Source organism: Taurulus bubalis (genome assembly GCF_910589615.1).
Source record: "Taurulus bubalis genome assembly, chromosome: 5".
NCBI lineage: Eukaryota > Metazoa > Chordata > Actinopteri > Perciformes > Cottidae > Taurulus > Taurulus bubalis.
In genome coordinates, this window is record NC_136593.1 from 11,642,379 (window position 1) to 11,714,467 (window position 72,089).

A 72,089-nucleotide genomic window follows, 5' to 3' on the forward strand; every position below is an offset into this window, starting at 1 on the left:
TTTCCTTCCTTTCCTGTGGAGGTGAGTGTATTTTTTGCCCCCTTTTCCTTGTCTTATCCCTGTAACTCTAAATGAGGTGCCCTGGGTGCTCTTGGTGTAGCCAGACTCATGCGCCAGGGTCTCACTCAGTAAAAGCTCAAGCAAACAGAGGATCAGGCAAAGGTGGGGCGCTGCAGCTGCAGCCCGGGTGTGGCCCTGCCGGGCGGGGCCGCGCTGCGCGTTAGGAGCGGTAGTCCTTTTTACTGTACGGCTTGTTCCCCAGGATGCTGTCCACCTCGTGTGTGATGGACGTTGACAACTTTGGAAGAACCTGCGACAGGAGAGAGAGGGATAGAAATGGTGAATATGTTCGCCTCACTTATGTGTGCCGTCGGTGGTTTTGGTCACAGAGAAAAATCATCAGAAATTGTCTGCAGTTGCATATCACAGCTTCTAGAGAGAGCTAATGGGTGATTTTAGTTTTTTTTTTTTTTTTAAACCAACTTAGGCCATCCTGTCTGCTACTTCCAGCTCATTACTTTAAATAAAATGTCACATTATACAGTGACGGACACTTTACTGATGTAAAAGTAGCAAGTTAAATATATTACTAGCAAAATGTACTGGAATTATCGCAGTAAAAGTACTCATTACACAGTAGAATGCTCCCCGTCAGTGTAACATTATTATTTTTACTGTTATTTCCATGAGAGAATTTTTTTAAAATATACAAATAGTTCAACTACTCCCATGTAGAAAATATTAAATAATTCATTCTCTTTCCACAGTGTAGCAATAAATAAATGGGAAAAAATAATTTTGTATGGAATTTCCTTTTAAAAAGGTGAAGGACTGTGTGACCCAGTACATTTTGAGTAAAAGGAAAACTGCTGAGCCCTCAAGAAATGTGAGCATAGCATTTCAAAACCGAAATACCAAATGTGTTCAGGCAGAGGAGCCATATGGTGTGTGTGCACACATCTAGTACACACACACACACACGGGAGGATACACAAAGCATCAGAAAAGAAAAGCGTATGCTCTTTACTGCAGGCTAGACATAATGTGAGGAAAGGATGTAAACCCCCACCGGTCTGAAAACCCCATTAAAAAACTGCATCTTATCAGCAGAGGGAGAAATGTCCGTAAACTCGCCTCCAATCCCTCTGGCAAGCGATACTCCGCTGACCTTATTAACTTGGTACAGTAAAGCACCCAAGCGTGCAGCAGCAAACTGCCCAAGAGGCCGAGCTGTACCCACGAGAGGAAGCTGCTGTTAGACTTTGTAAGGCACGAAGATGGACCTTATGAAACGGGTCAGGGCACATCTTCACAAATTGAGCAACCGATTAGCTGTGCGTGAAAACAAACGCACTCGTTCTGCGGCCTCACCTGTATCGCTCCTATGTTCTCCATCAGCTGGTCGGTGTTGGACGCCCCTAAGAGGACCGAGCTCACGCCCTCGTTCCGTAGGCACCACGCTGCAGGAGACCAGTAAACAGCATGACACCCCAACCACGACGATGTGCGTGCACACACACACACACTCTCTCACTCACACACACAATACTTCCCAAACACACGCCAGTTACTGCAACATTTCCACAAATGAAATTATAAACATATAATACTAATACAAAGTGGTGAAAGAAGAAGTACACAGACTATTTAAATATCACAATATAAAATAACTCCACTATGAGCAAAACTCCTGGACTTATAAGTCACATTTAGAATGCAGATGTATTATCAGCAAAATACATTATTTTATTGTTATGGACTTCAGGATAAACGTGTAGGCAGCAGCATTCTAATGATAGAAAACCTTTTGACTGCATCATATGTCAGCTCCGATACGGAGTACTGATCAGTAAATCTGTTTACGTCTAAGTGGAAAGATTTTTATGTCTCTAACTTGGACTTTCTGTGGAACTTAAAAACTGAGTCAGCACCTGCCAGGACTGAATGTGACTGATAGCAGCAACACAGGATTTTAAAATGACAAAGAAATCAGTAATGCTGTGGCTGAATAATGATCCGTTTAATGAGGTCATCATCTGTCACATCAGTGCATCCATATGTGAAATACATGTTGTGGAGCGGAAACTACATCATTTCCCTCTGAAATGTAGTGGAGTAGCAGTACAAATTAGGTTCAAATGGAAATACAAAAGTAAAAGTATCTCAAAATTGCCCCTTAAATGTACCTACATTCAAATACTGTTGTTTTGTGATCTCTATGAGAAATCTGACACAAAAAACTCCTCTCTGTTTGGTGTGCTATTATAATAGGGAGCGGTTATGCAATACAACTGCATGCTTGTGGAAAATAAGCTTGTAAGCAGATTACTGCATAAAGGGATGGAGAATTTAGCTGTAAAAATAGTGGGATTATTAATTTTACACAAATCTTCTACCAACATGAGAATACGGCTGAAGGTCTTCCGATGGATCGACACAGGTGCAGAGCTTCCATCAGGCCATCGGGATACCGACAACATCCATTAATTCTATCGTCACAACCTCCACCTGGATTTACCACCTGCCGCAGCAGCTCCAGGCCTCAGTGTCAAGCCACAGGCAGGAAGGAGTCCATCATTGTTATATACTTTTTATTCAATACTAGAGTGCCACAGTGATGTAGAGGACTACATGATGGACATAAATCTCCTCTGCTGCCTTCAGGAGCGCTAGAAGGATTTATGGTAATTGGGGGAGATTAGTGTGACCCCTACTGGGCCGTGAAACCTAATCTATGACGCTGCACGACTGCGAGGCGTGAACGATCTGTCGTGATCTGCGCTGCTGTAGGAGAGCAGCCCCAGATTTACTCACCTGCGTCGCTAACGTCCGACACTTTAACAGCCCTGGTAGGAGCGTACGTCTTTAGGGTTTGCACATTCTCACTTTCCTCAATTGATGAATCTGCTGGATTCATGTCTGGGATGCTATTTTAATGCTGACACTGGAAACTGTTTAATACGTGTTTACACCACAGGCTTGCATATGCAAAGCTATACTGTAAACATGTATGCATTCCTTATGTTAATATTGACATTACTGTGCCAGATCCTTGTTTAGATAGTAAATACTGTATATTTTCTGTTTAGTCACTGTATATACTTCTATTTCACTGTAATTATGTCTAGCCTGCATTTTTATTATTATTACATTTTCTTAAATTGATTGATATTCTGCTCTGCTATTTTATTGTATATATATTGAGTATTTTTTATATTTAATATTTGTATGTCTCCCTGGGGATGAAGTGTATATACATAAACATATACATGTCTTTTATCTATCAATATTAATGCCCATTGGTCCCTGAGAGACAAGGAAAGAGGTTATAGAGGAATCTAAGTCCTTTGAATATACACTACATACTTTTTATTTCCTCACTATTGTCTTGTTACTTACTCTCTTTCTCCTTAATCCATTTTAAAACTACAGCACCAACACATACGTGACAACACAACAATTCAACAGTCAAACCCGACAGCTGTCAGAGCGATGTTGACCTCGGCCCGTCTGAGGCAGAGGGACGGACAGACAGACAGAAAGAGAGAGAGCGGCAGAGTGTATCTGCGTACCGATGGCGAGTTGGGGCAGAGTGCAGCCCAGCCGCTCCGCGATTGCCTGCAGCTCTTTCAACTTCGCCTGCTGACGCCGGCCCTCCTCACTTAAGATCTTGTCCTTCAACCACTGGTAACCCTGTCGAAAACACAGCACGCCTGCTCAAAAACACAGCCCTGCTCACACACACACACTGCTGTGTCACCAGGGCCCGTTTTTAAACACGTGGCTGCCTCCTGCTGTCTACACCTCAGCCAGGGAAACATGCCAGAGCTACACTTACAGAAATACAGCACTTTTTGTTCAATATTATGAAAACAAAGTTAAAAACATTAGAAGACAAATCTCCGTTTATACGGATTACGACTATCATTTACTTTAAGTATATCTGTTTATGCTCAGAGTAAAAACAGTAATGTTTACAAAGTATAGAGTATGTTATAGTGCTATTAGTAACAAATAAGAAACCCAGAAAAATCATCAAAGAGACAAAAGACCACAAACATCCAGACAACACTGAACCAAACAGGAAGCAGCACATTCCACACAAGTCACCAAAAGTACTGCACAACACCAAAATGGAGAACTACTTCTGACACACAATCCACAGACACACAACATGCCACTCTACTACTTGCATTAAGTCAGGCGTTAGCTGTGTGTATTGCAGAGATGAAGACCTATTTGACCCAAAAACCTTTTTTTAAATTTTTTATTCTGGATGACAAAGTCTTGTTTTGTTTCAATAAGTTTATCCGTCAGATAAAATATTCCACTGGGTTTGTCAGTGCTCACTGAATCAAGTCATTCAAACTGTTTCTCCTCTTCAATAATATTCAGTTTAGTTCCATTATGCCAAGCGGAAATAAAAGTCTGAGCAAAATAACAAAATGTTGCCTAAAATAACATTCTGAATTATTTAGTTGAAGTCTAAGTGTTGGTATCCATAACGTCAAATTAAATTAAAAAAAGAGTTAAAGAAGTCAGGTCACATGCTGTGCTGCTCTTGCTGTGTGTGTATGTTTGTATCGTGTGTGCTCATGTGTGTGCACTAAATTGCGTCACGCTGACACCAGCTGGCAAACGGTGTGGAACAACAAAGCTTGGAAAGAGGTGCACAGTGCATGGCGTCACCACGGCACGAAAACACACAGATATACGGGGTGTGCACAGAGTTACAGAACCTGAAAGACATAATACACACAATGAACAAACAAACAAACAAACCAGCAACCAGTAGGGAGACAGAGTGGGGACACCAGCACAGATGATCAGATAAAGAAGGTTTGACTACCTTCAGGGAGGCCCGAGAATAGGGAGGCACCCTGCCGTCGTATTTCCCTGAGATGATCCCACAGGCCAGTGGCGACCACGTCATGGCCCCCACACCTGACGGCAAAAGATGTGATCATCATGACACAATCACTGACTCATAAAGTCGGAGCCCTTATTTTGTCTTTTGAAAAATAAAACACTAGGTTCTTGCTGTACAAGTTGAAATCTTGGCTCTCTAAAATACTTTAATATTCATTTAAATAAAACATACGTGTTACAGTCACCTGACAGCTGCAGCCTGTAGAGGTTGAGTAGACCTCAACTAAAGCCACTAATCCATGACTGCTCACCTATTTTATGGAAGAGCTCCGGTAGCTGCACCTCCACCTTCTCTCGCTGGAACATGTGGTACTCGGCCTGCTCGCAGATGGGAGGAATCTGGTTGAACTGTCGCGCCACAGAGTACGCTTCCTAAAGGAAATGGAAGAAACAAAAACCAGGCTCATATACACTAGTATGGCATAACAGTAATTGAAAGATCACAGTATATAGTATGTCATACTATAGTATTCCTTCCTAAAATAATGGCCCAAGTCATTTTTTCAGGTTTTTCAAAAAACACAAAAAACTTGACCAAATGCAGTGGCGGGCCGTCAGGGCCTGCTAAGCCTTCTCTGCTGGCCTAAACAGAATCACAAAGTTTACATTTTAAATGTTTGATTTAATTTTTTTAATAATTAAAAGTTATAGCTATTTTAAAATATAATTGTTTTTCACAAATACACTACATGCATTATAATTATTTTTCTCTATTAGCTTATTTTCTCATTGCACAGCTCCTATGTTCCTATGTTCCTCTGTTGCTCATGCCATCAACATCTCTGACACAAATAACTGTTTATTAACCCCCAGCTGGTAGCACTAAAAGAAAGGTGTGCCAGTTTCTTTTGTTTAAAAGGAAAAAAGGCATTTGTTACTGATAAACTTCTGTAGCCATTTTACTTTTTACAGGCTGGGGGCTGGCTGGGGGCGGCGCCACGATCAGCTGTCAGCAGGCGTAGGTCAAAATCCATGGCCCGCTACTGACCAAATGTAATAGGGGTGCACAAGCTGCCTCTAGACACTGCACAACAGGCATACTGTAATACCGGTCAAATTATGTTATGATTACTAATATTATGTTCGAGTGCTTAAAATGAGTAAAAAAAATGAGTAGCTTAAATGCCAGCTTCAAAATGCATTCTTGAAAAGCTTGTAAAATTGCCTAAGTCCCATTGTCTTTTGACTTAGGCAAAATAAAATGTCCTAAGTCATTTTATGACAAAAATGATATTCTTGCCTAAATCATCTCCTCATGATACGGTCCACCTCTGGTAAAATCACCTACATCTTCAGTTGAACAGATCATGCGATTCTACCCCTAAGGGCCTATGTTAAGAGTGTGACTTAGGCCACTATTTTAGGAAGGTGACAATATGTAATTAAAAAATACAATAAAAAGTAATAGTTTAATATGCCAGAAACATCTCATAAATAGGGAAATATAATCATAAAAATCTCATACTATACAAGTACTGCGTATAGAGTATAAGGAACTAAATGAAGATCAGGAATAGGAACATGTAGCATACAGCAAGGTCAGGAATAAATACACATCTTTGTGATGTGAGGAAAAAACTCCTTGGTCTATGTAGAAATTCATATTTGCTCTGATTATTTTGGCGTGTTGTCTTCACGCTGAGTCTCACCATTATCTCCATCGGGCTCCAGCGGGATGTTCCCCAGTACATGGCCATGCCTTGGTTTATCACATAGGTCATTGCTCGAACCGTTTCTGCAAGTACAAACAAACAAACATGCTAATGACACACAGTTGTGTTTACAGAGTTTTGTTTTTTCTCTGCTGTCTATTTTCTATAAAGCATCAGAGTCTTCTATATGCGCATCTGAGCTGTTCTGTATTATTATAAGAGACGTATTTATATAATTTACAATCCAAATGGGCTCGGTGATTCAGGAGACAAGTGGGAAAGCTAATTTTATTAATCAGAATGTGGAGTGATTCATACTGAGGGGGACATCTATGCATGACAGGGCACACTTGAATGAGATTGATGTAAAAATCCAGCAAGATTTTTTGTGATCTGCAAAATGCTACAGGCGAAGATAAGAGCCCAGTGAAATAAATAAGAGATGACAGGCATATTCGCACCAGTTAGTCGACAGAGAGTCTTCACACGCTGGACTAGAGTGTGTGTATTTTAAAAGGAGAGAGGGTTAAAAACATGTTTTATTCTATAAAATATAAAGCCATTGGATAGGAGTTTAATTTTTTTGGACATATCTGACCCTGTGTGACAGCGAATGAAAACCTATATTACCTAACTTTAATTTCCGTATATTTTCTTTGGTCAAAGTGGCAATGTATCAAGGACATGTTTGATAACGATCGGGGGTGTCCCAGACAAGATCAGGATCACCAGAGTGCAATAAAACAGGCGCGCGTCAACCCTCAATCATCCTCCATCCCTCCGTCTATTCACCTTGGTGGTGTGTCGCTTCTGAAAAGTCTCTCTAACAACCAAATCAGCCTTTCCTATCATCTAGTGGGCGCTTGGCTTAAGAGGGTTTCTCTGTAAAACTGACAGAACATCAGGTCACCACTTCTTCATTCTGCATACTGCCCTTCAGCTAGAGCCAGAATAAAACACACCAGATGGTACAACTACTGTTTTGAAGACATACACTCAAGAGCCGTCCACGTGAATTGCGTGCGATCTTTAAAGGGCAGAAGAGCAAACAAATTGCCTCGACGTTTACATCAAACAACACCAGCTACTTCGGACTAACAAGACACTGAAGCATTGTGAAAGAGCCAAGGCAGTGAAGCATCAAGCGGAAGGCAGGAAGATGACCTCTGACCGAACTCCGTAACCCGAAGGGGAACTTCGACACTGGAGCAGATGCATACTGTGTGACCAGCTGAGCCCGCACACAGTTAGCGCTCTGCCATTTAAAGGTCTCCAGCATCAGTATATATCCTCATCCCGAATGTGGAGGTGGAAGCATCAGTACAACATGCAGCATGTAAAAATAGATATTTCAGTTACGAGAGGTTTGTATATCCGAGTCTTGGCATTGCAGTAGTCATAGAGACAGAAAAGAGGCGATTTATTGAATATGAAATAAGACAAAACATAAGGAAAACATGGTTAAGTGTGTGAGAGGGACATACATAGGGATGATTCAAAACTGATGAAGTAGCGACAATAGTAGAATTACCTTCCATAGGTGTATTAGGGTCCGGTCTGTTCGCAAACACCACATCCACGTAGTCTAACTGCAGTCTTTCTAGAGAAGCTTTTAACCCTGGAAATAAGCATCACAGTTAGTACAGTAATAGTGAATCTCTGTTGTGCTACATGATTTTGCTTCTTTATAAAACTATCTAAACACAGCTGAAAAAACAAAAGGAGAGGATTCTCAAACTGTTTATTATACCCAAACGTTTTGCAACCCCAAGAGTGTGTCAATTATGTTTTTTAAAAGCCTTTTTCCTAAAGCCAAAGCATCTAATTAGGAAGCATTTTGTTACTGCATGTTCAGCATTTAATCCAATAACCTGCGGCGCTGCTACTTACCTTCTATAATGTGTTTTCGGGATAAACCTCTTTCAGTCTCCGCTCTAAAAAAAGAAAGAAAAAAAAGACTTTACTTTATAAACAGAATAATGACTACGATATAAATAATAAATCTGACAAATATTTTATTGAAAGTACAGTTCGGATGACACATGATCCCATGACCAGAAGACTCAAACATAAAAGATATACACGGGGGGGTCGTTTCTCATTCGAGTCAGAAAAGCAGCCAGATGAAACTTACTTTCCACCCCAGAAGATCTTTGTTGTTATCACCAGAGTTGAACGTCTGGAAATAGAAAATGAAAACACATCTGTTACAACATCTGTGAAACACTGAGAATCATAGCAAAAAAACTGAATAGGAGCTGGCGAGATCTAAAGTCTACACAAACCATATATTATACGTTTTAACTGCGAGGATGAAATGCCTCGACACCCGCTTTGGGCAATCATGCATTTCCACATTATTCTTTCAGTGTCGAGCGCAACCACATCCCACAATATGTAATATGTCCGACCGGCGCCAGTGTGTTTGTAGGCGTAAAACCTGACAGTGCTATACAAATGTCCAGGGCTGACAAAGTAGAGGATAAGGACAAGAAGTTCATCCATTATTTTGCATCTTTGAGGAGGGACACAGGAGTGTGGGCACGGCTGCCCACATTAATCTTTCATCTTCCTACCTTACTGTTCCAGTTCACAACACACAGCCTCCCAATATGTGCAAGGAAGGATATGATACGAGATTAGGGTTGCTGGCTGGGGCGGAAATAAAAAATAAAAAACCACAAAAATGAATTCAAGTGTGCCTCATACCTCCATCCTTTCTTCTTTATGATGTTTCCGAGCACCACCTCTGCCCTGTGAAGCAGACGGAGACGAGATTAAATACAGATAGTTTTGATAAGAGCATTTACGCCCGACTGTCTGAGGAATGATTTTAAATTAAAGAAAGCGGTCCAACTCTTCACACATACTATATATAATGCATAAAGGTTTTAGGACTGTTTAGGACTGGTGTGTGTGTGTGTGCATTAGCTGCCAGGTCACGGCCAGCAGAGCGTTGGACCAGCTGTGCTGTGCAGCCATCACTATGTCACTCATTAGCAGCCACATGGGTGCTAATGAGTGACATTATGATCAACAAGGGGCTCATTAGGGCTGAGCAGAGACCCGTCAGTAGGATCTCTCTGCAGTCCTCTTACTCTGTGTCTCATTAATTGTCACAGTTTTCACATGAAATGTATTTGGTGCTCCTTAAGAGATAAAACAATGCAACTACCGACATTTCTTTTAGATTAATTTTGGGTGCACTGATGAATAAAGCCAGCTGCTTTAATTGAAGCGGTTTTAAAATAATTTATGTTTTATTGTGTCAGAAGTGTTGTTGGAAACTACAGAGACCATAATTGATCTCACCTATGACAGAGCATTAGTGTTAGAGTGTCTGTGTCGAGGGGCGAGACAGTCTGACTTGTGGTTATGGTAATCAGAATTCTTTCATTTAATTTAAGCAACGCTGCAAAACATTTTCTAGTTTCAGCTTTTAAGGTGTAAGGATTTCTCGGCTCTTCTTTGTTCTTTCAAGAAAATCAGCTGGAGAATAATTAAATGAAAATTAAATGAATTGCCAGTTGCAGCCCTCGCCTGGCTAGCAGGACGGTTCCCCTGGAGGGAGATACGCAGAGAGCGAGCTGATGATTTCTGTTTATTTTAGGGCGGACTGACACACAAGTGTTTGAAATTATATTAAACTGATCATTTGGATGCTTTCAAATTTCCTGAAATTCTACAATGGATGTTACTTTCTTGAACAGGGCACTGATACTCCCCTCCTGATGCTGCTGTTGACTGCAGTTTACAGTGTTTCCCACTGATTATTATTATCTGTCCCTTTCTGCTCTTTTTGATTATAAATGCACTGTATTATTACTGAGTAACAAACTGACACTCATTTTGCGAAAAGTAATATTTACTTAATTAATGAGTGGGAAATCTAAAAAAACATTTAATGATTAAACATTTCACACCCTCATCTCCCTTCAGATTTCACCAATCTCTCTTCTCCCTGACAGGACGAGTTATTGAAGATGAACTACATTTCTTTCATATGGATTCTACACATTTTTCTGGAAATGGAGTTGCATTTATATGTTGTCTTTCTACTCCTCTAACCACTTAGAGCGCTTTACACAACATCTGTACATTCCTACACACTTTCATAGACTGATGGCAGGTGCTGACACGCAAGGTGCTGACACGTAAGGTGCTGACATGCAAGGTGCTGACATGTCCATCAGGATCAAAGCATTCACACACAGTACATCGTGCCCAAGGAGAGGCGCACACGCACACGCACTGTGTGTGTGTGCGCGTGTGTCAACACTATGCAGATAGAGATTAATGGATGCTTGTAAAGGGTAAGTAAGGATGTAATTAAAATGCTAAATTACATGAAAACTACCATAGGACATTGTGATATTGATAAGGGTCAAGCTTTAATATTAAACCCTGCAGGGTTTTTATTGTGTCTCTTGTTTATCACGTATTAATAATTACCAGTACGATCAGCTGATCCAAAAAGCAGCACAAGTACTGCTACTACTAGCCAACGGCAGGACCCACACTTTTGGAATAACGAGCACTCAAGCACTTTCCTGAGAGCAATAATGTCTGTCTTTGCGTGCGCAATAGTGTGTGTACACACACACAGTGGACTGTGTGTTGCTCTTCTGATATGCGAGTAATCTGGGAGCTCAAACATAAAATACAGCGGGCCTTGAGCAGGTTGACTTTCTTCATCTAGTCATTAATTAGGTCTTTGGTCCAGCGCCAAGTTGATGTGATGACTTATGACAGAAACCAACAACATAATGTTGCATTATTCATACATTTAGTATATTTTATTAATTTCAGATTGATCTGTAATTGTGCTTCCAATTTGTCACTGTTTTCAGACAATATCATGCAATTACTCTGCATCTAGAGCAAAATGCATAAGCCTGAAAGAATTGACTTGCATACTTTTTTTTATGCCGTATGTATTTGCTGATAACAGCCGTTCCGCGGGACACACAGAGCATGTTTATTTCTGCAATTACGCATTTTTATTTATGTTCCTGAGAAACAGTAGCCTGCATATTGCAAAGGATACGCTGGTTAAGAATCACAGTTAATATCTAAATAGCTGTATGTGCTGAATGTTCGTTTGTTTGATGTTGGTTTCTGTTTTGTCGGGCTAAGCCGGGAACAAGCATGCCAAAAACAAACAGCAAACTGCCATGTGTTGTGCATTAGCAGAACCAGGAGTGTGAGCACAGCTTACAAACCTCATTTATCTGTCCACGCTCGCAACACAGAGTCAACATTACAGCAGCCGACTGGACAGCCACCAGCACCAGTTTATGCACTGTACGTCTGACTGATGAAGGCGTCGCAGTAAGCCAGAACTTCACATGAAAGCTTTTTCCATTCTGATGAGCAAAGTGTGTGATTTGTTCTACTCTCGCGTATGTGTGTAATATAAGCTCCTCTTCGCTGCTCTGCAGTGGAAGTTATCAGGATTAACACCTGTGCAGCACATCCTGAGCCGTGTGACATGCCGTCACAAACATTTGCACGTGTCGCAACAGATTTGTCCTTTCTCGCAAACTGTGGTCTGTTTTATGGAAGCGCGATGATCAAAGTCATTGTTGGTAAAACTCCTGTGTCAAAGATCCACTTTTTCTGGCCCTTCGTCCTAAAACAACAAGGCATACCGGTTGTTGAAAGCACCCCCTGAATAATGAAGCATAGTGATGATGTTTAGCAGACAACAGCTGCTGAGGAAAACCACTGAGACCTGCTGAGTGTTTCGAGTATTTTTGTTTTGTTTGGATTTTCTTTTCTGAGACACTCTGACGCATCTCCCTAAACATAATGGCAAAAACTAGGCTATTCTTGAGAGGATTAAAACAAAAGGCTTGGTGCTGTTAATCAGAGATACTGTTTGCAAAGGATAATCCCCTAGATTATTTCAAAGCACCCAAGTTACTACAAAACCAGATTAATCCATGCTGGAATTTGAAGCATCACTACAAACAGCAATAAGGCAACACTCGGCTGCTTTCTGAAGTTAAAAATATCAACACTGGCTGTAAATTTAGACCATGACTATGAATATGGGAACCCTCATGAATGCAACATGGTGGTGATGAAAAGGACAAATTTAAGTTCAAATCGAAGATCAAAGGTGGAGACATAAATCTGTTGTGTCCACAAATTAGTCTCCATGAAAACTGTTGATCGTATGGATTGTGCAGGACTTCCTGGAAAGACACAATAATAATCTACTTGGTGCTTTTATGGTTTTGGTCATATTTGGAGTTACAGCTCACTGCTATGTGACCTGTGGCACAGGATATACTCACTTCCCAGCAGCGTAGACTTCCGCTGTGTCAAACAGATTGATGCCATTTTCATAGGCCAGAGTCATCAGCTGCTCGGCCATCTGTTGAGAGATCAGGGGAGAAGTGTCAAGACTTCAATTATCAAACTTCTTCCACAAGACTAAAGGCCTCCATGGCTTTGCCTTCCCATAACATGTGTTTATTCTCTGACTGTTGACTCCCTCTGGCAATGTGGTTTCCCTATAAGTAAAAATAGGCTTCTAGAGCAACCCAGGATGTGACAGATCATGTGGAGGGTTTCCATTCCCCAGCTTTGACTAATGGAGGATGACAAAATCCATCTGCTCTCACCTCATCCGTTATCTGTCCACCGAACGTCACCCATGTTCCTACAGAGGTCGACAGGGAATGGGGTCAGAGTGCAAGTATAAAAACATACATGTGCACACAGATGAGCAAGTGAACAGAGATAATATAGGTTCCGCACAAGTGATACTGCACATAGTGTACAAGAAAAGATCTAGCTAATAAAAAGAAGAGACAGTTTGGATCATATATTTGAGTCATTTTACTGGAACTTCCCACTGAACTACGCTTTGTGTAAACTATGGGGTTACGAATTCCCCTCACAAATCTGCTAGACAAAGTCTTTGGTTGTGCAGTTAAACTTCTCAGTGTGTCTCATGATGGAAACGTTTCTTACCTAATCCGAGGCAGGACACCCGCAGACCTGACTTCCCAAGGTTTCTGTCAAAACAGAGAGAATTACATTAACATTAATGCAGCACTCCGGTGGCAGTGATTTGTGTTATTTTGCACTCCAGCAGTGGCTACGAACATTAGAGTAGGACTTTAAGCCTCATTTGTAAATTGATTGAGCGATTGATAAATACATAAACAACCCTATCACTCCTTTGTAATGTGAGGAAAGCATGTTACTGTAAGGGGAGCTTAACAATATGGAAGCTAAGAAGAACAGGGGTTTTGTATGGATGTCCGTGCCGACACATGTATGTTGGGTACGTTAGGGAGGACAGTAACATGTGTGCTGACAATGAGCGTGTGTGTTTGTCTGTGCAGTGAAATGTCAGAGAGGAAGTGGGTCTTAAGCAGGCCCACCATGACATCCACTGAAATTTGTCACAGCACACCAGGATCCCTCAGCCGCCATCTGACTAAAATCCCCCACAGCAATACGGACGCTTGACTACTGACAACAACTTGCTCCTAAAGCTGGCGTCTCGGAGCCCATCACAGTGCAGACGGACCTCCCTGCTGATAATCACAGCATTAGTTGTGCAAACCTTTAACATTTTTGAAGACATCCATGGCTCTTAGTTAAAAGACATCTGGTTGAATGTGTTGTTATATTTTTTTTTTAGGAGGAAATTTTAGTTTATCTTCAGACTATAATAGTATATATATCACTGATCTTAGAAATGATTAAACATACAGATGAAGTGTGCTACCGCTGGTCAACCCATTTCAAGAAATAAGCTGGCAGTGTAAAAAGATAAAAGAAATGTGGCATCGGAGATGATGTAACATGTGCAGGAGTCAAAGTGAGCATGTGGGAGGATATCTAATATATTTTCACAAGACTGCCTATATAGAAATACAGTTCAAATGAAAAGGAGTCGAGGGGGAGACAGAGGATAGGTGTGTTCTGTGTGTGCAGATGTGTGTGTTATATGACTGCATGTTTGAGTGGGACTGTGTGTGTGTGTGGGTGGGTGTTTTGTGAAGCCATGATAAGATTGCTGAATCGCTGCGTTGACGAACAAAACACTCCAATGTGGTCTGAACACAGAGTCCCCAAAATCGTTTAAAATAAATATGGAAATCTCAACATTTGTTGGCTACATTTGTGTTGAATTGAAACAACAAAAAAGGCTCTTAAAATGCTTTAAGTTTCTTTCTGATGCAACTCCATGCATGTTCCATTTTGTTCGAGTTAATCCAGTTAAATGTTCACTTTATCATTCAACCTTATTAGTTCCACTCTTTCTTCACTAAACCACCATGGATGCTGGCAGTCTCCATCTTCATTTGTACTCTTTGTTCTTTGACTCAAGATATATCAAATCACAACAAAAGCCATCTGAGGTTTCAGTGAGATCGAGCGATATTGAAGAAATAATGAAATCACATCCAGTTTGTGTATTTGCAAGTAAAGTATTGGGGTCAAACATATTTACAACAAAAAGCCTCATTAAAAAGATATGGTTTGGTCAGTGACGTCTGTAATCGTGTTATAGTTTGAATCCGAGAGCACGAGGATGTCACATATAGGAGCCTGCTGATGTATAAGCAAACCCTGTCAGTCATGAGGGAGACGAGGGAAAGATAAGGGAATCCAGTGGGAGCATATGCCCTCACGGTGCACCGGTGTGACAAGGTTAACACACAAGTCCCCTCTGGCAAACCACTAGAGCTGATCTACAATTAACTGCCTCTTAATTGCACGAGTAAAATAACCCCTTGAGGGGCGGCTGCTCAATGTCGCAATCGGAGATAACCAAAACCAAAAGCAGCTTACTGACCAAAATTGTTAATGGAATATATTTGCAAGTGTTTTTAATGACGGTGGTGCAAAATAGCCTTTCCACTCAAAATTCATCTCGACTGAACCCTTTTGCAGAATTTGTCCCTGAACACTGTAGAATGGAACTGTACATTCAGCACGGAGTACATTTGAAGCCTTGCACTTTTGCAGATTTTAACACCTAATGTGATTAAATTAATTAGTGTTGCTTAATGTGTTGTACATGGTGCACAAGCATGTTCATAGAAAGAGATGCATAGTAAACCTGTCTAATGAGATACTTTAAACTAGAAGCAACTGGATACACATGCATCATGAGTTACACCATTTTCATCAGCATGTTAGGGCTTATCTAAGTGAAGCTTACTGTGCAAGTGTTGCATAAGGACGCTTTAAACATTAATACTGCACATACACTACCAGTGCATTGAAGCAAAAGAAAAGTAACCAGGATATCGGAATCCACATCACTGCCCTTGCAATTGTTCTTATTGTAAGGATCTCCCTTTGTCAGCAAATTGTTGTGTTCAATATTTTACTAGACTGGCCTTGAAAATACTGCATTGTGCATTGCTGTAGTGACCCTCTGCCAGGTCCTGTAAGCAGCCAGGTGTCAGGTTGCTGCTGAGCCTCAGCAGATATGAACCACAACAGTAAAGTCATCTCTCACACCCTCCTCAATAATGAAGGAGACACAGCACAGAACCGGACCGCCGCAGCGCCGCAGGGACAAAGCCTGATGAGACACATAGTGACTGTAGCACATGTCCAGTCCGGTTGTTTGCTTTGAAATACTAGGAAACCTTTCTAACATTAGCCTTCTGATACCAATAGCCCGAAGCTCAAGTGGACAAAGCAATGTTTTAATTTTGGTATGTTGGTTTATTTGATTAAGGGTGGCTTGGAGATCTATTTGGGGCTTGTTTACACACGGGTTCCATTTCACTTCAGCTTGACACAATGAATCCCGCTTGTCTATGTCAATCTTTCAGCTCTGCTGACGACTTTGGCTGCCATTGATGGAAGCTGACTTGTGGAAAAAAAATAATGGAGGTTATTTTCCTTTAAGGTCGACAGGGACAGTCATGTTAGAGGTCATCTGACCTTTCAGTCATGTATTACTGATTGATTGTTTATTATTGAGTTGTCGTCTTTGGAAGAAAAATATTAAATACAAAAAAGAAAGATATATTCTATTTATTCTTGCCAAAAGTTAGTAATATTCAAGCACCGTTAACGGCATGATTCATGAGTCAATATGGAATAAAAATAATATCCTGGATAGTGCACATTTTACTAACATTCGAGGACAGATAAATAAACACTATTAGAGGTTTGTTATTGATACAAGGCACATGCACAGCACGCATGAAAAAACAAATACGAAAAACAAACTGTATGTTGTGTTACTTTAAACACTCCGACAAGACACATTTGCTGCTCCAGCAAAAACAACTAATTCTCAGGGTGCGAGTCGGTGACGAGTTCAGTCTACTGTTGCGCCCTTTAAATCATAACTCATACATAGCATCGTAGGAGCAGATATACATTACTTCTTTGCCAATTAAAAGCTTTATACCAAAACAATCCCGTTAAGAGTTTGTTCTGGGCGTGTGGAGGTGCAAAACGGTGGTACAACCAAGTCTTGGTACAGTGTGAGAGTAGAGCATCAGGAAGGACCGGAGGCAGACTGAGTGAGTGGGAGAGAGGACTTAAAGTCAATGTCAGCGGACAGGACAGGGTGATGAATGAGGAAACAAGGTCACAGAGCTGTAAAAAGGAACGTGTTGAGAGATATGTTCACCAAGCAGAACTATTAATACTACCTTCATCGTGGCTTCAACTTCAGAAAAACACACAGACCGAATGCCACTAGCTCGTGTTGGCTAGAGGTGGTTTCCTCCTCCATTCGTGTTTATGTAACATCCATTCCACTTTCAGGAAAGAGCGACGGTTGAGAATATTAGATTAGAAATGTCCCGACTAGGCAATAAGATAGAGGAAAAGTGGGAGCCGCTTTGCTCTGGAAAAAAAGCTGCGTGTACACATTAACTCAGATTAAAAGGAACGTGTCCCCCAAAAATTACAATTTTACCATTATCTGCTTCTCTGCATCAGCTGAACCGTAACAAGTATGTAATCTTCCACTCACCTTACTGGCATGAAGCATGAATGGATGTGCACTTCATTCTGCCACGAGGCTCTATTCACTTGCTGCCAGCTGAATGACCTTTTTTTAAAACTCAAAACACAAAAACTAAAGTCTCGTTTCAGATCAAGTCCAAGATAGATTTGCGGGGGTGCAAGTTGTGACTGGAGGTGAATGGATGAAGATTTTCCTGAGTTAAACTGTTTTGTGAAAACGCCTATCTGTTTTCACATTTTTTCTTAAGACTAAGGAAGGAAACAATTAGTTTAGCTCAGCATAAAGACTGGAAGCATGAGGAAATGGCTATTCTAGCTCTCAACTCGGGGCTACCGGACAGATCTTCTAAATCTTAATTGTCCAAGGCCCACCAATCTTGTGTCCTTCAGTCCTTGAAGCTCGCACATTACACGTTCTCTATAGGCAACATACAATACATGGCAGGTCTGTTGCTCAGTCTTGGGATCGGGGCGTGACAAATCAGTGTGTTCTTACAGACAAAAGGCAGGTCTTTGGCCAAATACAAGGACCACATTGAGCTGAGAGCATTTCAATGACTTCAGGTTGGTTAGTACAATTGTTTTTACAACATTGCAATCTTAATGTACTTGTCAGGGACAACAGTTAAATGTGATTACTTGCAGAGTATATATCATCAACTTCCAGGCTATATATCATCAATTTCAGTTCACTGCTCAACTATTCTGTTGAGCTGGAGAATACTCAGAATAGAAGCTGCGGACGCACCAATTTCCATTTCACTGGGTCTTTAAAGATAGTCGTCAATGGCATTTTATTTATGTTTTACTTGGGCATAGACAGATTGTCGGCTCAGAGGGTTTTCCTGAGGCTGAATTTGTTTTTCTTCTTACTCTGGTCTTTTCAAAGGCTCTAGTTAGGGGATAAATCTGGCAGTGCCCACAGGGCTGGGAAATCTTCTGCTTTACACTTGAGAGGAATGAGGGAGAAACTTACTAGAACCTGGGGGTTCCTAGTCTTAGCAATGTTTCTAATACAGTATTTGTGATGTCATACTGCATCTTGACATGCTTTTAAATTGACCATCGTAGCCAAATGATGTATATTCACTTGAATATACTCACTCTACTCAAATATTGGATAAAAAAATCCAATATTTGATGGAAAGAAGAAAAAATATATATAAAAAGGTAACAAACTAAATGAACTTAATGCATCGAAAGAAAGCAGCAAACACAATCACAGAAAGCTGCAACAATTAGTCAATGAATTGATATTTGTACTATCAGCATTTATTCAATCAATTCAATGTTAAAATGCTTGCTGGTGAAAATGAGCTTGCGTTGGCCACTGTATTGATTTAGAGCAAACTGCCTTGTGCTGCTTAAAAAATAAATGTTGAGGTTAAATACTCAGAACACACACGACTAAGCATGATGCTGCAGGGTGAATGGTATTGTCCCCTGCTGGCCTGCTCTCTTACTTTCTGAAGTAAGTTAAAACTTTGGCCTCCTGGTACAACACAGCCTCACGTCAACTTGTGCTACATTACTTCCTCAATCACACATTACATAACATGCAGTTCAAGCGCTTCTCATGCAGAAATAAATGCTAAACAAAAATGTTGCTGTCAAAACCAGTCTGTTGATTTGGTGCTCATTTGTAAATATGAACCCATCCCCTTAATTTAGGCAGAATAAAGGCCTAGAGTGGCAGCTTTATGAATAAAATAATCTGACACACAGCTTTTTAAACATATAACTGTGGATGTGTACGGAACTTTGGAGTAAATCATTAAGTTAAATATAATTCCTGCCCACATATATTATGAAACAGTATAAACTGACTGACAACAATTCAGATAGTGAGTGAATAAATGACTCGCGTCTTCTTGGCAATCCACAAAAGAAATAATAAATCTAGGCTATTTCTAGAGCATTTAAGAAAATACCACACACACACACACACACACACACACACACACACACACACACACACACACACACACACACACACACACACACACACACACACACACACAGAGAAGCAAAGAAGTCTGTCTTCATTTTCTCCTTCAACATAACGCAAGCGTGTCTGTCACATGCAGACACACTTATAGGCACATAAGCAAAATATTCCACAACAATCCCTCCCATCTGACTCGCTTCATCATACACCAACACAGACAGAGCATGCAGAGAAACGCAATCCTACATCAAGAAATGAACCATCCCACCGTTTGGCACCGCTCCCCTCCAAACGCCCAGAGCAAACAGATGGTGTATATTCTGTGCACATTTAAGATGCTACCTAAGTGGCTACCGTGGGCCTGAAATCTGTGCTGTGGATGAGTCTTAGTATTAACATCAGAGTGGCTCCTGTATGTGTGTATTTATGATTCATATTTCAAGGGGGAGTGTGCAGGCTGTAGAAAGGCTGGTTCCCTGATGAAGAGCCCTCTGAATGCAGGAAAACGTCCCAGCATGCACCCACTCTCATGACGCCCAAAATCTCACACCCACAGCTTTTGTCACGCAAAGCCTGAGTGATGCATTCTTTTGCATTTGAGTAACAAAATACAAGAAAAAAAAGAAATAAATGAGGCTCAGTTTCATCTTTAAAAAATTTGATAATTTAGTGTCACCAATTTGATTTCCTTTCTGCAATTGCAGCTAATAGTATATACTATATATATATACACACATACATATATATACATATACACACCATATACACATACATATATATATACATATATATATACATATATATATATATATACATATATATATATATATACATATATATATATATATATATACATATATATACATATATATATATATATACATATATATACATATATATATATATATATATATATATATATATATATATATATATATATATATATATATATATATATATATACATATATATATGTATATTTATATATATATATATGTATATATATATATATATATATATATACACATGTATATATATATATACATATATATATATATATACATGTATATATATATATATATATATATATATATATATATATATATATATATATATATATATATATATATATATATATATATATATATATATATATATAAATAAATAAATCATTAATAAGCAGACGTTTCATTTGTAAATCTTTGACAGTCTGCTCCCTTTTCTGACTATAAATTCTGCCATCTGTTACATGAAGAATACTTCAAGGTGCACTAGATGAAAACAGAACTGGTAAGGTCTTATCTCTGTGATTTATAATGATACATCACAGCTTCACACAACACAGTGGTGGGATTTAAATGCCATCCGCTTACACAACACTGACAGTAACTATTTACTGTTGCTGTGATTCACTGTCAACTTTACAACAGAAAGTGGACCTCAAGAGATGTGAGGAATCCCACTGACAGTCTGGGCTCAGGCGAGTTACTTGTAGATTTATACCAGGAGAGGAGGCGAGTCAGCTTTGATCTACAGTACATGGCCACAGCAGGAAACGATACGAAGCGCAATACAGCAGAACTGTGGAGCTGATACAAAAATGTGACAAAGAACAACACCACGCGTTGACAAAAAAATAATCCTCCTAAAGCACAAATCATATCCAGAGAAATTTAAAATGAAGGAAAAAAAAAAAAAAACACACAAAAATGGCATTCCATCTAAAAAGTGGTAAGTCTTCAAACGTATTGACCTCAGCATTACTCTTCAGCACTTTATTTGCAGCACCTAGGCAAATAAAAGTGTCCCTTTATAGGTTTACTCATTCCCTCAAGACCCTTCCTGAGTATGGGTGCTTGAGAGAAGAGCAGATAACCGGACTGTGAAAAGAAGGGGCTTTATGGGATTGACTCCCTACCTGCACTGCCTTCCCAATCTCACAGATATCCTACCATTCCTTGAGCAAGACTACTTTACATAATCATAAGCCATTTTGTGTGCATCATTAATTCAGTCCTGACTGAAGCCATTTAATCATTCCTTCCTTGGAGGAGGTGCAGGCACTTACAGTTGAGCTTGATGATTTTAACCTGTCATATCATCGGTGTCACGTTGCCAAATTGCTCAGTCTGTGATGAGGCAGCCGACGACAGCAACCGCAATCACTCCGTATACCTTGACAAGATCTTCACTTTGATGGTTTCCTCAACCTTGTGGGGGAGGTCACTTCCTACCTAACCTGCATCCTTGCCCATGGATGAAGACTGACAGACTTGATTTGAGATTTCAAGGACTGTATGCAAATGAGGCCGATCTGAATTTCCCACCGCTATTCTGCAGTGTGGATAATCGTGGAAAGTTTTGCTTGGTGGATAAGCCTCAACTGTATTATTCTGGGGAACAGTTATAAAACCACTAACCTCCTTAACTGGCAAAATGGCAAAATGAAAAACTCAAAACTAAATTCAACGGAGAAAAAAAATCCTTGTGCTCTAAGGATGAAAAGATAAATGTTAGCCTTGTTAGAGGGCTTGCAAGCTTGAACTCCGAGAGGCATGTTTGAGAGATACACAGTGACATGAGCACAGATCACTCCAGCCTACTGTACTTCCTCTTGGGCACAGTGCCTACACCAGCATGAACCTTAGCACTCTCCCTTTCTTTCTTTCACTCTCTGCTTCCTTCTCTTTCAGTCGCATCTTTTCAAAACCACAAAACACAATGTCGTAGCCTCGGTGCATGCATCTCTGAGCCGCATGCTGCATTTAGGCCTGCATTACCTTCAGTTTACATCAGATGCGTGTCTGGTTCACAAACACAGAGCCCGTTATGTACTTTGGACTTCACTGGGGAAGCGAAGAACACAAACAGCCGCTGGCCCCGCAAGCTGAAAAATGATTTAACTCATTCAATATCATTAGCCTCAATAATGACAGCGAGCAAACATGGCGAGGCTGCCGCGAGCACATCAGATGCAAAGGATTGTTATGTCACATCTGACAACAATACTGAGGATGGGTAATGCGTTTCCTCAAATCAACGCCCAATCTTAATTCTGCAGTCAACGTAGCACTAATCTTTCACCACCCTTAAAGATGATTCTGCTTAAAAAGGCACATCATCACCTTTCAGTTTGTTTGTTTTGGGGAGTTTTGGGACTTGAACAATACTATTTGAAAAGATATCAGTTAATCTCAATAATAATAATAGTAGTATCAGAAATCAAGTCATCTACCACTTGAATGACAATCCTATAAAGAGCAGAGTACAAATATACAACATAAATGCTCCTGTAGAATATTTATGGAATAAAATGGTTAAAAACAAGAAAACAGCTCACAGGCTTCTGATGGAGGCTCTTCATGAGCCTCTATATATTCTGAGCTTTCTGCTGCGGTTTTGATACAAACAGAAACACATCATATATAATATCACTCTCCAGTCAAGTGTGTTCAGTGATATCAATTTTCCATCATCAGAACTAGCAAAACCTTTTAGCAAAAAAGACTGTACGCCTCTGTAACATCACGACTCAAACAAAGGCTAGCAACATGGAATTTACAATATTATCAAGAGTTTATATATGATTGAGTTGCTTGAATAGAATGAATAGAGTATGAATGGAAACTGGCTAAATTGGGATTTGTTATGTGTTGTCCATTGTTTTTGATAAACAAGCTCTATATACTGATGCGTTTATGCACTCTGGCTCCTTATTTACATTCAAAGTACATGTCTTTGTCCTAAATTGCTCTCTCCCCCTCCCCCTCTCCCTGGTGATTTTAGTAAGTGTGTTCACGCAGAGTTTTCACCGCTTTTACCCAACATAAAGGTAAGCCTAATGTTATGCAAAGTGGGTTTTTAAAAATTACTTATCCCTCTAGCAACATAACTACGGACATATCTTGCATAAATGGACAGCTTGCTGCCGATCCTGACCACGCTGGAAAGTAATGTGAACTCACCAACGTTGCCTCTAGATTGTGTCCTCCGCTATTCAACTGTCATTCACTCTTCTACTCTGTGCTTGAATGGGAATTTTAAGTTTCCACTCCTTTTTCAGCCATTGTGTAACATTTGCACAATTTGGAGTAATTCACCACACAAATGGAAGACATTTGGATTTTGTCATAAATATTTTTTCTGCAAGTATAACTTTGCCTAAATGTTTAATATATGGGGTGTGGTAGAAACAGTTATTAGTCTTTATGTCCCTTTGGTTTTCCACACACACAAAAGAGCTCAATCTTTTGTCATTAAATACAATATTAAAGCTTTTGTCAGAGTGAATGCTATAGAAGTGTAATTACCACAATAGAGCAGTAATCAACTGATTGAAGGGGTGCGATAAATATTCAGTGCAGCATCATGTCAACATTCAATGTTGTGGGCAAAAATTATCATTAGGCAAAGTTTTTGTTTTCACAGCATGTTTGGGACACTTTAATATGAAAGCAAGGGTTACTTCAATAGTAATGAATGAAAAGTGATTTTAATATTTCTGATATAAATTCAACAAAAGATCTGCAGTGATGATAATCAATATAAACCTACATTATAATAAAATAAAAACTAAGGGATTATCAGTGTAAGGTAAACAAACTAAAACGTTTGATAATAGTATTCTTGCACCTAAAAGACTAATCTGGGGAAAATACTAATCAGTTTCCCCTTTACAGCTTAACAAATGCAACTTACTGTACTTTGTTTGCAGTGCTTGTTTGCCACTACTGCCCAAAACATTAGACAAATTGATTAGACATCAATGGCCACAAGCTAAATTTAAATTACATGCCAATGAGTTGTATCGCTTAAGAACAAAGATCAGCTAAAAACATAAATTGAAAATCTTTCCATGTGAGATCTTGCCGTTTTTGAGGTGCAAGCGGCCAGGAAAATTAATGAGTTACTGTCATAATACATCAATATTTGACAGGTGGGGTTTGGCCATTCCGACAGGAAGGAGTAAGAAAGAAAAACTGGTGTACAATAGCAAATTGGACAAATGGGCAGTCCTCTCTGTGATGAATTGTCACCCGAGCAAAGAGGAATTTGATGATTCAAAAGCTACTTCAACCGGGGGAGCAAAATTCTGCAGTTTAAGTTCAATTGAAACATTTTAGATAAGTCTCAAGGTTTTATGGCCAAACATGCCCTACCTATACTTCATGCCAGTCCTCATGCTTTGCTCGCTGGACGTAGGCACACTCTGAACAGAGAGCTGTCCAAGACTGCGAGCCACCATCGCCACTGCTCTGAACTTGCTGCGGGTGCCCGTGTTGGGGCTGTTGGCGTTCTGTCGGTTTAGCCGGTCCTCCGTGGTGCGGCTCACCCCCCCACGGTGGTCCGTGCACACTAGTGACACCTGCATCCTGGCTTTTGGCTGGCCGTCCCAATAGAAGATAGTCTAATTAAACTCAGTCAGGCAAGAAACTCCCAGAGGTGTATAATGTTTGCGAACCCTGAAGAGCGTGAGAATGATCAGTCTGTAGGAGCTACCCACTCCGAATCCAGCCTCACACACCGTGCCTCCGTTAGAAATCACTGCCCAGTCGCTAAAGTGACTAAGCTCAATGTTCAGTAGGAAAAAAAAAGAGGAGCAGGAGGGTGGGAGGGCAGATCAGAATGGATTCAAACAGTAAAGGACCGCTGATCAGGTGAAAACAAAATCCTCAAAGGAAGTCCAAATACAAGCACCACAATACAGCATTTCTGTCTGAGTTGCTGTGAGAATCAAATATGCAATCACTGCAGACTTCAGGTACATAAAATGCAGGTCAAGTACAAAGCTTTAAATCTTTTAAAAAACAGAGTTCCAAAAAACAAATCAAAGGTTGTGTAATTTCCCTCTGCAAATTTTTCCTTGATTCATCCGGGTGTCCTCCTCTCGCTTAATCGTTTAAATCAGAGACTCATCAGAGGCTGACAGGCAGATTTAGAGTCTTGCAATTTTCTTTTAAAGCTGAGCTCAGTGCTAGAGATAACACCTCTTGCTGCCAAGCATTAAGAGTGGAAACGCATAGATCCACACAAAGGGATGGAGAGAATGAAACACGAACACACAGTTCCAGGAGGTTTTCATCTCGCCTTCTGCGTCCGCCTTGACAGTTGTGCTGGCTGCTGGATATTCTACTGAATACTACTGCACGTTAGCAAAAGGGCAACCTCATATTCACTTGCCAGCTCTGGCCGTTGCCTGGCTTAAACGTACATCTGTATGGCTTGTGCTCAGCGTAAAGCTGCACGGTGCACACAGGCAAGAGATGGGAGGGGAGAGAGAGAGAGGGGGAGAGAAAGAGAGAGGGAATGTGGTGGGAGGGATATGAAGAGAAGCTATGAGGAGGAATAATCAGAGAGCTACAGCAGCGTGAGAGACCAAGGCAAATCTGCTGTGTTTACAGCAGCATTCTTAAGAAAAGGGTAGTGCATTTCATTTTTTCTCTTCTTGGTCCGCCTGATGCCCTGCAGTGCTAATATTGTTTATTCTGTCAGAATAAAGAGGAGGAAGCTGAATATGCACTGGTCAGGACTTTGCAATAGCCTATGGCTCCGGAAAAGGGGGCTCTCACGTGGGTGTGTTCAACTGGCCATGAAATATTCATTATGTAACTTCATTTGTGTTAATACATGTTAAAGGCAGGGCTGTTTAAGACTGAACTGGCACGCTGAATTCGTCAATATTCCATAATTCCTTGCGATTCTCCCTCAAAAATTTTAAATAATTAATATTGCAGCATAAAACGTCTGAATACATTCCCGTATAACATCTGCCATTAATGGTTACTAGATACTCATCTAATGAACAATGAGAGCATTCTTAGACGAGGTGAGTGGTAACAAAATGATAATGGGTGGAGGTTGAAAGTAAACACCACAGTAATTGGAGTAAATGCAACAGTGGATGCAGATTGAAGGGACAGAAGATTAGACACACGCACCCAGGAATATGAAGCTTATCTGAGTGGACCAGCTAGTGTGCTAGGAGCTAGGAGATAATTAAAAGAGCTGCCATTAGGAGCAGACATGTATTGTAAAGCAGTCGAGGAAGCAACCTCCATCACACAAATCTAGCAAACAGGCTGTTGCTAACTGACAGCTCTATTCTTGGAGCCATGACCTTTGGTCTCCGAGACTTAAATAGAGCCCTGAGGAGAGAAGTGGTTTAATTTAACTCAAATCTGATTTAAATTTCACACTGTGTGAGGAGAGCAGAGAAGCCAGTCAAGACAGCTGAATGTGCCCTCCTTTAACGAAGTGTGTGAGAGATTTAACAGGAAGCCCCTGATTTAGCATGAATGTGAATGCATAGCAGTCTCTACAGTGGCAGCCGAGGCAGCATATGGGCAAGATAGATGGGCTCGCCACCTTTGCAGCAGTATGTCCTGCACTCTCGTTGAGGTTGATGGGGAACATATTGGACGCTGATGTCATTCGCTCTCCACTAATGTCGACAAAGCAGTTGAGCATAGGAGCAGTCTGACATGGCGTCCACATGGTACAGTCTATGCACTCACTGCCAGTGCTGTGGAAATGTGATGCCACGATTCACTCGGCTCTGCTCCAGGAGTCGTGACATAGGGAAGGTACTGAGAAGTGGGCGAGGCCCGGGACAGGAGCTCAGACTGCACAGATATAGTTTCAGTTTTGTGATTCACGTAAACCCACAAAATAAGCTCGACAAAACTCCGGACCCAGCTGGATATGGGAACACTTCCCCAACATCAGTATACCGTGCAAAGGGGTGAAATATAATGTATTTATTTAAATACAACCTTCATCTTACAGAATATTGTTTAGGCTTTAATACCCTGCCATAACTTTTCATGGCGACTGAAACCATGTGACAACTTATTCCTTGTCATTACTAAACCATATAAATCTTGTTGAACCTTGATTTATCTGCATCTGAAAATCGTCACATTTATTGACTGTTGTGCAGTGCAACGTACAATAATCAATAAGCATGCATCATCCGACGGACTAGTGATCAATCACCTAAATGAATCAATGCAACAAACATTTTTCACTTATTGACCCTTCTGGCAATTTGTCCAGTTTACTGACAATTATCACCAGATGCAACCCAGATTGCAACCATTTGTATATATAATCTTTACTTTTTGTTTAAATGACATGACACCAACTGCACCAACGCCTTGCAATTACCAGGAACTCCAGGGGCGGTTTTGGGCACGGGCGACCCGGGCAGCCGCCCGGGGCGGCACTTTTTCATGACACGTGGGGGGCGGCATGACCACTTAAAAAAAATAATAATAATAATCATCTGGGCCGTGAAGTGGTTTTCCAATATCTATCATGTCGCTGTGTGGGGGGTTGGCGCCCCCTGCGGCTGCTTGCTGGGGGCGGCTGCGGGTCGTGTGTGTGGGTGCGGCGGCGTGCGGATCCACTGTGGGCTATGGGGCCGTACTCTAATGCAGTGGTACCCAACCTTTTTTGAGCCGGACCGGTTTTGTGTCAGACAATATTTTCACGGACCGGCCTTCACGGTGTAGACGAAAAATATGACCTAATAAATATGACCTAATACGACCGGCATAAATACAATTATAAAGTGCATAAAGATACAACTCACCGTGACGCTGCATTAGTGGAGCCCTGAGCTTGTTTCTCTGCTACGAGCCGGTCCGTCTCGAGGTGACGGGAGAAAAAGACCGAGCCCCGACGTCTGTTGTTTATGTCCAGTCTACTGACTCTACTCCGTACCTTAAACCTTTATATGCAATCTGTCACTTCATTAAAACCTGCTTCACAAAGACAGGATGTTGAAATGGAGGCAGGGTTTCAGAGCTTTTTTGGCGATCTCAGTAACTCTGCCTTGATTTCAATCCAGAACACAGAGTTGTGGGGGGGTTGTGGGGGGGTCTCGCCCGGGGCGTAATTACATGTAGAACCGCCACTGAGGAGCTCTAAACTGTTACAAATATGTGCCAACAGAGTGAGCAACAAATATGCTCAAACCAATACACCATGCCTGTCACACTTACTATGATTTAATAATTCACAACAGGCACATCTGCCAACTCTCTTCAGATTGACAGCATGCATTTCATTTGCTGGAAAACAAAAAAGGACCAAAAGACCAGATAAAGAGAAAAGGCGATCATTAAAGATGACTGACACTTTTATCAATGCATGATGGCGGGTACGGTACCCTTAAAAAAAAAATCACAATGTTTGCAGGTGTTGCTGAGAGCATGCTTGACAGACATTGTAATGGTCTCCTCCTACTGCTGTGAAGTCAAGAGATGATTGGTGAAACATTTTATTATTTTGTTAGAAACCTGCGACCTTGTTCCACATGTGCCCACTTATCAAAACTCATACAGCGCAGTCATGCCATTACTGAAGGGGAGGCCTTTCATCTGCGTGACATTCAAGCTCCATAAACTACCTCTGTGTTCATTTCATTACGGAAGTTGTCACTTGCGTGACACACCAGACTGCACTGCAGAGGACACATCGCCTCCCGGCCTGCTGGTGATCTCAGGGTCAAAGTCAATCTGAACAAATGCTTACACGTATATTATCTCATTCAGTCTTTCCATGCACACTTTAATTAGGATTCTTTTCTTAACGCTAGTATTGAGCAATTACTGACCTGAACTATTAGCTGCTTTGTGTTCATTCATCAGAGTCTGCAGAAGCACATTTTTGGAATGAACTCTATTCATTGTTAGTTACTAGATAAATCAGTCATAAAGGATGCTGAACTAAATATAAGGAATTCTGATCTTTACATAATGAAGCAGAGTGCCGCTGTTAAATTGTTAATTAGTGACATTGTGTTCATGGTGCGCACAGTTGGGTGACTTAACCCAAAGCACGACTGTTCTTTTACGATAAAAAGTAATGCAAAGGGGACACAATTGAACAATACCTGAGAAACAAATCCCATCAGTTACCATTGTTAGCGCTCAGCTGGTTGTTAGATAGCCCTGATGAGCAAATCTCAGTGGAAAGAAAATAAATCCATCTCCTCCCACTCCACATATTATCACAATGTCCTCCCTTGAGTCGTGGCCTTGTCTCCTTGCCTTGATTAAGTGCCTGATTTAGTGGTTATCCCAAAATCTACTAAGCTGCTAAAACCCCTCACAGACACTCACTCAGTGCGTGTGAATGCAGCGCCCCAATAGGGCCCTGTGCTTCATTCAATGTGCGGGGGAGAAAGAGGAGAGAAAAGCTGGAGACGTACAGCTGAACATGTGTTTCTGCAATCACGACTACAGCAGAGTAAAATCCACCAACAACAGTGTTCTTTTTAAGGGGCATGCAGATGGAGAAGGAAAACAACATGAACCAATAGTTAGATTACAATTCACTACGTAGCTCTTACTCACAATACTGCATTGCATATTAACAATACAAGAGAGAAAAGCTGCAGAAACACGCACACTAAATGATTGGTTTTGTTCAGTTAATCCTTTCAGAAGGGTTGGCGATCGTGGCAGTAAAAGCCCCAGTAGTCCGTCCTGGATGGACAGGAGGTTTTGCTCGGACAGCTGACAGCCCACATACGGCAGCTGAGCAACTTCAGTGGCAGAGAGGGAAAAGACAATTACTGTGTTTTAATCTTCAGAACATTATAATCTACTCTGACCACGAAGGTACGGTTGGCCACTGTCATGAGCAGTGATCCTTCCCCACAATGGCAGCATTAGCTCCAAGAATAGTCACTGGCTCTCTGAATCAATTCTACACAATGAGACTAGACAAAACACAAAGAACGCCCTTAGCCACTGAAAGGGGAAAATGACTCCCAAACTTGATAATCGCGGGTGTCTCATGTGGCCGTTCACTAATTTGGTGTCAGGGGGAGTCTGGGTACCTCCATCGAGCTGGGATTGGGACATGAACTGGCATCCAGAGTTGCTGCAGGGCGCTCGGCCTGAACTGTCCAAGCTAGTTGGGCAAGCATTGGTTTTATTACTGCAGAGATCCTCGACAATTAAACATGGGAATTACATCTCAAGGCAAAGGGTCCTTCAAGCTGGGTAAACCGAATAACCTGTTCTTAACTACTTCCTCTCCTTCTGGTGTAGCCGTCTTCTCTGTACATCTCTTACCGTTAACTTAAGACGGTGTATCCACAGGCAGCAGGCCAGGAAAATGTACTTTGTGACCGTCAGTGATTGTTAGTGCACTGCTCACTTAGCTGAGAATGACCACAGTTGTATCATGTGTAACTCTTGGCCAGCTGTCTAATGGAGGTTAAAGTTCCACTTACTGAGGGTTAGTGAGGATTTTGAGTAACAAAGTGTAAAGGATAGCATCTCTGAGATGGCAGTAGCAAGGCAGAGGAGGAAAGCGGGTGAAAGGGCTTAAGAGAGTTAATGGAAAGTGATGTGTGGTCAGACAAATGGACAGCGTTGATCGGCAGATGTGGTAATGCTTTTCTAGCAACTTAATGCTGAGTCCGAACATTTCTAATGGTTGACCATTTCATCACTGTAATGACGATGTACTTAACTGAAGCAGACAAATACATTAGAATATTGTCCTATATAGGTTGTCTTAGCATTCCTCTTTTGTTCAGTTTTGATGTACTTTTCATTATGTAAGTAAATTAACATTTATTCTAATTTCCAGGATATAAACGATTAAAAAAAAGAGAGGAATTATTGAAGGTTTTAAATAGCGCTTCACAAAGAATGTTAGATCAAATTAGGTTTAGCTAAAGCTAAATAATATCCTAGCTTTTCTGGGAATCCCTGAGATAACAGTGTGGAGAGAAGCGGGTCACATCTGTGTGCAGCGAGCGCTACAATTCTTAATTCTCCAGTGAACATGACAGATTCCCCGCAGACAGCAGGGCTCAGGAGGAGTTGTCGTTTCAGCTGTTCCCATTGACAGATCTAACAGAGCGGGAGCGCTGAGACAATCAAAAAACAGGGAACCCCTGTTATTACGCAATACATTCATTACAATGACTTCAGCTATTCTCAGAGATTATATGTCATTACAAATACGGGGGAAAAACAACATATTTGTAAATTGTTGTATATTCAATGGGTGACTATAGCCAGATATTATTCCAAGGAAGACAACATATTTTGGATACAGGATGCAATAAAGTAAATACACAGTGTGAGTTTAAGAGAATATGTTGACCACAATAAAACCATAGTGAGCCCCCAGCCATGTAAGGCTTGTGTAACCAGATGTGCATTAACCAAAAAGGGCTGAGTTACACAGTCCGAGGGAGCGTGCTCACTTATATGAGAAGAGAGCGGAGGAAGCATAATAGTCTGTCCTGTTCAACGGAAGATCCTCGTGCATGTCTGTGTGCATTTGTCATACCTAGGGTTCACACAGAGGAGCGTTGCTAGGCAGAAATGTTGCACACATTTCAGTGGGAATATATGTGAGAAAATTGAACTCAACTAATGGTGAAAGGGCCTGGTGGTCTCATTACAGAAGAATATCCTAACCCTGACCCATCTTTAAATCGGCACTTGTACCGTGATGTCATGCCTGTATCTTTGATTAGAATGTACCATTTAAACCTTGAGATGGACAAGCCATAATATCAGACACTCACTTGCTAGATAGCTTGCCATGATGGACAGGCGTAACATTTTAGCAACGAGAAGTCAGAGGCACTAATTATGTGTAGGAGAGGATACCTGACCTTTTGTGAAAGTTTTCTTTCTAATTATCTCCATTAACCCTGTTCAGAGCCAGATGTAGCCATCCAAACCATCCATTGGCAAAATGTACCAACATATGGTAACAACAGTCAATAAGAAAGACATTTTTTATGAAAATCTAGTGTCTGATGACCTTGACCATTCACAGCTATGGAGGCCAACACAGATCTATTACAGTGTATGACCCATGTATGACTCCAATTGATGGCCCTGTCACACAAGTTATGCTTATGAAACAGATGGTTCCTATTCATTTCTCAGCAACTGATTCCGTCACCCTGGATGGCCTCCAGCTGTATGAATATAGACACAAGGCAGCAGGTCTATAATGTGGTCAGCCTGCTGTTTCTAAATCTCTGACATAGACATGCTGAGAGGTCAGACCAGCTCAAGCCTTTTGCCTGGTAGTCCTGCCTGAGGTCTCGGCCGACACCAACACTACGACAAAGGAGCTATTTGAAAGGAAATAGATCACAATATAACCAAATGCTAGACAGTACTAGCAGAATCCAAAAAGGAAATTAAGAGAATGTGTTTTATACTTTACAAGACAACAACAACTGCAAACAAACTCAGGACCTGGTTTTGCTGCCTTTCTGATGAATCGGTCAACCGTGACAGAACATTTCCGTGCGCATTACATTTGCCAGTGAACACAAAACCACAGAAATTAACTAAAAGCTTCCCTCTTTGGCGGGAGAGCCTCAGACCTGACCTTTTGAGAAATAACACTTATCGCATTTACGTCTATCCATCACAATTTCTGTTGCCTAAAGACCTTTTTGTAATTTGTAATGGAAATGTCATAAGAGATGTACAAAATAAATCTTGGTAGGTTTCCCTACAAATTCAACACTGATGCAGACTGATGTTCAATGTGAAGTTCAAGAGAAAACAAAAGCAATAGACATGGCCCGAAGAAAAATAAACAAAACTTCACATTTTATACTGAACATTGTTTAGTACAAACTTCCAAAGCGACAACAGCACAATTCTGAAGCCTGAGTGTCTAAAGGGGTGAGGGACGCCTCCTACCTCCTGTCACTATTGGGTATTCATAAAGTACAGAGAGGTCTCCCTGCAGCCTCCAGTGACACACACACTAACATACACACAGACATACACTCTTTCAGACATGAAGAAAAAACACATGGTTAATGCGGATAGGCATGAAAGTACATGCGAGAAAGAGCAATGTTCATAGATTCCACAACAAAGGAGCAAGCAGAGCAGCTACTGGACCTCGCTGCATGCCCTCTCCCTGCACAACTGCCCCGGACCAAAGTCTCACAAAATCCTGTGACACGCACTGTAATATAGTGTGCAATATAAACTGTGATTTATAGTGAAAGAACAGCTTTATTGGTCTTGATTAATGTCTCTACATTGCAGGAAATGGCACTTTCAGGCTTTAATTAAATAAATAAAAATGTCCTGCTAGAATGCCCCTTTCTGTCACTAATCCTGCTCCCACACTTTTAACTTATAACTAGTAGCCCATAGCAATGTAAACATAGGTGTTGATATTGCATGCTTTATTGCAAACGCATCCATGTTCAGCAGTGTGATGAAAGAGTACAGGTATAAAAGTGCTCGGCCTCTGAAGTCCATGGTTGTGCTTCTTGACTTAAATCAGAGATAAAGTTAAAACTATGATGTAATACAAACCAAATATAAAGGCTTATGCATCAGATGTTACAACTTTGTAAATAACCAATGATGGCAATGACTTTTGTCACTATTTCAAGTAACAATCCTCTTGTGCCATTATTCAAGTTAAAACTATACACATGGCCATTCCAGGAATCTAAAAACAACGTACTAACTGTGATCATGAAGACATTGCATTGAGCTGACATATACAATAGACTTAAATTGAAACATAACAAAACACCAAAACAAAATAGAATTGTGTAATCCCTGGCATTCCCACCTCTTGTGCCCACACAACATTTCTGACTAGAACACTTTGACAGGCTGTCAGACCCGGCCAGACAGAGATAGCTCAGAGAGGAACAGGAGAGACACAGAATCTATCCAAATGCCTAAACATCATCTACCACTCATGTGGCAATGATGGAGCACAAACACAGAATGCAGCAGCTTTCATCAACGTGGCACGACTACGAGGCAGTGGGCCTGAGGTAAAATAGTGGATTAGCAGGTTAGGGTAGAGCCCGTTCAGCTGTATCCAGTTGCAGCTGTGGACACAAGTGTGCTGCTAAATTTAGCTCTGGAGTATGTAGGGGATCGCCTGAAGAGAAACGTCACAGTCTGACACACATGCTGCCGTGCTGCTAAAATTTTAGTTTTTTTTTTTACAGTTTAGAGTGGATCAGTACAGATTCATGTCCTCACCAAAAGGTTTGAGTGCGTGTGTGCTTGTGTAGAAATTAGTGAGAAATAAGTGAAAGAGATTGCTATATATAATAATATAATATAATGATTTCTTTGACCGAATACCTCAATATCTACATTGCCGCAACACTATAGAGCAGACTATTGATGCTTTCACAATACGATTGTTTTAATAAATAATCATCAGTTAATGACTATAATAATCAACGGCAGGGTCACGGCAAATAATAAATGCAGCATTTAAAACATGGAAAAGACACAAACAGCCATGATCGATGAGGCCATATTACGAAATCAAAAATGTAAGACGCCATCTTGACATAATATACGATATATAATGCCCAGCCCTACTTTGAAGCAGAGGCAATACACTTAAAGGAAATAAGAAACATTGCTCCATGTTGCCACCTTGTGACAGGTATAATATTTTACATGGTTTGTCATCTTTTGGTCTTGTTTTAATACCTGGCTAAACTTAATAGAAACTGATAAATATCAAAACTAGTTGGCCAGGATGTTCAGCAGTGTGGAAGTGATGCACTCACTGTGCTCAGTAAATGCATCATGGCACTGAGTGGGAGGCATAGAAGTGTATGAGGTGTTAAAGTGAAGCATTGTCACCATCTAGTGGAGATCAGCTGTTGTTAACAGAACTACTCAAAGGGGAGCCACTTACTAGCCGACTCAGTGGGTGTGATGTACTGTACATTCTAAAAGTTGTAAAGCTCGTAAACGGACATGCTCAAACCTCAACTATGTTTCGGCTGTATTTAGTTTTTCTTTGTACCGTTGAAAAACAAAGAGACTACATATGTATTGAAGTATTTGTATTTCTGTAGATGTTTGCTTAAACTTGCATTGTATCTGAAATAATTCACTGCTTCTTTAAGCTTTATCTCATTGAAACTTATATTTAGATTTTAGACTTAAACATTCTCACTCTGTTATTTAGTAAATCTACTAGTTACCTTTTTTCAAAATAACAATAAATTAAATGACTGCAATATAGAAGTCTTAGTGCTAAAATGACAAACATTTGAGCTTTAAAAAGCTTTTTTCCTTTTTTTTCCCTGAGCAAACTATTTTGCTTTTGCAGCCTGCACATTTACTGTGAGTGGAAGCTGCTCCAATCATCCCCAACACAGAAAGCTCCTTTAAACCTACTGTGCACTACTTCACCAACACTAAAAGACAGACAGAGAAAGGGTCTGTTGAACATAATTGAGCATCTCACATTTTGTTCAGTCTATAAGAGACACATTTATCAGGTGCTAATATTCCTCCAAGTTTGCTGCATATATAAATTACATGTCAATGAGCTGATGCAGTGATGACTCGTGTCTGCTTGTTTTTCTGCCCCCTAGTGGCCAAGCCTTGACAAATTATTCTTCAATAAAACTACTAAAAGAAAGCACCAATGAAGCTCATTGGTGCTTTATAACCGATAACTAATCAAAATAGTAATTGAAAACTTTTCAGTTAATTTCATTACATACAGGTGAAAAACATGATCCAGGATATAATGTAGGCGTACTATACATTGAGGGACAGCTGTGGTCCGACAAAGCTTTGCATGTATGAACTTCTAATTGGAGGTCATCACCATGTCCATTAGTGTTAAGTCACTCCAGAAATCTATACTTCCCCAGTCTCCCGTCTCCCTCCATACAGTATAGCTCAGACCGGAGGCACAAGGCCTCCTGTCTCGCCTCACTGAACTCAAGCTGGCTCCTTTACCCGCTGCCTGGCTCTGGTGGGAGGACATAGATACGAGGGACTGTTTTCCAAATTGGCCTCCTGAGTGTTTAGTTTCAAGGGCAGAATATTGAAATTAATTTGAATTCCACAAAAATGTATAACCTTAAACCCACATGATCAGGAATATTTCTAAGATAACTACTACTCACACTAACTAGTAAATGAGTATTAGAGTCAAGACTATGAATCATATCTTTTGAAGCAATCCTGGTTATACTCTATCTAGAGCAGGTAAAAGGAATTGCATGTTTAAAAAATATCTTCCATTATGAAAATGTCTGCCAAACAAGAAAAGCAAAGTGTGTAGGTATGCATGCAGAGTAGTGAGCAACACTACAACACAACAAGAGAGTTCAAAAGAAGAAAAACTATAATATGACCTTTTTGTTTGTGTTTGTTGTAAAATGTGATGGCAGTGTTAAGAATGGTTAAATGCAGCTTGGTAGCAACGCTGGCCTGCCTGCCTTCCTGACCACACAGCTGAAATAATGATGAGTTGGAATCAGATGTCACATGTACTTGCAGCACCAATTAGCAGAGTTGCAGGCGATCATGATACAAGTAACAGCAGATGTTGGCAGGGCTTACCAGTCCTGTGGTAAACCGAGACCAATGGTTAAATACAACACCTCAAAGAAATAACATCAATCACAATGAGATGTGTTACAGGATCCATTAGAATGAACAGAAAAAAAGATTGATCAAACAACAGCTTAAGTGTTACTGGTATATCATTTTGAAGATTTCTGTAGTAGGCTCTCTCAGGTTTATAAATAAAAAACACACATGTCTTGAGCAATATTAAACTCTTTTTTCTACAAGCTGTACCCAAACCCATCATGGGCCAGTGACCGAGCTTTACACAACAGGGAGGTAACTATGGCCGCGGACACATGCCAGCACGCCGTTGACACACAACACTGCCTGCAGACGATAGTAAAACTTGGTCATCCCAGACGTTGCAACAGCAGCCAACCATACCTGGGTTCTAATCACTGGTCTCGGTCAAAAACAACAGCAGCCATGCCTGTGTGCGAGGACCATAGCTATCCATGTCCATGATAATTACAGCATCAGCTTATCGGGATCTATTAGCCGACACAACAGCCGCTCAGCCTGCTACACGGACAGCAACATCCCATAAAATAGGCTGTTTGGTTTGCTGCCATTGTGTTTATGACAAAGAAAGTGAGCAGATGTTTCAAATTGCATCTCTTGTTCTGCCTTGAAGGTACATTGTATACTTGTTGGTGCATCTATAAGTAATCTTTAGGAGGTATAAAAATATGTACATATAAACTTTAATCTTGGACTTTGTGGGGGCTCAGACCTTCGTCAACCTCTTCATCGATCTCCCAAGCCCTACTAGTCCAAATAGGGGAACTTTCAGTGTTCGGATGAGTTGACACGATCGCTCGAAAATCCTGAACTGAATTAATTATTAAATAAATGTAACTTCACTCAATCAAACCCACACTTTGCACATATACTCCTAACATATAAAACTATGATATATATTAAATGTATCAGAATTTATTAATATAGTTGCGATATATTACATTTTTTAAATGTTTTCCTTTTCTGTGTACTATTATAAACTAATATACCACTAATACATATATGAACTTATTATCTATGTTCACACAGGTTCTCTGTATAATATAGCTATATATATAAACTCTGGGTTTAGGAGATATTCAGTATTTAGTTGAAAGCAGACCATTCGCAATTTTCGCCATTAAATTGGCTGGGGTTAAAACTTAAGTTGGGGTACTGACAAACTCAAATCAATATTTTTGACACACTGCCGAGATACGGCATTAATGGTAGTACAACATTTTGCATCTCCAAAACATTAACTTTTTATGAGCTAAAAAAACCTTAAATTGCAAAATTCAAATAAGATCAGAAAACACGACAGCCTAGACCAAGCCAATAACTTATGACAATCTTACGATGTTATCTTATGCCAATATCATCCACGATATCTAATATTATTATATGTACGTTACTGATAGTTCCCAGTTGTACTTTGAACAGACAGAAAGTAGTAATTTCTGTTCATTTTTGTTGGGCAGAATTCTCTGTCTGGTAATCACTTTGAGATCAGGGGGGGAAGTGAAGAAAGTCGGAGTAAGATTTTAAGGGGCCAGGTAACTCTTTATGGAGCAGCCTGTCCTTCCCATGGAGTTGGGTAAATATGCCACCGACCTAGAAGATTAAAATAAAACCTGAGCTTCAGCATCTTTGCATGAGTGCAGTTTGACCAGAGGACAGAGCAAGCCTGTTCTGATATAAAAAAAAAAGATAACATGCTCCTGACTGCGCAAGTTTCTGATGACAGAATGTATTTTAGTCAATTACAAACAGCAACGGTACAAAATAGTGAATTTTGATGCCAAACTCAACAAAAACCCGATATGATGGCAGACACCTTTTTAGTCGACCCTCAAGTATCTGACCTCCCTCGACCACAACGCTGCCCTCACTTGCTGGTCGTCAACCCCACCACTGTCCAGGTCTCTGGAGTATCAAAGTCCCTGTCGAGCTCTGCCCCTCTCTTACCTGTACTTCATGCCTGTCTGATAGGACACACACTCTTCCATCGCCAGGCCATTCATCTTTAGGAAGTCTTCCATGTTCTTAATCTGAGCGGCGGCTTTCTGTTCCCGGACTCTCTGCAGCTCAGCCGGGTCGGGGGGCTTGGCCGGTGGCTGATTCAGCCCCTGGTCCGAGTGGTAGCGGTTGATCCCGCTCCGGATGCTCTCACTGTATGTCATAGACAGCATCTTGCTGCTGCCACTGCTGCTGCTCTTTCGAACACCGCTGCTTGGCGCTGCCGGTTTGGGGATCTGCAGGTTTTCAGGAGGACAGTAACTGGACTTGCGCCTGCCGGGAGCCCCCCGGGCGCCACTAGCGTACCCTCCCGCAAACATGCCCCCCCCCTTCTCCCTCCTTCTCCTCCTTGTGATGCTGAGACGACCCGTGCAGAAAAGATTAAAGTAGGGACACAAGTGGGGACATGGACGGAGCAAGGAGCCAGCAGAGCACAGCCACCTCCTTAAATAGCACCTGCTCCCATAAAAAAACATCTCTCCTGCTCGGGGCAGCACACGGCCATGCATCCTGTAATCAGAGTCGCACAACGTAGGCCCGCAACCACCCTCCCCTGACAGCTACACAATGGCAGGGTTACACTGATAGGGAGCATTCAGGTGGCTTGCTGGTGATTAAAAAGCAAGACCAAAGAGGACACATGCTTTCTGCGAAAGGGAGGCATTCAAACATGCACCGAGCAAGAGGGGACGACACGTCCTCACTTCTGATTCTGACTGGGCTAAGAGGGAGTGCCAAGAGACAAACTGAGAGGAGTCCACGATATAATTTGAAAAAAAATACATATATATATATATATATATATATATATATATATATATATATATATATATATATATATATATATATATATATAATCCCCCCCCCCAAAAAAAACCCCATTTGGACAAAAAAAGTAAACACACTTGGGCACGAGCGCTTCAAAAAATCCTGTCACAACACCAAATGCACTTGTCGTGCTTTGTAAAGTTGGCCTTTATTTTAGGTTCAGGAATTCAGCGAGCTTAAAGCGACTGAGTTTTCCACAAAAGTATTTGTTTGAACCATTTAGTCTTCATTCCTGTATAACACACACTCACTTTTGCTTGACTGATTTGATTCCTCTAAGAGTCAGAGAGCCTAGAGAGTGTTATGCTGGATAAAAACAACAGAGGGCAGCACTGTGACAGGTCCACCATCACTACAAGAATGAAACTTAATACTTAATGCTGACTGCACTACTGAGTAACAGCAACAAACGCAATGCACCGTATGATAGTGAGACTGCAATTTATATTAGTCATTCTAGAAACGTGTTACAAGTATTATACATGGAAAATTAGATGATGATGATGTCCATTTACATAAAAAAAATTGTCTGACAAAAAAAACATGAAAATTTGCTGAAACTACATCACAATCTATTTCTTAGTTCATTATAGCAAACTTCATATCCATGATTTTGAGAGTATGGGAGTCAAGCCAAATAATCCAATAAATATCAACGTATGACACGAGGAGCACTTTATGATGAATATAACGGATAAATTCAAAATCACGTAATGAGATTTACACAAGCATATTAACACAGGTAATTAAAATAATTACTCAAATAAAAACATTATATATCCCCACATCCGTATCCTCAACAAGAATTACTTGTTTGATCAGAATGCGTCATTCTTCTTCATTATAAACACCGGATAAGGAAATAATATTTTACGGCTGGTTTGAAACATATCTTTTTTAAAGTCCACTGAGAAACACAACACTTGAATAGCACATTCCTTGCCTCTGTACTAAACCAATATAAAATATAGCATATATTACAAAAGACAGACTTTAAAAACCTCCAACAGTATCCATTTGAAATTCTAACATGGAAGAAAAATATTAGTCAAACCGTTGACGTGACTTGGATCTCTCCCACAAATTCTCAATTATTTATTATTTCCCCAACAGCTGGTTTCCTTGCTTAGAGACAGAAGAAGACATAGCTAAAGGAGGCGACTTCAAGCAAGGCAGCATGCATCCACACACACACACACACACACACACGCACCCGCACCCACACACACACACACACACACACACACACACACACACACACACACACACACACACACACTCCTCATCACTGTGCCATCCCCTTACACACAAACAAACACTCTAGATGTGGTCATGAGTGCAAATCTTTCCTCAAACTCACCCGATTTCTTGGGGGTCGGCTCATGAGCGAGGTTGCGGGGTGCCACTGACTCTTATAAACACACACTGCAGACAGCGATGAAGCGGGTCCACCCAAACTGGGAGTGTCTTACTAGGAAACGTCTAAACCAATTAGTGAATAAGAGAGTGCATCCTTCCCTCCCCTCACCACTTGGACCATACTCTATTACCACAACCAACACCTCTCCTCCTCCCCTCCCTGTGAGATCTCGTGGAAGAAATCCATTTATGTCGTTTAGTGGCCCGTCTTGTTTCTGCTAACCGCAGCAAATAATATCAGCCCTGAATTATTCACCAAAGCTTTTGCACTAAAAGCTTCTGATTGTTGTTCCACAGGAAAGAATACTAAGAGCTGGACAATAATGAGGGCCTGAGTGTTGTGTGCACATGACACACACTAACAAACGTGCAGAGTATAAAGCAAAGATATACTGTACATACACACACAGACTGAAAAAAAAACACCAAGCATGTTCAAGTACTCTCCACACAAGGAATTATGAAAACCACACCGGTTAAGCACGCCTTGCTGCATCTCTCTCCAACAGTCTTGTGTTAGTTCAGGTCAAGGCCAGAATGAGAGTGTGGGTCAGATGATAAGGACTCTAAACACAACTGCTCAGAACAGGCCTCATAACTTACACAGAGGAAAGCATCCAAGTTTAATTCAAGTTCATTTCATCGTCTCTGACGATTACTAAAACACTAATGGACACCTCAGTAAATCTGTATAATTCATATATAATTCAAGTATATACAGTATATATAATTAGAGTAACATCCACTGACTTCAGACATATTTGGCAGTACAACGTAATCCATATCACTAGCGCAAGAACAAACACTAAAAGCACATAATCTGCCTTTAGCTGCATATTTTGGTGCAGTGTATTTACACTCTCCATGGTTTCTGTCAGGTAAGTCAGTCCAAGTTTAAAAATAAAAAATAATTAAAACACCGGTTTGAAGGCAAACCAATATGGAAGATATGGCCTCAAACTATGTATTAAGGTAATCACATTGTTTTCAGTCCTTCCCAGCACTATATAATAATTCTTAGACTTAGTAATTAACCAAGCTGGTACAATGCAGTACTCTAGACAAGTTGTAGTTGCTATAGTTAACATTTTATTACTTTAAATATTTGTTTAAAAGCAAACTCAGTCAAGAGGTTGAAATATGAGCAATAAAAATGCAATTTAGCTGCGACACCTGGGATGGACTAAATGGACACACAGGACATACAGAGGTCAAAAGTCAATAAGCTTCATGAACGGAAAGCACTCCATCCCCTGAAAACTGTAAAAAGCCGGATATATTTCACCAAAAGCATTCTTCATACAGAATCATGAAGACAAACATAAAATGGCTCTGGACATAAATCATGTCAGACTCACAGAATAGTACATATCTACAACTCATGCTGGAGAAAAAAAACAAGACAATAATAAAATATAATGTATCATGAAGACAAGGTGGGGTTAGGACAAATCTGTGCCAAATCTAAATACTGTCAACATGATTGTTGACTCCTTTCCGACTTCATTTGCATAGAGTGAGTAGTAGTGAGTGTGCTAAACGCTATACACTGTGTGTGCTACAATGTTGAGATGCCTGAAAAGAATACAACTTCCCTTTACAGCATCAGCCCGTTAGGCTGTCAAAGTGATGGACAGACAGAGATAGGGGTCTTAATCGATCCCCCTCACAGAGGCCAGGAGAGCAGCTTGTGGGACGGTTTGCACTTTAAAAAAGGACCGAAATGTGCAAGGCGCCAAGATAAAAATCCGGTAGGGAGCTCGTTATAAGTACACCCACATAGTCAGGGTTTTTTATAACTGGATCAGCAGAATAAGGCTTGATATCAGACCATAAAACATGACTAATCTAAAGCAGAAAGACCGTCCGTCTAAAAAGGCACACGACTGGAGGAGTGAGAACCAGCAACCCGAAGAGAACATCGTCTCATCCCCAACACTGACAGATCAGGTTGAACTCCCATGAGGTCAAAAGGGTTTATGGTTTAATATAGAAATGATGAATAAAAGGAAATTACTATCTGCTTAATCATGCCGAATAAAAGACAAAACAAAAAATATGTCTAGATATCAGTTCTGTAAGGAGCTTCTTAGTCACAAGTTTGACAAGACAAGCGGGCGTCTCAGGTGTCATTGCTGAAAAAAAAACGGTAACAAAAAATGCAGACAAAACATTAAAACGCAGACATTTATTGTCGATTCAAAGGTTTTGTGAGCAACCTTGCAACAACATCCAGCATCCCCCGTATCAGGTTTAAGCTGGATAGTGCATTGCCAGCTAAATAGTAGATGATAAGTGTTATCTACGCTGCAGAGGTTTACTAATGGATGTATGGTTTTAAATGACAGAACAGCAAGTCTCTACAGCAAGGTTATTATAGTGAAATAAAAAAGAACAAAAACACAAATGTTATGAATGCATACTGCACATGTATAGAAAAATACATACGTTACACACATACACACATATACTACAAAAACGGAAAGAAAATGCTTCACAGATAAAACACTGCTACGCGACACCAAACAGTGATTGTCAGATACAGAGACAGACAAGTACCTGTAGAACTGCAGCTGTCGTTTGGGGCTCCCATAACGAGCGCTGAAGACAATAGGGGAAGGAGGAAACAGGAAACAGGAAAGTGTGGATTAATATAAGCTGGAAAAGGAAGAAATTGGTAGTCGGAGAAATTTAAGACAGAGAATAAGGTGACGTAAGATATTGACTCAAACATGTGGAAGAGTACAGTAGGTAATACGGCATTAGAAAAGAATATATATGGTGTATTTAATGCAACATTCAGAAGTCCATGCTTGTTAAAATGTTGACTGGTTAAATTGTGTTTGTGGGACAAGTTTGAGCACTATGACCCTTACACACTCAATGCATAGTCTTCACAAAAAATGGTTGTCAAACTACATAAAAAAAATCTATTTTTTGTGCACGTGTTTGCACAAATCCTTTACTTTTCAAAAACTGAAAATTACAAAATAAAATCTAACAATGCATTTTCTGACTTCCCAAACCAATGTACAAGCGGCAGCTTTAATCAAGTTAGCCGATCTCAGCGTGTACACCGAGTTTACACATATAGATTAGAAGATTTTGTCTTTTCTTTCAATGCTTGCCTGCAAGGTATAGACAGCTAGTTAAGCAGCTTTCCATTTACGCGGCACAGAAAAACAAACAAACAAACAAACAAAAACTAACCGTCTGATGGAATGGAAGGATGCAAAAACACATATGACAATATATTGCTATGGTGATGGAATAAAATATATTACATCAAATTATTTTGTCGACTATGTTATGTAAATATTCCAGTCATCAACATCGCAAAAAAAAAAAATGCAGGTTTCTCCTTTATATTCTTTTGCTTTCTGTGTGAGGGAACTACGAAACATCTGGTTGTAAATGATGTCACGAAGGACAGCAAAAGGCTCACGTCATTTTACCGTCCTGCTCTTGAACACTAAAATGATGATTTCTGGTTTGCCGTCAACCATCTGCCTGATTCCATGTGAATGCAGCATACGCAGGTGCCAAAAACAGGAGTTGTGATCTTTGAGTTAATTAAGCACAAAAAAAAATGCATTTTCTGATAATGGTTAATTTATCCACTTTCAAGCACTCTGCACAGGCACTAGTTGTAACAAAAGGTTTAAAACATAACTGAGTTCATCTATAAATCATTGTACCTGGCAAACTAGCAGCTTCTTCCACCTGCACCTCCGCTTTGAGATAAATAATTCAGTATTGGACAAAAAAAAATGTTAAAAAGGAAATACTATAAAACACAGTAGTTGACAATATAATAATAATATTATAATGGACCTGTACATAATAGTAATATAACTTTCACTATTAATATTTCAGGACTCCCATGCCTTTAGTGCTACCCAGGCATCATAGGTTAATTAGGTGTTTAACAACTCCAAGTCAACTCCATCTCAAAAGGCAGCAACACTCCAATTTGATGTTTGATGATGTTACCTTTCAAATATAGGTAACAAGACATTTTACGCTTTTAGATCAATAGCAAAGTTAGGCAGAGACTTCAAGAAATGTGTGAAAAAGTAGTGGATACAAACAAGTATAGTAAAAATTATGAATGATATTGATGAGCTGCTTTACCGAGTCCCACTCATTTCCAGTGAAGGCAAATCCAAATGTCAAAGTCTCTTTTGTTGGTATGATATTCAAGTCTATACAAAAAAAAAGTGTCAATAGATGCCCAAAAGTTTTAATAAAGTATCACAAAACCTATAGCTGACAGCCACTGCACCCAATCTGGTCACAATGTGATACACAGCCAAAACGCTGCTTGACAAGAAGAGTGGAACAGATGCTTTTTAAGCTGATGTGTGACTGGCACCACATGCTGGTTAAACATCAGAGTGCAGGACAATCTGTACAAACATGGGTGCCTATACTGCGGTTTCCACCGAATAAACGCAAAATGCAACGAGACAAGTACAATTTTAATGTGCTGTGACAAGCCTGCAATGGAGTGTTTCAAAGTGGAATTGGCCTACGTCGCAATTTCAGGGACCCATTTCAGACTTTACCAGTTGGGGTGGGATGTGTTGTCCCTAATGCAGTCACACTGTAAATGGGTTGTGTCTTCATTAGACTTAGGTTATGTTTAGATTAAGGTGAAGGTAATGAATGGTTAAACCTTAAATAAATACAAAAATAAATCACAATGTCCTCAATAGTGATGTACAAAGTGTGCATGCTTATGTGTGATATAACGACAGTTTTATTTCTCTCTTTCTTTATATTCTTAGTTGCACTTAAATAATTATTGTCTGTAATATAATATAATAGAGTAATGCAGTCTGTTTGGCTGGTTTTGTTGAGATCACAACACTTGTCTTACTTTATATAATCATTTCACCTTATAGTAATTGACCAAAAGTTCTGATTGCTGCAAGGTTTTAAGTGATGGTAAGTAAGACGCTGAAGACACTAAAGTGTTGGTTTAGCCTAGTTCGGAAACAGTTTACACAGATTATTTTTTTTTTATATTGAAACAATATTGCACACGTCAACACAGGTTACGGGTTGCATTTACCAAGCAATCGGCTTGGCAGAGCGCCGTAGCATTAGCTCAATAATGTAATCGATTGAAATCCTTTTTAAAACTTTACTCAAAATGGTCTGTTAGTTGATACATCCTCAATACCTGGAATATGGGCATACATGCAAAGTTACAGAAATATGTTGGGCGTGTAATGTGTACACGGACACATCACCTCACCTGTAGATCATGCCCGGTGAGCCAGACTGTCGAAGGGAGAGGCGTGCAGGAGAGTCTGTGGTAGATTCAGGATACATTTAGGCAGGAGGGAGGGGGCGTGGCCAGCCTGCCGGGGTGGTGTTCTTTCACCGGGACCGCAGGTTACAGTTTATCACCAATCAGTGTCTCTGGAAAGAAGAGAGTATGCTTGTGTCAGGGGTGGGGGTTTTATTTTCAAAACAGCGTAAAGTGTTCAGTGTTCCTCGAAACTTAGGCTATTGTCAACCCTCTCAACAAACCAATGCACCTCCATTAAGGTCAGAAGATTGAATACTCCTACCCAACCAGTTAAATATCACCCCCAGATGTCATGTTGTTCAAAACAGATCAAAGCTGTTGAACAATGTTAGAAATAACAATCAATTATTTAGGATATCAAAGTGATTTTGGCGCTTTTCATCAGGGAAACTATACAGAAGAGAAGCTGAGAGAATCCGTCTGCCACTAACATCTGGCAAAAACCGAGTCAAAGATATCATACTTTTTACCATTAATTCTCCTCAGGAAGAGATTAATCAAAAGGGATGGACTGTATAGACTGAAGATGACACAATAAAAAAAATAAGGCCGCAACATGTTATGCAAGGAGACCTCTCCCTGTAACTGACCCATAACTGACCAATTTACTTACTGTTGGCTACAATAACCAGTTATGTATCTTCTTTGACCACAAACGCTAAAAGACTGCCAATCATAATATCATAAATATTTGACAATTATCAACAGGTCTCAGACAATATCAGGAGCATAAGAGGGTAATTATACAATGCAAATGTCCTCTCACAGCAACGGGAAGACACAATGTTCCTGCCTGGAATGACACAATCGGCCCTCCAGTTGATCAGTGGGCACTTTGTCTGAAGCAAGATGCCTCTTCCAAGCAGTGACGCCGGCTGCAGCTCTGGTAGCAGCAGCGACCTGTGAATCACAGCCAGCCCGCCCTCAAGCATACTTCGTTTTATGGTCTATTTGACTCAGAACCTGAGGTTTCCGCCTGGTTTTTACACCATTTTACAGCCGCTTTCTTGAACACGAAATATTTTTGATCACTCTCGGATCAGGCAGCTTGCATTAAAGTGTCAAGTGTGGACGGACATTTGCAGACAATCACAAAAGTCCCATTGAAAAGACAAGTGTAACCAATGCCCGTGTGACTTTTATTTTGATATGAAACTGAGAGTCAAACATGAACTGTAAAATTATAGTCAGGAAAGGGACTCAGTAAATTACGTTATTTGACATTGTATCACCTTTTCAATAGATTGCTACATGCTTTCACCACTAGATGGAGGCATGTCCTCACTGCGGACATGAGCTGAATTAATAAAATCAGACCATGGCAACCACTGTAGTCTCCCACAGGAAAAAATAGTTTTACATCTTCATAGTAAAGGCTTTGTATACCAGTCTGGAATAATCTGAACAACATATTTAGAAAGAAGCACAATCACATCAAAAATACAAAACACTCTGGTGGTAAAATGTAGTAAAAAGCCAGGCAGAGACCATTAATATATAAGAAGGTCTTGGTCCTAAGTTATCTTCCTGTATTGTATATTTGTGTGTGCACAACAGCAAACCGTAGCTGATCCACTGCCAAGAACGACTTGATTCTATGAATAATTCAAAGTGTCTGCACAAGAAGCAGGCCACTGCTGTAGAGGACTATAGCAAGAGAGCTGGGCATCAATGAGGGTTGGATTGGTGGTTAGGTTTACACAGATGCCATCAACACGCATGTCATATAGTTCATAAAGTCAATAATGTGGCTTGTAAGGGAGGTGAGCAGCACTACTGATGCCTTAGCATAGTTTATTGTAGTGAATCAAATGGAGAGTCACAGAAAGTGGAATCTATGTCACTCTGACAAAGCCGTGAACTGTGGAGCGCATGCTACCCTATTTCACCAGTGGCTGCACTCACGTGAGTCATGTCTTGTAACCGACATCGCAACGATAACATGAAGGTGACTTTCTCTTCACATCAATTTCCCAGGCTGTAAATAAGGTGTCCCATGATCCAAGGACTCATTTAATGCCTGCCTATTCATTGCAATCATGACATGCTGGGAGACCGGTCAGACCGGCTATCAGGTGGTGATGATGATGATGATGATGATGATGGCATGACCCTGATGGGTAAAATGTATGGTACTAGATCTAGTACACAGCAAAGGGCTCCTGGAATAGTCTGTCATTGATGCAGATCAGAGGACGTGGTGGGTTGGGCGGAGGTGTCGGTCTTGTTTCGATTCAGTGCAAGTAGTTAAGAGCTTATAAAAACTGAGGAGGCAGGTGTTAGCAAGACTTAAGTGTCTTGAAGCATCGTCAGGCTCTCTTTAGAACTGCATTAGTGTTAAAATTACTGCCAAAACAAATTCTGATTGCGCCCTCTGGCTGCTCGTTTAAAAGGCCTCGCCATCTCAAGGTGCCTTTCAGGTGATTTTCAGTCCCAGTTTGTCGCCCTCGCCCAATACAATCAGTGTCAATACAATTTGTCTTTTGTCGCCCATCTCTAGGGTATAATGTTGCATTTAATACGATTGAACAAGTAAGAAACTATCCTGATACTGTAAGAATGAGCAAGGACAGGTGCAAAACACATATCTAAATAATTACATACCTAAACTGTTTGTCCTGTCAAACTGATTTCCAGAACAACCCTTAATGAGTCCCAAAAGAAAAGAACTCGAACTCCCCACTAAGTTCAGCCCAAACAAACACATAACCATTGCTTGCAGCACCAAAATATGAAAAGAAAACAGTCCAGGGAAGTTACAGAAGGTTACCGCAAGGTCATGATAGAAGACACCAGTGATATAAACAAGCCAGACACAAAAGTCACCATCACAATACGAATATACAACTCATGTGTATTTTTGTTGCAGTTTCAGTTGCTTTTGAATCAATCTGCACTCAAGTTTTGATTTACAGATCAAGTGAACAACAGTGATTGGTCACCGCCCAAAACATTTACGTATTGCATTACCAGCCCAAATACGTCACAAAAAAAAAATCCGACAGTGTCGTCTTTTTGATGTGAACAGTGGAGTGGAATTCGACCTGTCCAATTAGGGCATGTTTGCATAAATTAGGAAACTACCACATGGGGCCTCAAGGCTCTAGTGCCTATTTTTGCCCTCAGTGTAGTAGGTTATCAGCTGTTTTAGCCCGATTAGATACTGCTCAAAACATTGTGTTTACACCTGATTGCTAACTTTGGCACATTGAGCAATGCACCAGTCTTTCAGAGATGCTTGTAGTGAGCTGCCGTTGGGTTGGCTGCTGCTGCTGCTGCCTCTGCTGCTGCTGACTGCAGCAATGCGGTACACTACAGACTCAGCCTGGCTCAAGTTAGAGGGCTCAGATTTACTGCACTAACGGTCCAAGGTGCACTTTGCAGATTAAAACTGCAGACAGACACAGAGAGAGAAAGAAAAAAGAATAGTGGACTGGGAAAGGAGTTGATATTAGAGTAGAATGTATAATATAATAGTTTCCTGTCAGTTCATTTAGACCATGTTAAATACATTTAACATTAAAAAGTATCACTACTACTAACTGTCTCCTATCTGACTACTATCTGCTCCTCAACATTTCTTCTTTATCACATTAAGACACGTATAATGTTTCAAGCCCAAATTGGCTCTCTGTCAGGTACAAAAGAATCACACAGCTGTTCAGCTGTATTTTATCTTCTCACCGGTACCTCGTAGGAAGCAGCAACCTGCCCACACCAGCGCAGCTACTTGTTGATCTGAACATGGCCTGAAGCATCAATAGTTACGGGTTATCAAAGGGTTTACAGTACATGTAATTTCAAATTGTTGTACTGCAATACAGCACATGAGAATGAGCACTGTTCATTTTATTTTCCAACTTATTAAAAGAATGTAAACAAAATATCGGCAATGTTACCTACATTATCCCAGTGATACACATTATAATCCACATGAAAGATAAGATATAACTTTCAGGCTTTAGATTTATGGCAAAATTCTTATCAGATGATTTTACTTAACACGGATTAGGATCATTACGCCATCACCATTAGGGACCAGTTTCGGTGAAGTACTCTAGTACACTATTGCACTTTTAACTTTATTGATCACATGAATTAGAAGAACATGATACTTAGGCTTTCAGGGAAACTAACAACCGAGTACCTCAATATGACTATACATACTTATCGGTTACCATTACAATCCACACAAATATATTCTAAAATGATCACATAAGATTTTCTGTGGATGGTTGAAATCTTGTGTTACTTAACTGCAGATTTTTGTAAATTTCACAATAATATTGGTCAATATCATCAATGACCTGCTCAGTAAAGCTCCTACTTGACTTATTTTATGGGATCCTTACCTTGTGTTTGTTCATGTCATATATTTTAGATAAAAATAAAAAAAAGTAAACTGTCAAATATTAATATCTGATTCAGAAATCCAACTAGGCAACAACATAGACTAGATATTTATTACATTCCAGCTGGAGAGGGCTGGTAATAAAAGAAGACTGACTGAATGAAGAGGAGAAGATGGTGCCACGTCATACCTGACAAGCTGAAGCCCTGAAAGACATGCAGCACCATAGCCTCTCTTAAGCTTGTCTCATACACTTCAATCTCGTCCAAACAAAATGCTAAATTGAGTCACAAAAAGGCTGCTCTTCATGCTTTCCATCCATAAATCCACCTACGCCCAGCCTGAGCGAATTCCCTCTTGAGACAGGGCTTATGTGAGCAAGGCAAGCAGGCAGGCAGTGCTGGCCTGGAAAGCATAGCACGGTGTTGTGTAGTATGTTGGCAGCTGCGGAAAACACACAGACCCAAGCAGATGGCTGCGGAAGAGGGAGACAGGCTATCAGACGAGAACTGCCGGGGATATCCTACAAGGGAGATCAGTCAGGCAGAGAAAAGTCAACCCAACCTCGTGCTCTGTCAAGCTAAAAAGATAATTCAGACGGAATCTCCCTATCTTCTTCTTCACTGACATGTATCACAGGATGAAAGTCAAACCTATATAAAGATGTGAATCCATGTCACGCATCATCGTTATTCTTATCAGACAGTTTGTGGTTTCATAAATGGTCTTCGCTTTGTTAAGCTGTGAAGGGCCCTTGATTATATAAACAATACAGGTCACTGGCAGCCAACAGAGATAAAAGCTAACATCAATTTGCATAAATGGCCTATTTATACAGCAAACTTCTGATAGAAATCCTCCTCCCCCAGTTAAAAGAAGTTAAAAGCACAACTGAGAGCTCTGCTGTCAGGAATCATTAAATTCTAGGATGGCTGCAGCTGTTTTACACACAGAGGTTTATCACATATTATTGTCAAACTTTAAGCCATGCCCATCAGCTTGTGACTGGGCCTACATAGATTACAGTTCAGCTGCAAATGTCTAAAAGTAGGGCATGACACATTTAAGTTGTAATCCTCAAGACATAAATATATATATAAATGTATTATTTTCGTTCCGTTTTTTTTTTTTAAATCAGAACAAGTCATTTAGCAATACAGCTTGGCCTGTTTTGCTTTTGTACACTTTGAAACTTTGTCAGATAACGCTATATTTGGTCATTTTGATCCCGTTCCATAGATCTTTTTTTAAATTGTCCAGAAATCCACCTTAAAAAAATGAATGAAATGGACATGAAGGAGCTTTTTGCTTTTCTCAAAGCTTTTGTGAATAAATAAGCCATGACTTATCCCCATTAAGTGTAGTAGATATTTCCCACTCCGTGGTTGTGATACAGTATGAGATGTATGGTCCCAGGTTGCATGCATCACTAACGGCAAAAAGCTGAATCAGCAAATTTTATGTCCTTGCTCAACATTTACTTTATGCTCTTGTGTGCTGAATCCCTAACCTTAGAACATGGTGCTCCAGAAGCTCCTAAAAAAAGACTTTCCGACAAACATAAGTCAGGTTTACAGACCACCTGGAAATATGAAAATAATAAGTAGAAAATCACAAGCAAGGAACAAGGAGTGCACAGCTAGTTGGGGCCTATGACGCTGAAATAAAGCTTTTGCTAGCACTGCAGGGAGAAAACATGCTGCAGTGAACCAGGAGCACCAAGCAGCACACTGCAGTAGAAATATGAAACCAGCTTTCTCTTTTTATAGGGCCATCCCAGCTGAACACCAAAGACTAATAAAGTCAATGAAAATTAGGGCTGGAGAAACAAGGGAGATTTTAGGAAGTCTTTCTGTCTTAGGCTAGCATCCCACCCCTGCGCTTAGCAAATATAATTTGAACAGAAAGTGTCCAAACTCCAGTGTCCAGACTGAGGAGCTATAGGTTGGATCAGTGTGTTGTACTGACCTGTTATACCATGTTCTCAGACCTGTTAACCTAGATGGGTAGTGCTTACAGACCCCTCCTCACTGCTTCTTTAACTCCTGTTTCAAATGGTTGATGACTCATTCACCTTTACAAAAAATAATCCAATCAAATGAGATACATTTACATTACTGAACACATTACAAAACTGCACTTCCCCGTTACTGGATTGTAGTAGTTAACAGTACAGTTCCAGATAGGAAGACATGCACGTTGGAATACGAGTGAGCAGATAACAATTTTATTTCCAAAACAATGTGGCTGAGGTGTAATTCAATAAAAAAAAAAATGCAGAATTTCAAATGGCTGTCACTGCAGTGCCGGTAGTACATGTCGGATGATGCGAGGGAAGCTTAGGCACCATTATATTTCTATATAATACTGCACCAGCAGTATTGTCTACACAGTGCAGAGGTTTACTATTTGTATAACTGATGGATATAACTACTAAATCTACCCATCTGAGCTATGTAGAGGAGGTTGTATAATTATACAAATCATTTCAATAGATTGTTCAATAATTCCCACGGTATTTTATGCATCTTGTGTCTTCACATACTTAATGCCTCTAGTATTCTATTTTCCAGCCATACAGGATTCAATCTTCTCCTTCAGGGTGCTACTGTGCCACTCTGATGGAGGCTGACGGGGAAACAGTGAGTATGGTCCAGAGTTTCTAATGAAATCGGGCGCAATTGCAGTAAGTGGCTGACGGCTCTTTGAACAGACCCAGGAGAAGCGGCCTGCGGCAAGTTACAACCAACACACACCTTCTGAGGAGAGGAGAGGAAACAAACACAATGTAAGGAAAGTGAAAGGGAGGATGAGGAGAAAGTAGAAGACAAGAAAAAATCTGCAGTTGAGCAGACGGGGAAAAAGCTTAGCAGGCACTAGAGAGCAGGCTAGTCCAGGTGCCGCAGAACAGTAGTGCTCCACCTAGACCAGGGCTCGACCTTCACTTCCCTCCTCTCATGTACTGTGACACTTGACTGGTCACATGTTCTGTATTATTGTTTTGGAAGTGATGATCATTATGGGTCTTACAGAAGAGCAAGCTAATGGCAGGGCTGTAACAATGTAGCAATTTCAGAGATTTCAAAAATACACTCAAATTAATGCAAAACGGATGTCTTTGTTTTATAGAATATAACCCTATGACTAGATACACAAATAAAGGTTTATGTTTCAAACTGAAATGGTACTCCAGTTTCACTCTAACCTCAGCTTATTAGCATTTCACCAACTCAAGCAGATGTGTATGCATTTTAACAGGAAACAAATGTAATTGACCAAAATATCTTCTGTCTGTTTCCTCTGCTTTGTGGTGGATCAAGTGCTAGCTTTAAAGTAGACCATTTCACAGTTGTAAACATTAACATTCCAAGGGTGTCGTAGTTTATTTCCAGCTTCAGTGCAAGGAATATATATATATATATAAAAAGGAAGGCTCATTACGTCATTGTGACAGCCTTCCAATATTGCATTTGTGCCAGACTTTGGTGCTGGTCCTATTAAAGTGAATGGCTTGGCAAGTCCCACCATATCTGCATTGTTTAACCTGAAAAATGCTTCTTCGAAATAAAGTAAGAACACATTAAGTGATGTTGACATTAAGTGGTGTTGACGTGATGTGTTTTTTCTCTGAATGTGTGCATTGTTTCCTTCTTACTTGCAGATCATGGCTCTTTCTAGCAGCTGCACATACAGTTCAACTCAAGATAGCTACGCCACGATACGTGACCAAATGGGGCGCGCCCGACCTATCATTGCTGACCAGACTGCAATCATAACCAGATCAATCTCAGCTCTGATGATAACGGCTTGAATTCAATGATAAGGCCAGTCAGAGTTGGATCAATATGGGACTTGATGTCTATCAAGTGCTGTATTTTTCTTTCTCAGTGGTTACATTCATACTAGTCCTCTATAGTCAGCCTATAATATTAGCTAGCATACACATAACCCAAGTCATGACAGAAATTAAGCTAGAGAGGCTGTAACCTTTGCCATCATTTACCAACATTGCATCTCCTTGTTTCTTTTACACCTTCACACAAGGATTATTATTTCTTATTAACGTTAACGTTATCAGAGGTCTCAGAGGCGTCGCTGGCTAACCTTAGCTAAACAACGTGCAAACGTCAACTTAGTCCATTGACAAACAAAGTTTTTGTGTACCAATAGATTTCCATCGAGTAGTTGTTGTAGCCCTAGTTAGACCATTCTAAACATAAAATATTAACAAGCTTCTTTCTGCACAATTTTTCAGTGTTTCTATGTGGGGCTATTCCACGACAACAACCAGTAGGGACAATGCTCTCCGTCTTCTACAGATATTTTAAAAACATTTTTAGCTTTTGTTTGACAGGTCATTTATAAAAGTTATAAACAACGGTTCCCTGTTTGTCTTGCTGTAGAAAACTCTACCTGGACACATGATCAACACTTTGACCTTTAGGTAATGGGAGGGGGTGGGTCCTAGTACAGCATCCGGCTACCACTTCACTGGCACAAAACATGCTTTTCCTATTCGTGCGTGTGTCACTCTTACCACTGGGGGTTTCCATACAGCTCACCTGGTAGACAGAGGTCCATTTAATACAGCTGAGTCCTGAATGAGACATGCAGCTTGTCCCTAAGCTGCATGTTATCACATCACTGTATAATAAAGTATGTATGTAGTTGTTCTAGTCATAAATATTAAAAGAAATAATCAATCAATTCATTAAAATAATAAAATAAAATATTGTGAAAAGTGTATAAGGACATAGACAATTATGGTGTCAAATTATATTTCTAGTATGTTGTTGAAGCAATTTTGGGGTTGATACTATTTAGATACAATTTGGTGTACATTTGGTTTGTATAAAAATTCTGTGTGTAAAAATGTGCGTGTGTGTGTAAGTTCTGTAAGTTGAACAACGCAACGTGCAGCAAACACAACAAAACAATTGCGTGTAAAGAAGAAGAGCCGATTCGTTTTCTTTACCAAACCTCGTTGAGGAAACGTCTGTTTTAAACGCTGGAATCTGGACGAGAAATGCTCCAAAGTGACATTATTAGGAGACGTATTTGTTCTTGGTTCATTTGGTGTTTGCCGAATTCAAGAGCAGCCCCATCTGGTTTAGAAAAGCGCTCCCAGTTGATATTAATGATGACGTATAGTCCAGTAAAGCAGCAGAGTTTGTAGAATCTAACTGTTTCTGAGTGGAGTTCTGTTGCACACAGTCCTCATCAGGCCACCCAACGCTTGTGTCTGTCATATATTTTTATATATTGTTCATAGTTTAAAGTTAAAAAGTTTGAAGCTGTAGTTTGAAGTCAAGTTTTTTGTATATATTTATATTTATAGTATACTTTCTATGTATCTCTTTAAATTGAACAATATATTAACGGTTTAAAGCTTAAACCGTTAATATATTGTTCAATTTGAAGAAAACAATTTGCTTTGGCAATAAAAAAAAAGGCCTTTCTTTAATATCGTCAATCATCGTTTAGTGCTTCTTTTTTTCTTTTTTGTATTGGTTCAGGCACCGTTATCGTTTTAAAAGTATCGTTTTAGCATCGGAAAAAACCCAAACGATACCCATCTCTACCCTTGAGTAATTTGACTGTAATAGCAGTTTGAAGTCATTATTTTAGACTCAGGAAACTTGTGATATGGGTATTAGGTGATTAGTTATTCACATTTTGAGGACTAAACTAGGGCTGCAACAACGAATCGATAAAAATCGATTATCAAAAGTGTTGGCAACGAATTTCATTATCGATTCGTTGTGTCGCGCTATTATTACGCCGGGCAATAAGTCGCGGAGAAGAAAAAAAAGAGCGGAGCAGAGCAACTGGCCGGCCAGCGTTTCTGAGATTGGAGTGAGACACAAGAAAAGCTGAGGTTGTGATGTTCTCAAAAATAGAAGATCTTTGACAAGTCGAGTCTTGGCCAATCAGCGTCTTCATGTTCCTCAAACTTGTTTTTAATGGAAGCTAGTCAGCTTGCTATCGCGTTAGCTAACGTGTTTGGGTTGTGTATTGTCGTTAAAGTTACGTTATGTTCCGTTACAGTTCAGTCTTGCTTGTAAAAAAACGTAACGTGATGAAACATGCCGTCACCCCCCCCGGTCTGGTTCAGTTCACGCTGTCACTCGTTAACGTTAAACCGGCACACCGGCGGATCTGGCTGCAGGTTTTTTTTTTTTTTTTACTCAAAGTAGAATGAAGCAAATCACGTAGTTGGGCTTAGCCAACAACGTGACGTCGTGGTCATAAGAGACCCAGAATGAAAGAGTTAAAGGAAGAGGACGCTCTATATGGAGCAGTACAGCTTCCCTCTGTCCCAGTATTTCATACATATTGATAAAGCAGGGTATGTAAATGCAGCTTCTGGAGGGATCAATTACAGTAAAAAGAGCTCACATTTGGCAGATGTAAAGCATAGATGTGTATGTTTTTAGTGTTAGTCCATTTTGTTGTTTTAATTAACAGCTCAGGGATGTTCAAGGAGCAACCTGTTTGTGCACTTTCTGAAGATGTTTTGCACTGTCACTTCTGTTTTTGAATAAAGGGTTGGAAATGAACGCTTTTTTGATAAAAACATTTTTTTATCCGATTCATCGATTAATCGAAAAAAAAAATCAACCGATTAATCGATTATTAAAATAATCGTTAGTTGCAGCCCTAGACTAAACAATTGACTCGTTAGATAAAGTAACCGGTTTCAGTAGTTAAATCATTGAGTCAATAACCACTAGTTGAAGCCCCATAGTTCAATTATTTTAAGCGATACAAGGATGTTGTTTTTTTATACAACATTGTATGAGTTACCCTTAGAAGTATGACGCCTGTATATTAGCAGAGACTAAGGCTCAAGGCTTACCTTTATTTCTTTCAGTTTTGAAAATAAATCCGAAGGGAAGAAGTCCCAAGAAAACTCTGCATCTCAATATCTGTATGTCTGCTTCTGATCTCCAGAAGGGTTGTCCATCTGTCTCTCAACCTGTTTCAAGTTGCCCTTCGCTGTAAATATATCTACAGCACTACCTCTGCCATATCAATGAGCAGCGTGCCATTTTGTATATAGTATTTGTACAAATACTCTCATCACTGAACATTGAAATGTATGTTGCATTTCTGTGACACAAACATAATAATTCCTCTGCTTGTGATATGGCAAATTACTTTCTCATGTTATACTTCTTCCAAGTTAATCAAATGCAGAGTATAATGCAAACTTCGTGAGCACATCATTAAGGCACACTATACAAACAACACTGTTCAAGCAGAATTGTTACATACAAGTGTGATAAATGGAGCAAACCCCTGCTCTTGTGTGCAATACAAAATATAATAATGTATTATTTTATTATTGCAATTACAACTGCACACTTGTGTCAAAAAATAATCCAAATAAGAGTTATCTTGCATTTTTAAACACTTCAGAATGAAGTATACAAACATAATGCTGCCACACAACAGTCTCCACACAACATGTCTCGGGCCTATTTGAAACAACGTCTTAGCAGGAGGCGAAAGGAGTCTTTCTACTGACATTATTGACAAATAATTTTAACATATGCGAGAAAAACCACAACATTGCACAGCAATGCATTTGATTTAATGCTTATAAACAAAACAACCATGTACACCCAAGCTCAAGGAGAGAATGGTTTGTTGATATTAAGCAAGAGAATACCAAAGCTTACTTACCAGTAGTTTATAGAACCAACTTCTGATGAAACTATGCTTGAGCAGAATTAATTTGTCTCCAAAGCAGTTGATGGAAACACGCCTTTTTTGCAACATTTCAAAAGTTTGCTTAAAATTCTATTTTGATGAGCGTTCAGACTTAATTGCGGTCACACAGAGAGCCGATCATCATTGCGTTGAGAGCATTTCAGTTTGAAAATGGCATCTCTGTACTTCACTTTCCATCAATCTATTTTCAGCCTCTCCCACGTCTTTGTCTGAAAGTTATATGCCATGCAGGTCAGCCAGCCCTCTGCTCTCACTGCAGCACAGACACACACAAGGACTGACAAACCACCAGCAGAGGGATGTGATTTCACACATTTGTTTTTCAAGATTTGTATATAATAAGAAAGCAACTTAGTTAATGCGTGCCTGGACTTATTACTTAAGATGTGTGCCCACTCATGTCTTCCTTGTCATGTGTAAGCAGAATTAAACAGGCTTACATTTCAGTCTCAACCCATTTTCCTGAACCATTTACTCCGTCTCCTTTGAGTCTAAGAAGACAGGCCATCTGGTCCGGTCCACATGTGCTGAGGCCAACTGGAGAACCCAGGAGGAGAACAAATAGCCTGGGTCTGTTTAAGGGATGTACCTATGGAAAAATTAACAGGCGGTGACAACATCATGTGATCTTAAAAAGGGACAGTGTGTAGGATTTAGTGGCTTCTAGCTGTGTGGTTGCAGGCTGCAAACTATTGAATACCCATATCCACTCACTCCTCCCTTTCCACGACCGTGGTAACATGAGCCGTTAAGTGCTAAATCATGGTAATGCTGTTTGCCTTGATCAGAGGCCATCTTTACCATAGTAATACTACATTAGTATTACTATGTGGGAGAACTACAGTGGACTTTAGGTAACATAACAACACAAAAGGCTCTCACTAGAGTCAGTGTTTGGTTTGTCCGTTCTGGGCTACTGTAGAAACATGAAACATGACTGACTCCGTGAAGAGAACCCGCTCTGTAAGTAGGTATGAAAGGCTCAATGTAAGCTGACGAAAACACAACAATTCTAAGTTTAAGGGTATTATACTCTCATGAAAACATAATTATGAATATTATATTCAATTTCTGCTAATAGATCCCCAAAATGTTACACACTAGCCCTTTAACACCTCGCTTATTGTCCCAAATACTGGGGCACAGAGCACTAAGAACACGCACACACCAAAATGAGTACACCTAAAGGCAATCGCCTTAGCCTAAATCAATCAGCAGCAGCGGGGAACTAGCAGCAGCGCTAGCTTGCTACAGCGGGGACAACCACCGAAGGTAGTAACGGCTTGTAACACGGCTTTTACGGTAGTTATTCACACCTGTTGCAATGATTCACATGTGCTGTCCCCACAGTGTTGCAGTGTGTCTACAATCACAAATCACCGATGACACACCTGGTACAACACAGCCTCACGTCTACTTGTGCTACATTATTTCCTCAATCACACATTACATAACATGCAGTTCAAGCACTTCTCATGCAGAAATAAATGCTAAACAAAAATGTTGCTGTCAAAACCAGTCTGTTGATTTGGTGCTCATTTGTAAATATGAACCCATCCCCTTAATTTAGGCAGAATAAAGGCCTAGAGTGGCAGCTTTATGAATAAAATAATCTGACACACAGCATTTTAAACATATAACTGTGGATGTGTACGGAACTTTGGAGTAAATCATTAAGTTAAATATAATTCCTGCCCACATATATTATGAAACAGTATAAACTGACTGACAACAATTCAGATAGTGAGTGAATAAATGACTCGCGTCTTCTTGGCAATCCACAAAAGAAATAATAAATCTAGGCTATTTCTAGAGCATTTAAGAAAATACCATACACACACACACACACACACACACACACATACACACACACACACACACACACACACACACACACACACACCTTTAAAAAAATGAACATGGCACCACAAATCATGATGGAAGCACTGAATCTGTGTCAGACCAGGGATCATCAGAGAACCATATGTACATCAACATTGACCTGTATGAACTAAAAGTAGCCTGTTTGTGTGAAAATGTGGGCTGTACTTTTCAGGACCATCAGCATGTGATGTTTGTTGTCAGCAATGAGAAGAGAGCTACATGCAGACAGTAGCTCAGTCTGCCTTATAGCTTGGGAAATATGTTATTGCTTTGAGGTGGATGTGGTCCTCTTCCAAAGTCAAATAATTCAACAACAACCTTAATGATGGCAGAAGAACTCAGCCGCAGAGGGAATTACATTCTGTCTTAATCGCAAGCAAGTGTTAAATAAGCACTTCTGTAAAGTAAACAAACCACATTCCCAACTGCTGTCCGCTTAAGATCAAACTGGAGACATAACCACTTAAAAGACGGGTGAGTAGTACTTGCTATCGTCTTACATTTGTAGATTTTAAACATACAAATAGTAGTGATATGTACTGGAAATGACGTACAATATAGCCAACAGGAAGTAAGAAACCAGGCAATCTCCCTCCAGCAAGCTGCTATCTTAGTTAGGTTTTGTAGTGAGATGAGAAGTTATCGAATAGAGATAGTGCCTCATTTCAACTTCCCAAATCAGCCGTTCTTTGTCCATGATGGTGGTTTCAAAGAGAGTAACAAGAATAAATAGAAACCGCGTGTTTTAGCTCAAAATGGTGTGCTGCATTGCGTTGCAATGCACAGCTTGGCCAGTTCGGACAAAACGATACAATTAAACAGACTTTTTCACTGACACTGCGCAAAAATTGATAATCGAATGGGTCAAAGCTATTTTTGTTTTATTAAACTGTCACAGTTACAAGTTCTGAACTCAGTGTCTGTATTGAGAGAAGCGTTCAGTCTCTTCTGAAGAAAAATTGAATGTAATGGCAATAACACATTTACAAGCCAAACTAATAATAACATAATACCCTTATGTCCATCATAACTGGAACTAAGCTGCATTTGTCTGTTTCAACTGACTGTGTGTGTGTGTGTGTGTGTGTGTGTGTGTGTGTGTGTGTGTGTGTATATAGGCCTATGTCTGTGTGTCTTCTGTGAGTGTGTGATGCCCCTTGGGATTTCCCAAACGGGACTATTGAAGCTAAGCTAAATCTCAACTGCAGTTTAGGAAACATGCCCACTGGCGCATCGAGCAGATCAAGCTGTACAAACTACAGAGGGTCAGAACCTACATTAGTGACAGGGCTAAGGAGAACGCCACATGTGAAACAGATACACGTCCACTTTAACCAACTATAGACCTTTTCATTGCCTTTCTGTCGCTCTGGCAACAGCTTTGGTCCAAGTTTATTAATACATACTGCAACATGAAATACAAAATGTTGAATGTTTATGTTATCATGTTTAAATGGTCTTTCCGATCTGCATAACGACTTGCACCTCAATACCCGGACCTCACCAATTGTCGACACAATTAATTAATCAAACAGTTGATTGACGGAACATTTACATAACTGATTAAGCATGTCCGTTTTTTAACCTTTAGACTGTGTGCAACTTAATCATCTCAAAACAAATTTTCAGATGAATAATATGCTGCCCCTTTCATCAATGCTATAAACTACAACCTCTCTTTGTAACAACAAAATTGTATGCGAAAGATGTTGGTTTCCCATAAATGTACAAACCTCACAGTATAGTAACTGCTCAAAAGATGTGTCTAAGGTTCACTTTGAATCTCCAGATCTAGCATAATTGCGACATCATCAAAGAAGTAGTGTCTCCTTTGTTTCTAGCATTAAAAGTATTGGACATGACACCTAACCAAAGCACTTCTACGACGCCCAGATAAATCTGCTTTTCTTGTTGTCATCTGTTGTCACACAGCATTTCTTTGAATACGTTTTGTTTGAAGTTTAGTTAGTTGTATTGTTTGTTGGGCCTCATCAAAGCCTTTACCTAAAATACAAGACAGCAAATAGAGAATGAAAAACCTTATTCCTGTTCTAGCTTTGTCACACTAACACATTTCTCATCATAAAAATGATTTGTTGAAAAATTTGTTGAAAATAAATATTCTGTAAAAGAAAAACTACAGCAGCAATGTAACTTTGCTAAGAGTTTGGCTTCTCAAGGACGAATAAATTGCAGACATTTCAGAAAAGCTTTCTGCAATATCGATGTACCAGCCCAGTGAAAGGACACACCAGCACATGAATCTGCCTTTTCCTGCTCGTTTCAGAGCATTCAACAGCTTACTGCACCAAACTCAACCCCTGCAGCTTTCCTCTCCTGTGCTCTCCTTTTGGACCAGAGCCCAAAGGCAGGCAAGCACACCCACACACACAATACTGTATATGAGTGTGCACACACACACACACACACACACACACACACACACACACACACACACACACAGAGCAACTGACCGACAACAATCAGCTTCAGCAACACCCATTTGAATGGACATGGTAACACGTTCTGCCAGGCACACACACACACACACACACACACACACACACACACACACACACACACACACACACACACACACACACACACACACACACACACACACACACACGGCTATGGCAACTGAAACAGATGGAACCGCAGCAAGGTGAGGGGCAGGTAAGGTGAAAAGGAATTGAGCCTCGTGTGTTAATGCGCATGTGTCTGTGCAAGGCTGCACAAGTCTTTCACCCTGACTATTTTAATATGGGTCTGTATAAATCCTACAGCATGGCCAAGTCTCTGGCAAGAATTCAAAAAGGACAGCACATGCATAAAACATGACAGACATGGGAGAGTAATGGAGTAGAGGCAGCAGAGAGAGAGAAAAAACATGCCAGTGTAATAATGTATGCAAAGACTGTTTTCAATGCAGTAGCGGCAGCAGTATTATTAACCGTTCTGACAGCTCTGAGACCGAGAGATCTGGAGAGGTAGATATGCAAACTCACTGGCATAGTGTGAGACAATGTTAAAATCTGCTGCACACAGATAGTATGACATTTGCTTCCCTGTAGGAACAGACAAGTACGATCATCCCGACTCACTGATGGAGCAATGTGAAAAGAGGCAGGAAGAGAAAGGGGTGAGAGAGAGATACCAAATAAATGTAGCCTCAGACCTAGCAATGATGCTCTTAAAACACCCACCTCAGTCTGCTGCTGATTCCTGACGCAGTGAGCACAACCGGGGAGTAAATACAGAATACAGTAGCTATGATGGAGGACCAGGAGCCAAAATCCAAGAGAGCGGACAAATGATAAAAGACTGGTGAATGTGAGATCCTGTGTGACTAAAATGATGTGTCGGAGTGAGATGAGCATGTACTTCAAACATGAGAAAGACAGAAATACAAGAAAGATAGAAGAAGAAGTGACACAAGACAGACAGAATAGGGATGGGGGAACAGGCAGTAAGAAGCAAAGACAGGAGAGAAGAGACAGAATAAATGTGAGAGCTTGGAGAGTCACTGAAAAGAGCAGATGCATTAAAGGAAATGCCCCTCCCTCTTTCCCTCTGCGCACACACACGCGCAAACACACCTCCCTTTGCACTGTCAGCATTCGAGTAAGCATGCATTCAGTGAATCGAAGTGAGCTGTAAATAGTGAAAGAGAAGCATGGGCCAGAGAAAAGAAAGCAAGAAGCATGCGTGTTCATTTTAAATTCAATGACAAGACACTCCTTTCTCGCACTACAAGATTCAGGGTTTCCATTGAAAGTGGCTCAAAGTTTATTGACTGCATAGCAAGTGAACATGGCTAAGCAGCAAGCCGACTATAGCTCGAAGGGGAGGGGGCTACAATATTTGGCTCTATGCAAACACCTGTAAATCGTATTCCCTATTATGCCAAAAGGTCAAATGAACATGCCCAGTACACTATACACTGTACCCAAATAACTCTATCTGGACCTGGATCAAGCTCTGACAAGTAGGTCCTCACATACTTCTATGAGCATGGCATTAAATAATTTCATAAAAAGGTCTCTACTTCACTTCCCTCCAACAATCAATAACTTGTCACACAATACCCACTATTGCACATCAAAATCAATACTATTGCAGACACCTCAGTATTATCTTTGATAACCACCTCAAATTCAATCAGAAGCATATTAATCATCTTGTCCAATCATGTATTTATTTCGTATTTTCTTTAGGGCTGGGCACGTTAACGCGTTATAAAGACATTAAGGTAGCAATCCATTAACACCGACAATGATTTTATCATGCGTTAACAGCATGTTTGTTTGTTTTAGCATTGGGAGGGGCTTAACACTACTGCAAACAGATACTGCACTTTGAAATGGACAATTTTTTTTAACTCGCTCAAACAAAACCCCAATAAAGCTGATTCACAATGCTATAAGTGATAACCAGGTCCAGGTTTTAAAATCACTTCATTGGCTCTCAGTTCGTCTTCGAGTGGATTTTAAAATTATAATGAAAAAAAAAAAAAAAAAAAAGGTATTATCATCATTATGACCTAGACTAATTCAAAAAGTGGTAGCACAAGTCAACGGGCAATGGAACCACTACTCTGGAGATCCAGGGATGGAAAATGATCGTAATGTAATTGATGTTTAAATCAACAGTAATGAAACCGACTACCTGAATACTCTTGAACAGCAACGGATTGTAGTCAGACAAATCAAACTAGACACAGATGCTGTTGTTACATGTAAACATCACGCCGTCACGCCATCTAGATTCACAGCTAGTGTGGCATTATGCTGGCTTTGTTCGGTTCAGTGTAAAAAAGCAAAACTGGTGTAATGAGGGTTGCTCTTTACAGCAGTATTGCGGCCTCATAAGAGAGAGTGGAATATGTTGCACATTTTGCAAGCCACTAAATGCTACATGAGAAGAACAGGGCTTTCAATAGACCCCATGATCGGTGAGCAACAGATACTGCGTCAAGCGATCGGTGACCAGGCCCAGAAATGCTGAGCACCCTTAATGAAGATGGATTTTAATGTCCCTTTTTGGTATGTGTTTCATTGTTGTTACTAGCAACCCATAGCTGCACATAGTGCTACTAGAAGATTAATAATGATGGACGCAGGGAATTCAAGATTTGTTCAAATTGGGTTTCCACTCCAGAGATGATGCCTTTGAGAGGAACACAACCCAATGCGCATCATGTGTCCCTGCCTAGCCTTGGTCAAGGAAATACTTAGCAGTACGGTATCGATGTATAGATGAGTTGGTGCTCAGGCAAAAAAACTGAAAGGTGTAGCGCAGTTTCTTTTTAAATTGTCAAGATATTTGTAGCCAGAAAAACAAAGCAATTTATCACAAATCATAGATCAGTTTAATGGATTTGCCTCACTGTGTGTGTGCATGTGTGTGTGTGTGTGTATTTGTTGCCCAAAGCCTGAGGGGACAGCTATAGCTTCACTGTTGCGCACCATTTGTCCCTGGCCTTTCTTTGTGAGCTCAAACTCATTCACGGCATCTCCAACTTCTGCTCCCAGCCAGACTGTCTCCACAGCTTGCTCCTGTAGAGTCATGACACCAAGCATGGCGGGGCATCTGCCAGACAGTCTGATGGGGCCACAGCAAGAGATATTTACCCACAATCATAACTACACTTCCTAAAGAGTTTCAGAGAGTTGAAGGCAAACCACACACAGTCCATTTAGTCTTCCAAAACAAAACTACATTTAATCTTACTGGGTGACATAACAGCTAAACAGCTTTCAGCTAAAATATTTTTTTTTTTAAATGCACTTGGCCATAGTTCGGCAGACAACTGGAAACACACTACCAAACATGGCCTTCAAAAATGCACGTATGACCCCATGTTTGTACTGAATTAGGGGTGGGGGAAAAAATCTATTCTTAGATGCATCGCGATTCTTTCACGAATGATTAAAACTCAATAATCAGAAATATAAAAACTAAATTCTCAATTATCTCAGTTATGATTGCCTGTAACAATGCTGTGACAGGGTTCCGGTTATGACGTGGACGTGAGAAGTCGCAGAACCCATGTGCTCCGGCAAAATATATCATATATAAATGTAAACCCGTTCGTTTGAGTTTGCAAAACATTTTAGTCGAGAACAATGCTGTGACACCGGGCTGTCCGTTCCTTATCGCTGCCCCTGAACGCAAAAGACATAATCGACATGCATCTTGTTTACGTTCTAAGCTAGGCTAAATACTAGCAGAGTTTTGGTGAAAGGGGCTGAGCTTGAGCAGCTAAATAGGGATACAATCTGACTGCCACCCTCTGTCTTAAAAGCAAATGTATGGAAGCATTTTGCTTCGTCTTCTTCCGACCAACTCGGAAAGCGAGAAATTAATCACGACTCAGTTATTGAGAATCAGAGCTTTCGCGCTATGTTGCACACTTTGGAGCAGAGATATAACATTGATCTCAACATTTATACGGACACAGCGATACTCTACAACAAAACCAAAGCTAAAGTCATGTAGTCACTGAGGAAAGCTGGCAGGATGGTAACACGCTATGCGTGACTTCCGTTTGTCACAGAGTCTAGTGTGACTGTAACCGTGCACTTTATCGTTTAGTTTTACCACATGTTCAAGAAAGCGCTATGTTTGTATGAGAGCTGAAAGATCATTACCTATAATTATTTGTGAATAAAGGCAGCTTGTTATGTCACATGACTCAAAACATGCTGAATTCTGTGTTTTTACTACGAGGATGCTATTACAACTCCCAATTTTATTTATTTTCTTGTTGGTTCTCTTTGGAATGCTTGAAAATGTAACTCTCCAGTCGACACAGCTCTTCTATTTGTTACAATTAATTAATTAATTAGTTTTTTTATTACTATGAATCATTACAAATATGCAGTGTTTTTTAAATAGCAGATATTCACGGTAAGAAAAAAATCATGTAAGATTGATGGATGATGTATGAATGCTATGCGTCAAGAAGAATCGATAATTGTTTTATAAATAGCATTGCAGCCCTCTGAATCGGAAGGTGCCTCGAGATTCCTTCCCCTATACTGAATGGGTGAAGGTTGGCCATGTTGTACGCATGGCTTATGCAGCAGTCCCAAAGTCTGTGTGACACTGAAGCTTTGCCAGACTGCTGCATAAGGGGATGGTGATCCTTCTGTGATCATTCCTGGTGCTTGAGTGTTTGCCCTCCTTAATACCAGCTGGGAGGTTTAAGAAACAACTGGGCCATTTACTTTAACCCATACCCTCCTGTTGACATTCATATGGTTTGAAGGCCAAAAAGATACCAAAATATAATTACACAACAATGTATCGCAATCTTCATCCCTCATTCCCTTTACTCAACCATGACTGTACAAGGTCATGGTGTGTACAGAAAGATAATGCACACCAATCGAAACGGTGTGAATTTGATGTTTGGCTTGCTAAACTGCATTTAAACTCCATTATTTTATTAATACAAGGGAATAGGGATGAGGAGAAACTATTCCAATCCTGTACAAATCTTTCTACCACAACAGATCAACAATCACCCGTCATGGATAAGCAAAAGCTAAGCCATAAAACAAGCTCGCTAATAAAATAGGACATGTTAATTGGTAAATTGTGAGGCAGGCTATTTTCTTAATAATTTCTACACACTGTATAATTTTTTTTAAAACAGTAAAAAAAAAAAAAAAACATTTTAATGGTGGATTACATTTGTTAATGCTTTTTGCAATCAATTAATCTAATGATTTTGATCATGATCAGTCGATTACTCTAACGATTTATGTATTGATTATTCTAAAGATTATTTTTAAATCAGTCTACATATATTTTGCCCAAATTAAATATTAAAGAATTTCTATATTTCAACATTCTACTCAAACTATTGTTGTCTTATACACTACCGTTCAAAAGTTTGGAGTCACTTAGAAATGCCCTGATTTTTCAAAGAAATGCACTGTTTTTTCAATTAAGATAACATTAAATTAATCAGAAATACACTATACATTGTTAATGTGGTAAATGACTAATCTAGGTGGAAACGTCTGGTTTTTAATGAAATATCTATATAGATGTATAGAGGCCCATTTCCAGCAACTATCACTCCAGTGTTCTAATGGTACATCGTGTTTGCTAATCGCATAGAAGACTAATGAATGATTCGAAAACCCTTGAAAACCCTTGTGCAATTATGTTAGCACAGCTTAAAACAGTTATGCTGGTTAGAGAAGCTATAACTGGTTTTCCTTTGAGCTAGTTGAGTATCTGGAGCATCACATTTGTGGGTTTGATTATACTCTCAAAATGGCCAGAAAAAGAGAACTTTCATGTGAAACTCGCCAGTCTATTCTTGTTCTTAGAAATGAAGGCTATTCCATGCGAGAAATTGCGAAGAAACTGAACATTTGTCTGGGTGACCCCAAACTTTTGAACGATAATGTTTAATGTCTCCAAAAATATAAAGACAAACAGTAATAAACAAAACAGAACAAACTTGCAAATTACACTTTACATGCAGTTGGTTTTACTTTCAGCCCGATATTGAGTCGACTCTGAGGTCCTCTGGGTATTGCTGAGCTGAAGGCCATTAGGCTTTTAGTACTACAGTTTCACTGGGATTACCACAGAGAACAGGCCAAGTGACAGGCATTAAGTAAACTAAATTACAGGCTCTGAGGAATTAGTCAGTAACTTCTGGTAAAACATAAAAAGCTACAAATCCGGCTCAGCATCAGACTGGTGCATGTCAGCGTATAGATGCAGTATTGACTGGTTGTCTCAAGACGGGCAACAGAAGAGGGGATCATGTGCTACTGCGACAGTTTTGGACTCAAATACACAGTCAGATAATCTAAAGAAGTGGAAGGAAGAAGCATAAACTAGTCTCACATCTCATTCTGGAGGAAAGTAGTTGTGCTATAGAAATAAAAATGTATCTAAATAATTATATTTTCAGCAGTGCTTTGCAAAAGTCCCACTTGACGGCAGAAATACAATGTCAGCAGGATAGGAAAGGCAAATATTGGCTTCAGCTAAAAAAAAAAAAAAAAAACTACAACAACCTTTGTTTCGATCCAAAGTGGATCTTTTTTTCCCTGAAAATGCAAAGTATGAATGATTACCAATTAGCCCAGGACTGTGGGAACTTTTGTAGTTGATGCTGCACAACTAGCAGGTCAACATGGGATTGTGCAGCATCTGCACTTAGTTGTGTATTTGCTCATCTTTAATAACATACAACAGACAAGCAAATACAGTTATTCCATACAACAAACACGTTTTCGGTAATACTCTTCCTGTTTTGCTTTGTTGTACCTCAGATCAGACCTGTTTACTATTACTCTTATCTGCTAATTGTGCCTGACCTAAAGACAAAGAGTACTTAATGAGTATTGATCTTGTCCTAAAGATGTCTTTACTAAGGGCAATGCAAATACCCATACAGTTAAGCCAATACATAAAAACATACTTGATCAGACATAAATCTTGCAAACCTGTCCTCACATACAGCCCTATTTTGTTTATGGAAACAGTAATTATGAGAGCAGTGCAGACACCCTGATAACAGAATGATACGTGTGACTTTGCAGCATTTCTCATTAACTTTGCATTTGAAAATGCTCCAGATAAAGTCTAAAGTGTCTATGCAAAACCAGAGCAAACAAAGTCCCCAAAAATTATTGCTAGGAGTTGCTAAAAACAAATCCTCAAATACCTTAGGCAGCAATAGCAAAATAGTAAGGTATCTTATCACAAAGCCCCATTTTTCTATTTCAGTTGTATAATGATGATGGTGTGATTCTGTTTCATTATGCTAATGTGCACACTGACACATGTGAATATGTTAAGAGTTAATCATGCAAACTTTAAAGCCCAATTTGGCATAAAAAGTCAATTTCTTTCCAAAGTCCATGGGAATCACTGACCTATAGTGGTTCTAAATTGTACCATCCCCAAGAGCTATAAATCAGATTCCACATTGAGTGAAAGATCGACAAATCTATCCATTCATTGCTGATTTCACCTTTTTTTTATGTTTGATGAAATCTTAATTGCTTGCAAATTGTCTATTACCTTTTTTAAAATGTTTCTGCCAAAGCACTCAGGCAAGAAAATGAATTCTTGGTTGTCTGCAAGCCAATACAAGTAGGGATCTAATCAGGAGATGCAAAGTGCAGCTCTCTAATTGCATCATTAGCTAAACCAATGACTCAGTCACAGTGACTTCAGCCCCCCACCACCCATCCAGAAATAGGGAGTCAAGCCTGAAGCTCTTTACTGTACAGCTGCTCAAGCAGAATAATTCTAACATGTTATGTGCAACAGCGCAAAATGTTAGCGTTCCAGAAATATCCAACTGAAAAACATAGTATTAATGAGACTGTGCTAAAAACATGACACCAAGACACTATTTAAGCCCTGGTGTCCTTCAGTAAATGGCATCCATTGGATCTTCATTTTTTTTAACAGAAATTCAACATACAAGCTACAATGTAGTGATGCTGCCTCAAAATGTTGAAGACTGTCAAAGGGCAAACAACAAAGCCTAAAGCTTTTCAAAGAGGCCCACATACATGATTTTGAAGGTTTGGATGCAATTTTAACAGTAAACTATGGTCTCTCGATGCACTGTAATGGGAACAGAACAGCAGTCTTTTTTTGGATCACTTATAACAAAAAAAGCCACTTGAGCTGGCCTCTCATTTGGAGGACCCCTGACTTGCTGCAGGTCTACATGCATTGCTAAGAATGACTAAAAGAGGCGGTTTCCAAGTCATTTAAACCGCTGTCTAATCAGGAAAGAACTTGCACTGCGTTTCCCGTCTCTGTTCAGTGAAGAGGTGACGGTAACACCTCTGGTACTTCCTGTCTTAAATTCTCAAACGCAAATGAGGGCATAATCTTGACGGGTTTCCTGTAAATGAAAATCTCAATGATGAGGCAAAACGCTCCGCTTAGATTAATGAGAAACACGACAGTTATGACCTTATGAGGATAAGTCCTTCAAATGATTATAGCTATACTAACGTGACCGTAACTTCAACAGTCTGACATTTTCAAATGTTTTTTTTATTACAATGTATGCACACAAAACATGCTTGCTATCTGTATTATTTAGTTAGTTGCACGTGTTTCACTGAGCCTTTTCTCTCTGTCACAGTGATGTCTCGTCTCAGACTGATGGAGGAATCAACCTGGCCTCTGCCGCACCGTGAGCCAGCTCGCTGCCTGCAGCAGTGTGACTGCGGCTGTGAGGACAGAGAGCTTCAGGAGCCGACGTCTCCGTGTCGGGTCACATCCAGGGGTTTCTGAACGCGTCTTTACATTGTGAACGTGTGCGGTCCGTGAACGTTACATCAATGCAACGTTACTCTGCCCGTCCACGTTGAGACGCTGATGTCCTTACGGCATATGGATTGCGGCGAACTTAATTGCACACTTTGCAAGCTAATCACGGCTCACGAAAAAAAAGATTCACGAGCACAAACCCACGCTCTTTTAATGATGCACATTTTGTGTCCGTGTTGCGGCAACGTTAATAAAATACCACGTCCATCTCGACACCGTGATTAACGTTGCGTAAACTGCTCTGCCAACGCTAATTTAAAGAAATTAACGTTGTTAATTAAACCCTTTTCGGAAGAAAAACACATCATCG

The 72,089-nt window shown here is 40.1% G+C and overlaps 1 protein-coding gene across 7 annotated transcripts; it reads right to left on the bottom strand.

Moving 5' to 3' along the window:
• Positions 1-206: 206 nt before the first annotated feature.
• Positions 207-46,490, bottom strand: kcnab2a (potassium voltage-gated channel subfamily A regulatory beta subunit 2a; the record flags this gene model as incomplete). Of its 7 annotated transcripts, none has more annotated exons than XM_079217846.1 (15): positions 207-310; positions 1,372-1,460; positions 3,573-3,693; positions 4,850-4,944; positions 5,181-5,301; positions 6,579-6,664; positions 8,113-8,199; positions 8,472-8,515; positions 8,716-8,760; positions 9,291-9,335; positions 12,884-12,963; positions 13,214-13,251; positions 13,566-13,609; positions 43,710-43,751; positions 46,414-46,490. In XM_079217846.1, the coding sequence occupies 15 exons, from the start codon at positions 46,488-46,490 to the stop codon at positions 221-223; spliced, it is 1,104 nt and encodes a 367-aa protein (XP_079073972.1). In that variant the 3' UTR covers positions 207-220. The 7 variants fall into 7 exon arrangements, with proteins under 7 accessions (XP_079073972.1, XP_079073969.1, XP_079073973.1 ...); XM_079217843.1 differs by lacking the exons at positions 43,710-43,751; positions 46,414-46,490 and adding exons at positions 38,853-39,139; positions 41,092-41,115; XM_079217847.1 differs by lacking the exon at positions 43,710-43,751.
• Positions 46,491-72,089: the final 25,599 nt, after the last annotated feature.